The 72,089-nt window shown below is 42.3% G+C and overlaps 1 protein-coding gene across 2 annotated transcripts; it reads right to left on the bottom strand.

Moving 5' to 3' along the window:
- Window positions 1-24,902: 24,902 nt before the first annotated feature.
- Window positions 24,903-31,553, bottom strand: LOC149871687 (uncharacterized). 2 transcript variants are annotated; one of them, XM_090032962.1, is made up of 4 exons: window positions 31,412-31,553; window positions 30,884-31,187; window positions 30,565-30,680; window positions 24,903-26,102 (listed from the first exon to the last, which is right to left on the bottom strand). In XM_090032962.1, the coding sequence occupies exons 1-4, from the start codon at window positions 31,491-31,493 to the stop codon at window positions 26,011-26,013; spliced, it is 594 nt and encodes a 197-aa protein (XP_089889088.1). In that variant the 5' UTR covers window positions 31,494-31,553; the 3' UTR covers window positions 24,903-26,010. The 2 variants fall into 2 exon arrangements, with proteins under 2 accessions (XP_089889088.1, XP_089889089.1); XM_090032963.1 differs by lacking the exon at window positions 30,565-30,680.
- Window positions 31,554-72,089: the final 40,536 nt, after the last annotated feature.

Below are 72,089 nucleotides of genomic sequence, written 5' to 3'. Positions count from 1 at the left end.
TTAACAAAAGCAATAATAAAAACACTTCACTCTCATTACAGAACTGTCTTTGGGGGACAAGATTTGTAAAGGTAGAAAACATAGATAGATTCACTATAGGTAGAAACCAAGGTAGAACAACAGTATGTCAAATACTGACTTAATAAAAGAGACTTGTTGGGAAGACTGGGTGCAGGTTTAAAAAAAATAAAAATTAATATGTTTCAGCTTACATCCATTACATCACCTATTACTCCAGATTGCCTTCATTATAATTATGTGTTCATGTCATGTTGGCCTTTTTTCAGTGCTACAGACAAAATATCATCTATGCATTTTTTAAAATACAGCATGGCTCATTATTAATTCTTTCCACAAAGAACCATGAACTTTAGGTCATAAGGTGACTGAAATATATATAGAGAGAACTAACTGTAATCAGCCAGCTAGAGCTGATTGGGAGATAACAATTTCATTTTGTGGCAATTGCTGAATTCCAGTTGTGTTCTTCTCTGGAACTAAAATAAAATAGTTTTGAAAGTCTTTTTCACAAAAACAGAATTGTGCTGAAATACCTATTCTGAACTGAACTCTGAGCTTTACGATTGGGACAGCAGAGGTTGGTATGTGCAGCCTGGTGTTTAAGTGCTGGTTCTAGTAAAGAAAATTGAGATTCAAGTGCCTGTTTGACATTTTAGTTTTCATCTGACACCAGTGTTGTGAGTCAGCCAGAGCAGGGACTTGAACCTGAGCTTCCCACATCTCAAGCTACAAAGTAAGGGAGCTGGGGTGGTATGGATGCTAAAGTGCATAGTTGCCTACTCACAAGTTTGTGACTATAGCAGAAGCCAAATCAGCCAAATCAGATTCCAATAAATCTGCAAATTGCTAAGTACCTTGTGACAAAGACACGAAAAGGGAAGAAAAAGCTGCAAAGTATATGAAAAGACCTTATTTTGACACACACTGTTCCAGCCAGTTCTAAAACTAACATTACAAATGGAGAAGAAAGGGAAGATTGTACTTTGTTAACCACATGACAACTGGAAATTACCTTTTCATTAAACTTGGAATGAGAAACATAATCGCCGCTGCTGCTCTTAGCACTTACAGGATCACCAAATGATGATAATGACTTTACCTTAGCAAGAAATTCTCCATAGTGAGATCTTTTTGTTAAGGAATGACAAATAGGTATGGATAAAAATCAAGGATTCCTTTCCCAACACTCTGATCTTTCATCCAAAATCAGAACATGTTACTGAGAATCAGACCAACCAGGATTGCCAATTCTCCCAGGTTTATCATAAGTGTCAGAATATTAGTCTTTTTATTAAAGTCCCAGATTTTGTGGTCAGTTGTTGTCATGAATCTCAGCTTTCATTTAAAAATAAAATCAGTGTGCTAGTTCATTTAGCTAAGGGAGGAAGTCTGAAAGTGTGACTTTGGGCCCACAAACCGGAAGGCAAAGAGGAAGGAAGAAAGGGAGGGACAGAGATTAGTTAGTTTTAACATGTCCTGATTTGTCTTATGATTTGTGGAGCTTGGCTTGAAATTTCTGGAACTGTGTAGTTGGTAATATTGTGTTTGCATCCATTGTCTGGTTTTGGGCTCAGTTGTCTTAAAGAAAGATAATGCCCACAGTTGAAAAAGTAGAGATTCCTTTATAATGCAATAAAAAATGCCACAAGAAAAATAAAAAGACAGTAAACATGAACATAATCTGATCAAACGTATCAAAATGTTCATTCCTAAAGTGATCTATTTTATGTCTCTGGCAATAAGGAAAACCACAGGGTAAGAATTAACACTTAGTTATGGATTCCATTGCAAGTCTGTTCTATGCTGCTTGAATCCCTAAAAACCAGTTCATGTAAATGCAGCGTGCAAACCTTCCCTCACTGCTTTTTTGTAACTCAGTAATAAGGATAAAATGATGGCATAATGGATGAGGTGTATTAATGGATTTTCAGAGAATAAGGAGGAATGAATCATACTTAGGTGCCTAAATCTACTTACATGTCAAATAAGTAGAATACAATCCTGCTATAGGAATCCATTTTAGACCAATCCCTATTACTGGGTGGGTAGAACCTAATTCTAAAAAACTACTCTTAAAAGATCAGCGACAGGAAGAAGTTTGAATATATTTATATTTAAACAAAACATGTGCTGGTTATTTCACCATATATGAACTAACTCCCCCCTCCATTGGATCAGCCATGTCTTTGTCCCTGTTTTTTTTGATTGATCAATCATTTTTCAAATTTATGCAGGGATTTTTTTTTTTTATCTTTAAAAGGCACAGTTTTAACTTTGATGCCTTGTTGGCTACAACAAATGACCAATCTGAATAGATCCATGCTGTAAATATAAGTGGATCTCTCTCACCTTCTTATAAGTACAGGAACGCTAATGGACTCTTAGTATCACTGGATGTAGCCTTGCACTGGGGAGAGGCATTAAAATTAACAACTGATAGGTGATTACCCTTGTCTGTTGGGTTTTGTATACAGTTGCTTTTCCCAGAATCAGTGTACTGCAGCAGGTGGTATCATATGAAAGACAGAGAGCAAAGCAATGGGGTCAGGAACAAGAATTATACCATTTGGGTCAATAATAATTAGGTAGAATTCAATTTCTCTCTACATTGTCTTTTATGGCCAAAGGATCCTAAGGTACTATACAAAGTGCTGAGTTTGACACAAGAAGCAGTTTCTAATTTAGGCAAAGCTGGACTTCTTTATGCCCTGGACAATTACTCACATGGAGCTAGTGATATGATTATTTCCCTCTTCCACATTCAAAGCTTGTCTTTACAATAAAATTAACTTAAGTTATATTTTGACATTTGTTCCTAAGTCATTTCCCATCCCCATGCACACAAGTTCTTAACTTGAATGTAGTAATGCTTCTAAAAGGAGTTGGCTCACCCCTCAGGCAGTATTGGCATGAGTCTGAGTGAATGCAACTTGTCAATTGCTAACATAATATCTCTGCTGCTTGAGTGTTATAGCAGTGGTAGTGCTCGCTGGAGCTAGGATGTCTCAATTATGCTAACACTGCAAAGAACACAAGTCCTCAGTGCCAGATAGAAGGCAGGACCTCTATAGCAGCAGTTCCCAAACTGTGGGTCACAACCTTAAATGGGGTCACAACATGAGTGGATGGGGTCATGGAGGTGGGGGCTGTGGGTTGGGAGTGAAAGGCCATGCTGAGAAAATGGGTTCATGCTGAAGAAATGGGGCCATTAATGGGGTCATGCTAACAAAAAGTTTGGGAAGCAATGTTCTATAGTCTTTGGGTCAGACTAGTTGTTGCAAACCATATTCAGCCCACCTCATGTACTTGGTCTTATACCTTGACGCCATGGAATTGCTAGTCTGAAAGCTTTCCATGATTCTAACATCCCTTGAGTGAATTGTATCCTGTAAGACAGTAGCCTACTCATGATTGCCCAGAGGCCCCAGATTGCTGCTGCCAGAACTGGTGAGTGTGGGGCTTCTTTTTTTTTAAGTGCTGGAGATTGGGCTGGGCAGGGGATGGGGCCAGGCAGGGCAGCCATGGGGGCTTCTCCTGTGGTTTCTCCAGCTATGCCTTCCTCTGCCCCGGCAGGGGGAGCTGAAGGGACTATGCCCTGCTGCCACTTACTCATCCGGCAGGGGGTGTGAGGGAAAGAGTGTGATGCAAGTGTGGCTCACTCCAGGCAGCAGCAGGGCATAGGCCCCACTCTCAGCACAGCTGTGCCTGGAGCGAGGGCTCTACCCTACCACCACTTGCCAGTCAGCGCAGGGGATGCAGGATGGAGGCACAGCAGTGCTGGGAGCAGGGCCTATGCCCTGCCACCACTTGTTCCCTTCCTTCTGGAGTGATTCATGCCCACATCCCACCCCCACACCTGCCCCAGCTGGGCAAGCAGCAGCAGGGCAGAACCCCTTCTCCCAGCACTGCTGCACCTGCATCCCATGCCCTGCAACCCCCCTCCCCGAGTAACGTGCCCCCCCACCCCAGCTGGGCAGCTTGTCCTAGCCCCAGCCCCAGCCCCAGCCCCAGCCCCAACCCCAACAGATTTACCATCTGGAGGCAGCTGTCATCTGCCTGTTTAGTCTATGGCAGAATTACCAAAGTGGCTGAATCTTTTCCGAAGCTTGTCTGAATCAGTTTGGAGCTTTTGCTTGGTCTCCCAATTCAATTTGGATTTGGAAATTCAGTTCCAGAATCGGGCTGAATCTTCTCTGAATCCAATCAGCTACCAAAGCTTTACACCGGCCTAGTTTTGACCCCTATACGTATGTTTATTTGATGATAATATTATTTAAACATTTAACTTTTTTTTATTAAAGTTTTAATGGTTTGTAATAGTTATTTTTGTAGAAGAATTTGTGCTATCAGTAGTATTATGCAAAGATGAGTTATTAACTACATAAGGTCAAAAATGGGTCTCAGGCACAATGAGAGAACCCACAATTTAGCTAGGAGTCTCAGATCTTGGACACTAAGCTCTATTTCATTTAGAAACTTTTTAATGAAATATTTTTACTATTTTGAAATGAATGTTTTTAGAGTCCTTTTGTGAATTTGAAAAGTTCTTGCCTTCCATTCTGGAATAAAATTCTGGTTTTTTAGACTGTCAATTTCCCCCACAAAACAGAAATTCCAACTTCCAACTGGCTTTAATCAGGATAGATGGTTTCTGGTCCCAGATACATCTGTGAACTGCTATGAAAACATAACAAAGTTACTTCCTCTATGTTTCAGCATAAAAATAGTGTGCTGCTCTTCAGGATCTATGCATTAAAAGTTCTTTAGAAGAGCTAAGTATCACATGTACAAAATTATGGGGATGTCCATTGAAATGCACAGAAAGGACCATTCTGGGGATCAATCTATGATAGTAGTTTGACCTGATAATATCCATCAGTATGAAGTGTGCCAACAGCAGGAAGTGTTCATATAAATGATTAAGCTAACATTCTTTTTTGTAAAGACATGTACAAGAAATATGTTTTTCTCCAAAATATCATTTGTCTGTATTTTATCACAAAGGTGCAAACAGAGAGTGCACAGGATTCTGAGACTACCCTAATTTTATAAGAGGTGACAAAATATGCATATCTGCAGGTGTGGGTTGATGATGATCACTGCAAATGAAAGCTTTTTTCCTGATTTAGAATCCTTGAAAACTTTTTGGATCTCTTGGAAAGGACAAGTAACAAGTGAGTCTTCATAGGAACAAATGCTATTTTCTGGAATCTTTTGTCTTTCATCCAAGAAAGTATAATATCTTTTTCTATATCAGTTCCATCCATCTTGCACTGAAGCAAGATTGGGGCCTGGGTGAGGTGGGCACAGAAGGGTGATCACTTCTGTATCAGATAAATGCTTCAAAGCTGTTAAACTTGACCAAATCTATAAATCTGTTCCTTTAGCAAAGCAATTTTCACTTCCCTGCAACAGGTAGAATCAATCACTGTGTACTTCCATATGCTAATGCCTGTAAAGTTTCTTCTCCTCCACTGGAGACTTGGAAACTGGAAGTTTGTACTCAGCAGAAAAGGAAGAGAACTGATTAGGAGGAATTACTATATCTGAAAACAGTATCATTTAATGAATCATTATACTGTTACCCTGTGGCTGCCAATAAGCGTTCCAGCTTGCGCTATGATTTACCAGACCTCTGAGACCTTGCTGTCTAATTAATATAGCATCTAGAAAAACTGGATCAAATTGTTTTCTAGCAGGCCTGTTTCCCTTGCAATCAGTCAGTGCTAGTTTTATTAGTCAAATGGACTGTATTATGCTGTTTAGGGTTTAGTTAACCACATGATGCACTATGTAGTACAGAGGAGACATGCTAAGCTGAAATGCCTCTTGCCTTTGTGCTGAGAAAGCTGGCGGTGTATAAATGCATGATAGTTCAACAGGCAGCTGAAGGGAAGCAAGTGTCATGAACACCAGAACATACTCATTGGGCATGTCTACAGGAGACACTACAGCACAGTAGCAATGAGCTACTGCACTGTAGCTCATTGCTACTGCACAGTAGCATAGGGAAAAAAATCAAACTTGTGATGACAGTACTGCACAGTAATGCTGGTTACTGTGCAGTCATTTAGTACTTGCATAAGCACTATCCAAGTACTAAATAACTGCACAGTTGTTACTGCACAGTCCTCCACATGTGCAGACATGGCCAGTTTCACCCACATCATTCAAGAAAATCCCACTGGAGTCAGTCTATTTAAAAATTATGTAAAAGGAATTGCCCCCCAAATTTATTAAAGCAATAAATAAATAAATTTGTCTAAGGACCTGGGGTTTTTTATTCTTCATTTGACCCTTCTGGGAAGAACTGTCACTAACTTGAGCTGTTAAATTATTTGCATAGTACTGAATCTGAGTTCTGGGTTCCTTTGACTTGCTAAACAAAATGCTTAACCTGTCCTAAAGGCTACCTTGAGAGTCCATAGAATGAAAAAGAGAAAGATCAGCTTAACTGGAACTGTTTTCCACACAACTTCTTTTCCAGGCTAAGTAAGTGCAGGGGGAAGGTAGAACTTTCAATTGTAGCATTATATCATCTTGTCATTTCTCAACCTATGTAGCCAAGCGGAAAGCATCAAATCATAGGAACACCTACTTAGGGTATATTTATATAAAAATAAGTTGGTTAATGATTTAGTTACTGGGTTAAAATACTATAAAACATTTACATTGGTAAACATATACTGTGCATAAAGGAATTCTGGTTACTCTGCAGAAAGATGGGTGATGAATTTACCAATGCATTTATGCATTTCAAGTTGCCAACTGCAAACCATGATTACACAATTTATAGGGTGATATTTTGTTGCATTTAAAATGATGCATATGGTTTGGAGATAAAGGTAAAGTCCGCTTTTTAAATGATGATTTGAAGAGAAATGGGCCCCCGAAACCTTTGAGTTGTAATGGACTGTGTAAGCTAAATGTAGTATGCTGCAATGTAGATTTTCAGTAACAGAGGGAGCAGCCCTGCTAACTCAATGTAAGCTTCCAAACTGTGCTAAAAGCATGTGACTACAATTCCCAGAGAACCTGCAGGCTGGGAGACAAAAAGACAGAGGAAGCAGGAGCAGAATGCAGAATCAGTAGCAGCAAAGAGGAAACTCATGGCTGGAGACTCCAGAGGAGTAACAAAGCTAGGGCTGCTGGACTGTAGAAGCAGGATATAGATGTGTAGACAGCAATTGTGCACTGTTAGGACTAGAAGATAGTCTGGAACACCTCTGGAGATGTGCAAGGTACAATGTTCTTTGAGTACCTGTACCTTGGTACTAGTGCATGATATTAGTTACCTATTCTTGAGTGAATACACCACGGTGTTACTGCTTGTTATCTGTTATTCAGCTTCTAAGTGTATGTACTTTAATTTGAATGTTTATCTACTTGTATTTGTTTATTTGTCCCTGACCTGTAGGCTTGTGACCATAATCCCCATCTTTTTCTCTTTAAAATAGGGGAATTTGCTTATGGCTTCCTGTGCCAGTTCCTGGGATTGCAGGGTTTATTACAGAGGTTTGCCCATGCTTTGTGGTGATTAGCAGAAGGGCCAGCTTGGCAACATCAAAAAGTTGGATGTGGCTTTCTGGGAGTAGCCCTTCCAGCAAGCAGAAAAACAACTTGAAAAGAAGTAGATTTGGGGATTGCCCTAACCCAAAGTCATTTCCTTTAAGTAGTAATAGCCTTCCTCTTCTGACTGGGTGACAGAGGGAATGTCTACATGAGATGATTTACTGCAGAGCAGAGCATATTATTGCATAGTAAATGTCTGTCTATATGTGCAGACTCTTACTGCACAGTAATTTGCCAAGTAATCCTGCACAGTAAGGCATGTAAGGCAAATCTGCTCCCAGTCAGCTGGGCAGCAGGAGGAAGAAGATTGCCTGGGTGAGCACAATGTTGCCCTGTCCTGGCAGCAGGGAGCTCCCAGCCCCTGCTTCACAACTGCAATCACGGAGCCTGGAGCTCCCTGCACTGGAAGAGTTCCCTGCCCAGCCTGGACCTGACCAGAACCTGCCCCTCACTGGGGCAGTTCCCGGCCAGCCCCGGGTCTTCCTGGGAAAGTCTGCATGTGCAGCCCAGAGCTGGCTGGATACTGAGTGAAATGTGACAGTCCCCACCCACCTTCAGGCTGCATGTGCAGGCTTCACCACATAGCCCAGGACTGACCAGGAACTGTCTGAGTCAGGGGCAGGTTCCAGCCCTACAGATTCTTCCCAGCCCCATGTCCCAGTTGGGTGATTGAGACATAGGGCTTGGAAAAAGCTGTGGGTGAGTGGCAAGTCTAAGCCCCCTGACCCAATCCACCAGTGAGGCAGTTAGCAACAAGCCTCAAGCTGGGCAGGGAATCCGCACATAGCAAGGGGCTCTCTGCTAGCTGTCTTACCAATAGATCAGGGCAGGGGGCTGCAACCTACCTCTCCCGCCTCAGCTCTTTCTAAGCTTCCTGCCTTCAGTTGGGCAGCTGGGGCCAGGAGCTCCCTGCTGCCAGGGCAGGGGGACATTGTCCCTGTCTGGGCTTTGCGTGGCTTGGCAGCCTGGCCTGGCAGTAGGCTGCTCCTGGGGGCAGGAAGCAATCTCCCAGCCCCCACCAGGAAACAGCAGTCTCCTGGCCCCATGCTCCCTGGCAGTCCCTGAGCTAGCACCTAGAGGGATCCTAGAGCTCCCCCTGGCTGCTGCAGGGGCCAATGCAGGGCCAGAGGGGCCAAAGCAGACTGCTACCTGGAGCAGCAAATCTGCTCCCAAATGGGTGCATGTGTAGCTGCCTGCCCAGGTTGGGTTTACTCCAGACTAAATTACTCTGGAGTAAACTCATCCAGTAGCACTTGCACATGTAGATGTGCCCAGAAGGAGGCATCCACAGAGATAACATTATGAAGATTTTCTAATCAAAATATTTTTATTTTTATTTGATTTACTCCATGGAAGGAATGATCTAGATTTCTAGACTTCAATTCTCTATCTATGAAATGGGATAATAATGCTTCTGTGTTTTACATAGAAGATGAAAAGATATGACTGCAAAAGTAATGAGAGAATTCAATTACTGTAGGGATAAATGCCAAAGAAAAGCCTACTTCATAGATTTCCTAGATTTCCTAGATTCATAGACATTAGGCCTGGAAGGGACCCCAGAAGTTCACTGAGTATGGCCCCCTGCCCCAGGGGCAGGAAGTCAGCTGAGGTCAAAGGATCCCAGCAAGATAAACATCTAAATGTCTCTTAAAAGGAGTTCAGAGTAGGTGCTTGCACCACCTCTGGAGGCAGTCTGTTCCAGGCCTTTGGGGCTCGGACAGTAAAGAAGTTCTTCCTTATGTCCAGCCTGAAATGGTCTTGGAGGAGTTTGTGATCATTTGACCTTTTCATCCCTTGGGGCACTCTGGTGAACAGGCATTCCCTCAGGTCCTGATGTATACCCCTTGTATACTTATAGATAGTCACCAGGTCCCCCCGAGCCTGCACTTTTCCAGGCGGAAGAGTCCCATGGCTCTCAGCCTCTCATCATAGGGCCTATTCTTCTGCCTTCTGATCATATGCATGGCCCTCCTCTGGACTCTCTCAAGCTTCCCCACATCCTTTTTGAATTGTGGAACCCAGAATTGGATGCAGTACTCCAGCTGTGGCCTCACCAGCGCTGAGTACAGCAGGAGGATGACATCCTTGGATTTGCTTGAGAAGCATATATGGATGTAAGCCAGATTTTTTCTCACTTCACCAGCAGCAGCATCGCATTGGTGGCTTATATTCATCTTGTGGTCAATCATGACCGCCAAGTCCCTTTTGGCCGTGGTGCTAGCAAGTGCAGCACTGCCAAGCCTCTAAGTGTGTTGTGGGGGGGTTTCCCCGAAATGGAGTACCTAGCATTTTTAAGTGTTGAAAACCATCAGGTTTTCATCCACCCATTTTCTGAGCCTGTCTAGGTTGGCCTGGATCACCATCCTATCCTTAGGAGTGGATGCTCTACCACAAGGTTGAGTGTCATCGGCAAACTTGGCCAGTCTGGTTCTGATACCAATGTCTACATCATGAGCAAAGATGTTAAAGAACATAGTCCCAAGGACAGAGCCCTGGGGGACCCCAACTTGTCACAGCACACCACGATGATTTACTTCCATCTATTACCCGTCTCTGGGTCTGACCTCAGAGCCAATTCCCCAGCCATTGGACTGTGATGTAGCCATGGCTGCAGTTGGCCAATTTTTCCATGAAGAGATCATGGGACACCAGATTGAAGGCTTTTTTAAAATCAAGATATATGACATCAATCTCTTCTCCCTTGTCCAGGTAATATGTCATCTGGTCATAGAAGGAGATGAGATGGGTCAGGCAAGACCTACCCACAACAGACGCATGCTGGCTATCCCTTAGGATGTTGCCGTCAGCCAGCATGTCAAGAATGGTCTCTTTGATAATTTTTTCCAAGATCTTCCCCAGGATAGAGGTCAGGCTGATAGGCCTGTAATTCCCCGGATCTACCTTCTTCCCTTTCTTGAAGATAGGTACCACATTGGCCTTCTTCCGGTCTCTGGGCACTTCACCTGAGTGCCATGAGATCTTGAAGATCTGTGCCAGTGGCTGAGCTATGATGCCTGCCAGCTTCTTAAGTACCCTGGGGTATAAACTGTCAGGGCCAGTTGACTTGAAGGTGTCCAGCCTCTCAAGGTGTTCCTTCATACGGTCAACATTGATGTAGGGTAACAATTCTCCTTCATGCTGGCCATCCCACAACCATATTAAGCAGGGCTATCCCTTGGGGCTGGTGAAAACCTGACACAAAATAGTTGGCTTTTTCTGGGTGTTGGTAATCAGTTGTCCCATTTGGTTTAGCAGGGGTCCAATATTACCCTTGATTTTCCTCCAGCTCCCCACCTATCTAAAAAAGGACTTTTTATTGTCTTTGATACGTGTATCCAGATGGAGTTCAGTCATAGCCTTGGCCTTCCTGGTTCACTCCCTACAGGTCTGGAACAGTGCAGAATACTCCTCCTTTGAGGTAATTTCAGTCTTCCATCCTTTCTTTCTTTTTAGACGCAGGAGGTCCACAAGTTCATTGCAGATCCAAGGGAGCTTCTGTGCCCTTTTGCTGCCTTCCCTTCAAAATGGGATAGACATTGCTTGTGCTTTCAGGATTGCTCCCTTGAGGAGCAACCAGTCATCCTGAACTCCCCTCCTCTTCAGATTGTGGTCCCTTAGGGCCTTGCCAACAAGCCTCCTGAACTTCTCAAAGTCAGCTTTCGTGAAGTTGAGGACTTCTGCATTGCTGACAGACTTTCCAGCTTTATGGTGGATAGTGAATGTGATCAGCCCATGGTCACTGTCTCTCAGCTTCCCTTCAGGCATTAGGTCACTGACTAGATCATCCCCTGTTGTCAGTACCAGGTTGAGCAGTGATTTGCCTCTTGCCAGTCCATAGACTTCTTGAGTCAGATAGAGCTCATCCACACACATGAGGAAGCTTTGCAACCATTTGGATTTGGCCAAGTGCTTTTCCCATGAGATGCCTGGGTAGTTGAAGTCTCCCATGACAACCATGCACCAGGAACATGCAGACTCAGCCAGTTCCTTGGTGAATTCCTGGTTGAGCTCTTGAGCCTGGTTAGGAAATCTGTAGTAGATTCCTACCATTGTGTCCTCTGTGCCACGTTCACCATGGATTTTAACCTAGAGAGTCCCTAGTCCACCCTGGATGCCAATGTTGGCTTGCAGGGACATGTAGCTTTTCTTGACATAGAGAGCTATACCCCCACCCCTTTTCTCTACACAATGTCTCCTGTACAAGGTGTAGCCAGCTATACCTGTGGCCCAGTCATAGGTGGCGTCCTACCAGGTCTCCATTATCTGTATGCAATTGTATTTATTCTTGTTTAGCAGGAAGACCAGTTCCTCCTGTTTATTCCCCAAGCCCCTGGCATTGGTATACAGGCACATAAGTGTCACCTTGGAGGCCCTAGTCCTCCCTACACATCGTTCCGGGATTGGGGTAGGGGTGGGTTCCCTTGAGTGCCTTAGCCTGCTGGATTTGCAAAAGTTGCCCAGTGGGCTTGGTGTGGCGGTAGTCCCCCCATCCCCTGGTGGGCTTAGTTTAAAGTCCTTCCACCCCACCCCACTGTTAGTTATGAGATAGAGATACAAAATATTTTTTTATAAACAATAAAGTAGTATTAGTATTGCCATCTGAAGTGAGTTCACCAGTGATATTTACCTAGGTATAATTAAACACAGTGCTGTCTATTGAGAAGTAATGGAAGTATACAGAGATCTTACAGGGAAAACAAGATTCTAGTTCACTGATGACAGGGCCTACAGAACCTGAGACTCATGAAAATTTCCCCACAAGCTCCTCCAAGCTACAGTCCTTCAGTGGATGACACTGTAGATACCAGTGTAATGAGAATGCATTTTTTTTTTATGGTCCTGTCCAGTGAAACCTTCAAAGTAGCTGAGAAAATCTACCATGCAGTTAAAAGACTTCATGAAAAATAATAAAATCACTTAAAGTAATATGTGACTAAAAAGAGTGAGGAGAATAAAAAAATAAGAACTTCTGGCATTTTTAAAAAAGGAAGTGATTCTGTGGCACAACTACATGGAATTTTAATGACTATGATTATGACTTACATTACATTTATATGGTTCCTTTTATCTCAAGGGATGTTAAAGTGCTTTCCAAACTTTACATGGACAAGAGTCATTTTAGTCACTGAAAAGCAGCTGTTTCTATGATGAAATACAGCCGCTGTTTAAATGAGCATAAAATTAATATATTATAGTTTAGAACAGGAAGTGAAGACAGATCCTGTAGATGACTGAAATTGTGGGAGGAAATTTAGAAGGTGAAATGGGGTGATCCAACTTGGAATTTGGTCAGGTATTGCTTTTAAAATATTGGTTATTGCCAATACCATAGTTCATCTATACTTCCTTCCTTCTTTAGAGCACCTCCAGTATTAGAATGCCCCAAACATCACACCAAAATTAGATTTACGCAGCTTCACTGTCCATAGAAATAACAGAAAACTGCTTTGATCTTTATTCATGCAATAAATTCAAATCTTGCCTAAGTTTCATCTAAGTGCATGCCATTTCCATTTAATGGCATCCAATGTTTTAATTAGAGGCTCTTTCCTTGAGTGAGGTAGTAAGACATAGATATGTCTCAATGATTTGAAATGGATTTCAAATGAACTTGATGTGATGTATGTCTCTTTGTACAGGAAAAAAAAAGCAAATGAACAAAACAATAACCAAGACCAAAACATGGTTTATAGATGGCATTTTAAATTCTGTTCACTCTGGTATTTAATACTCTCATAATCTCCCCTCAAAAAGCAAAACCCACTGAGCAATGATATTTTTCTTTGGAAACATTTGCTCCACCCTATTATTTCTAGTAAGAACTCCTGGGAACACCTTCAAAATTATGTTTTCTTCTTCTTGTAACCTCTCAAATAATTGTCAAGTGTTATCCCAGTCACCATCCTACCTGCCCCCTGATGAGCACTTAGCATAAAAGCCAACTATGTCACTTTACATCATCTTTGCCAAAGGTTTTCTCAAGTTTCTAGTGGCAGCCAGGTTATGTCTCTTTTGTGATGCACAGATGCCAAAAGAGGACAGAATTAGGGCTGGAAATTTTATCCGGTATATTTTGTGCTTTGAATAATCTTTCTTTAGAAAAAATGATCCCTCCTGACTCCTCAATTCTTATAAGAATTCTTTCCAACTGGCCACATATTTTCGATCTTGAGAAAACCATAACTGAATGTAGTATTGCAGCTTTCACATTAGTGCCAAATATGACAGGTAGAGTAGGGTAAAAATTAAGTATAAATTTAGTTGGGTTAAAAGGGGAAAAAAAACATTTCAGCTAATGAAATAATTTACAAGATGAGAATTCTAGTTCAGGAATAAGAAGTATAGGTGTTCAAGGGAAACTATGGACTACAAACAGATCTGAGCCACTAATGCACATTTTCATTTATGATATGCAATGAATTCATATTATTCATGGTTTATTTTGACATCACTTTCCCACAAATAGTTATGAGATACACTTGTAGGGCCATAAAGTGATTTTAAAAAAATAGGCATGAAAATTTGAGGAGCCATAACAGTGAATTTACACTATGAGTAAATGGTATTGGTACACTTGCAAGGAATATAAACAATATCAGGGTGAAATTACATGTTACACTTCGACCATAATAAGGGCACTTAAAACATGAGTGTCTGCACATTAAAGCTTGTTAACTCATGCTAAGTGTCCTCTGAACATCTCGAAGTTATTCCACTTCAGGCAAGAGTTAACCCTGGGCTGTGGTGCCCAGGGTTCATGTTAGGGTATCTTCAGTCAGCTCCACAGAGGTAAAACAAGCATTTGCAATTCTCTGGGCTCCCAGCTACATTGCTTCCAGCACCCTTCCCCACACAGGTATCTTGACTCCTAGTCATGCCCTTGCTCATCAACCCTCTTGTGGCAAGTCAAAGCTGGTGAGAAATATTATTAACCCTTAACGTGTGACTGCTCACAGCATGTTCTGACTTTAACACCACTCAACATGCCACAGATTTAGCATAGTCCAAGTGTAATGTGTAATGTCACCTACATGTCAGGAATAAAGAATCACAAAGATCCTTGTTTTACACCAGAACAAATGCTTACAAAGACCACAGCTGTTTCTTATCTACCTGTCTGCTTGTCTGTGCTCCTTTTGAATATCCATGTCCATGAAAAAAATGCATTATCTTATTTGCATGAGGAAGAACCATTTTTATATTTGGATCAATGCAGAATAGTAAACAATAAGGAGGGAAGAGTAAAATGAGTCAATATTTGCAAAGAGGTTTATGAATAATCCCTGCCTCAGATGTCCCACCTGTATTCAGAAGTGACCAAAGAACCACCCTTGTAGAAGCCAAGTTTTTCCCCTACATAGGAATTTATACCTGTATAATTAAAATTGTGTAAATTAAACTCCTAGAGTTATAGTAGTATAATCATTCAAATAGTTATATTCCAAAATAAACATGGATTTTTTCAGTTCAACTTAAACCAAAGCAATAAAAGAGAAAATGAAAACAGCACTCACTCTGGAATAAATGTGTTTAAGCAGAGGCTGTAAATACTTGCCTCATTTGAGATAGCACTGATTGTCCCAGAGTCTGACACAGATCAAAACAGGTGTGGCCCAGTCATTTAAACCAGTTGTCTTTCCTATTTGCATTGCTGATTCTTGCTGTGGGAGGGCCTGACTAGCTTGTCCCTGAAATGACCCACAATCAGTTTGCATGGCCAAAACACAGGAAGAATCATTAGCACATTTTATCCTGCATACTTCAGAAGACTTGAAGTGGGACAATGGAGTTGTACACCTGTAGGATCTTGGAACAAAAGGCTTTCTTCTGGGACAGATAAAATACCTTTTTGCAGCCAGAATATTAATAGATAAGGATAACTATAGGATTTTAAATATCAAACTACCTTTTATTGATGTACCTTTCCAAGTAAGACCTGATACCTGAAGATGACGAGGAGACATCCTTCACAAGGTTTAATTTGCATGCAGAACACAATTGATTTGCTTGTTATTAGGATCCCAGTAAACACATAGCAAGCTTCCTGCAGGGCTTTATATTTATATGAACAATTAATTTAATGATGTCACACAGCAATGTTAACTCATTTCATTTTTAATTAGTTTCTGGAATTAAAGTGTGTTATATTTAGAACTTATTTAATTAAAATGGATAAACTATACATTATGTGTATAATATAGATATTATCAGAACTTTCCACTCTTCACTATACCACAGATATAATTAAGAAGATGTTTTCCAGTGTATTTCTGAGAAGAAAGGGTGAGAATTTCCCTTTTTCTTTCTAATGATAACAAACAGCCTGACTCCCTGGCTCCCTTGTAAGTGGATATGTAGGGAATGTTTATGATTCAATACAATATGCCACACTGACATTTCTTATCATTTCAGCACAGTAGGGCTTAGGGGGTCTGTAAGAAGTATTTGCCACCTGGCAATTTTATACAATGATAATATCTTTTGATGTTGGGGCTATGCCCAGCTGACAGGGGTCCCCAGGCTATGTCTATACTTCCAAAAGTTGGTAAATCATTTTTTACAGCTTAAAAAAATTAAAACCAAAAAGCAACAGCAAAGGCAAGAATTGCAATGAATAATTACTGAATTAATTATGCTACAACAAAGCAGAGATGACTAGTTTGAAGGTTATAGGACTAATCCTAAATAGGCAAGACCATCCCTCAGAAATCTGAGCCCACCATCCTGCAACACACATGGAGAATCCTCTAAATTGAGAAATCACCATTGATACAGTATAAGGCCTTCCTTTACAAATTACGGCATGCTGCATCTCCCTCGGGATTCATATGGAGTTACAAGTACTCAGCACCTCTGGTAATCAGGAATGTTTAGTCTAGAGTTCCTGTTCTGGGTAGCAGGAATCTTTTAATGTTCTTAATGCAGAATGATACTTTCAGCAATTAGTATGTCTTAGGTGTCCTAAGTGGCTGGTAATAATGTTTGGTGTTTTTCAAACCATTTCAGCCAAGAAGTGGGTGTATTTCTGTGATGAGAGATACAATCCTGGATATATTTTGTATACCTGTATAAAAAGAGAGCGAGATGATTATTCATTGTTATACAAATGCAATTTGTGATTGCAATGAAATGTGCTGTAGAAATGCAACCCACAAAGGAAAAGGAAAATTTACCTCAAATGGTTTATTTGGGACTTATAGTATTAACCTGAATCCAAGACAACCCTGAATTTAAGACAATCCTCCTAATAAATACATTTGTAATGTATGGGATCTAATTGTTGAAGGGACATCTTAAATTCAGCACCTCCGACCCCCTGCTGCAGTAGGAAAAGCTGTGGCAGGCAAGAAGGTGGTGAAGGGGAAAGAGGGGGCAGGAAGGGGACAGACAGTAGGGAAGGCAGTGTGGGGGGGGCCTAGATGGGGGGGGGGCAAGACTCCTATCACTTGCCACACCACATCTTTCCCCTGTCTCTTGCCTCCATCGCTTGACCCCCACCATTCCAGTACCCCCATGCTTGCTCCTACCACCAGCTCTGCCACTCCTGTGCCTGTGCCCCACAGCTTCAGGCATGACTGACTTGTGTCTCCTGACTCTAGGGGGGGGCAGAAGCCACTGACGGTGGTGGCCCTGTCAGGGAGGGGCACCAGCCCTACTGACAGCATCAGTGTCAGCCATTGGGGGTGGGGTGCGTGCATCCTCGTGTATCCCCTACCAGTTGCCTATGGCTTTAGGTCTCCCTTCCCCCTTTCCCACACCCATCAGCCTCTGCTCCTCTCTCCCTCCCTGCCTTGTCATTGCTTACCCTTGCTGCAGCTTTGTAGGCTCCATCTGTGCTCCAGCCTAGGGCATGGAGTATGTGTTTGCTCTGGCACCAGCCTTGCCCTGTAGCAGCAATGGCAGCATGGAAGCAATAGCCCTGCCTCTGAGGCCTGGCCTGGGATGCTGTTGCTGCTGCTGTGGGGTCAGGCTGGGGATAAGGCAAACGCATTCTGCATGCCCCAAACTGGAGTAGGGACAGAAACCTACTGGAGCTGAAGCTGGAGCCAGAGCAAGAGTAAATGGTGAGGGTATTGGGGGAGAGGCTGAGGGGTGGGAGAGATGGGGGAAAGAGCCTGAGGCTGAAGGTGGAGCAGGGAGGGACAAGCAGAGAAGCAGAGACCAGGATGGGGCCATGGCTAGGACCAGGGCATCCGTCTCCCCTCAAGCCTCAAGCCTGAATCCAAGATGAGGGGTTCTTCCCTCCATGTTAAATGGGGGAAAAAAAACTTATCTTGAATTCAAGCAAATACAGTAGGTATTTCATAGGCCTTGTAAGGGTAAATTCTCTTACAAGGAATATGATGTTGTTGTGTCACATTGTAAGAGTTCATAACAGTAAAATAATATGCAAATGTATTATCATCCCTAATGTGTGGTATTGGTATTACTGAGACAAATACTGTCATTGAAATATTGCAGTTACTGTGTTACATTTTGGAAACATTTTCAGTATTTCAGAAATCATTTACATGCACTAAAACTGGCATTGGCTCAGGCTTTTTGCATCACTTGTCCATAAGCAGATCTGGCACTACTTTCTTCCTATGCTGGCATGTGATTGTTCTTCATGAAAATATATGCATTCAAAATAAGCTAATGTGCATTAAAGTGCACATATAGACATGCAGACTCCTTAAAAGGCCCAGAAAGATTTCCAGGAAGTGAAAAGAAACCCAAACACTGAGATGCACAATCAGAATAGCCCTGCCTCTGGGGCCTGGCCTGGGCTGCTGTTGCTGCTGCTGTGGGGCCAGGCTGGGGCTGAGGCAAACACATTCTTCATGGTTCAAACTGGAGTAGAGACAGACACCTACTGGAGCTGAAGCTGGAGCCAGAGCAAAGGTAAATGGTGAGGTTATTGGTGGGGAGAGGTTGAGGGGTGGGGAGAAATCTGCGATTTCTGATGGCATAGAATTCTTTCCCATTTCGTAAGTGGATTACTGGCATTATTTTTTCTGTTCTTTGTCCTCAATGAATATTAAACAGCTTCATCTCATAAAAAAGAGGAACAAATCAATAAGCTACCTTCAACTATTACATTTATGACTATAGGAAACCTTAGTGTGTCTTGGGCCAGCGTCAAAGCTTAGAGAAAAATTGTGTAAGACCAAACAAATAAAGCCTTTGGGATTTCATTATCCTTCTACATTGCTTCTCACTAGAAATAAACTTACTGCAACTATACATTCCATATCCAAGAGTTTTGTAATAGCCATTCTTTTTATCATCAATCATAAATATATCTTTTAAAATGAAGTAGTCCTCCTTCCTGTCTGTTCACATTCCTACTTTATCCTTTTTGTTTCTTGTTACAGTAGTAGAAAAATGGGGGTGAGGTGGGGTGCTTTTGTTTCAGAACTTACCATATTTGTGTTTCCCAAGTTGTTGAAATCACCCAAGGGAGAAGGACACTATGGTAAGACCTGCTCTGAGTGAACACTCAGAGACCAGAGCAATGTGTGCAGTACCCATTCCCAGTTAAATAAGTACAAAGTACTGCTTTTCCTAATGGCTGGCATCTGCTCAGATGGCCTTGTTGAAAAAATGTTTCCACTTCACACTATTATATAGGATAGTGTGGGTTCTCCTGGCTTCTAGAGAAAGATGTATTTCAGCACAGGTGTGAGTGTGTGTGCAACAGGTAAACTATAGACCGAGAGCCCAAATTTTCGAAAGTGACAAATTATCTCAAGCATCTCAGTGTTTGGGTTTCTTGCACTGGGATAAATAAGATGCAGGGGTAGCAGTGGACATAGTCTTCCTGGACTTCCAGAAGGCCTTCGACACTGTCTCTCACCCTGTTCTCATTAAAAAACTGGGGGACTGTGGTGTCGACACCCACACAGTCAAATGGGTCACCAGCTGGCTGGAGGGCTGCATCCAAAAAGTGGTAGTGGATGGGTCATTTTTGACCTGGAAAGATGTGAGCAGTGGGGTTCCCCAGGGCTCAGTCCTTGGGCCCGCACTGTTCCACATCTTCATCAGTGACTTGGATGAGGGGGTAAAAAGCACCCTGTTCAAATTTGCTGATGATACTAAGATGTGGGGGGATGTGGGTACACTAGAAGGAAGGAATAGGCTACAATCAGACCTAGACAAGTTACAGGGGTGGACGGATGAGAATAGGATGGGATTCAACACCGACAAGTGCAAGGTGATGCACCTGGGGCAGAAGAACCAGCACCATACCTACAGGCTGGGGAACTCCCTTCTCGTCAATGCAGAGGCAGAAAAGGATCTTGGAGTCATCATTGATGCCAAGATGAACATGGGCCAACAGTGTGGGGACGTGGTCAGGAAGGCCAACCACACCTTGTCATGCATCCACAGATGCATCTCAAGCAGATCGAAGGAGGTGATACTCCCCCTCCATGTGATACTGGTCAGGCCACAGCTGGAGTACTGCATCCAGTTCCGGGCACCGCACTTCAAGAGGGATGTGGACAACATGGAGAGGGTCCAGAGGAGGGCCACTCGCATGATCGGGGGGCAGCAGGGCAGGCCCTACGTGGAGATGCTGAGGGACCTGAACCTGTTCAGCTTCCACAAAAGAAGGCTGAGGGGGGATCTAGTGGCCTGCTACAAACTAATCAGGGGGGACCAGCAGGCATTAGGGAAGCCCCTGTTCCCCCGAGCACTGCCAGGAGTGACCAGGAGTAACGGTCACAAGCTGGCAGAGGGTAGATTTAGGCTAGATGTCAGGAGGCGCTACTGCATGGTCAGGGTGGCTAGGATCTGGGAACTACTTCCAAGAGAAGTGGTGGTGGCTCCTACCCCGGGGGTCTTTAAGAGGAGGCTAGATGAACACCTTGCTGGGGTCATTTGACCCCAGTACTCTTTCCTGCCATGGCAGGGGGGTCAGACTTGATGATCTGCTCAGGTCCCTTCTGACCCTACTAACTATGAAACTATGAAACACATTTGATGAGCTTTAGTTCAAAGTGCCCCACTGCCATTTTTTAGCATGGAGATGCTGGTACACATGATGTGTGGGTGCTTTAATTAGCATGGCTTGCTAATTAAAAGTGCCTGGCACTGTGTGGCAGAATGCCATTTCTGTCTCTCCCCAACTCTGCTATCTGGCAAATGACCAATCTGACAATTTTGTTACCATGGTCACTGCAGAGGATGGATTCCTCTGCCCCATATCTTCAGGTAACCCTGAGTTATGACCTGAGCTGGATACATTCCTGAGGGAGGGGGAAACCTGCTCCCTCTGCCTACGTGACTTACCTCACACACCTGGGTGGGAGCTTAAACTCCCTACCGTTCTTAGCAATGTCATTATGACTGGGAGGGGGCTAGAGACCTTGCCAGTCAACCTGGCACCAATGATGCATTTCAAATTGGTTGGCTGGCAGCCAACAGCTGCTGGCTTTCATTGGATCAGGTAAATAAAGTCATAAGGTCTATATAAGTGAAGGACTGTGCAGGAGGCAGTGCAGCAGTCATGATGAAAACTTTCAGACCATCCAAAATTCACTCTCTCTCTTGCAAGTCATCTTCAATGAAATGCTTGCCTCCAGAGGTAATCTCCACCTGTCTCTGAATGATACTTGAGAGTAAGGTATTTGAGATCTACCTAGATATATAGCTTGCATTAACTCAGATATGTGATCAAAGGCTACCATGCCACTTTGTTCTAAGGTATTTTTCTGATATTGCTTTATTCTGTACCCTATTCCAAACTTCTTGTAACCAATAAAGTTCTCCTCTGTACCTAGCATGGGAGACTTACTGGGAGAGGGTCTAGATTATGCCTTGGGGTCCCCTTGGTTTAGCTAAAGGAACCCATTACTCGTGCTTCATACTGAGGGAAGCACCCCAAAATCTTGTAGTGGGTCGAGTACCCCTCAAGGACTACTAGGCCTGTGTTTCCCAGTGAGCACAGGATTGGGATCAGTCCAGACCCTGGGTAGCGGTGACATTACCCCCAGGCTTGTGGGTGTGCTCCAGGAAGGGGGGCGGCCTGATGTGGGAGGCACTCGGAGCCTGGAAGGTGGTCAGCCACAGTGAGATGGGTGGCTCAGTGCAGACGCATCCCCTACTGTCCTGCTGCGTTCCAGCACATGTAAAAATACACCATGCTCTTTTGTTAATGTGCATTAACACAGGCTAAAGTGCATTTTCCTAGTACCTAACAATGGAAGTATTAGATGTAATGTGCATTAACTATTGCGCATTAATGTACATGTAGATGCACTGGTTTTTCTCCTGCTGAGCCTGGTTTGAATGTTGGAACAGCTTCTGTTCCCGTCTTTTCAGCCTACTGTTTCTTTTACTCGGCTAGGGAAAATTTTCCTCTCCTTCTTCTTTCTTTGCTAATTGATTTCCTCCTGCCACTCACAAAAAAAGAAAGAAAGAAAGAAAAAATACAAAACTAGAATTTTTTTTTTTTTTTTTAATATTTGGCATGGCATCATGCTTTATGCTTAAAACAAGCAAGCAAAAATCTCCTTTTCTTTTTTCTATGTACTTTCCAGAACTTTCTCTGGAAAAGACTTTTTGGGGGAACAGTTTAAAATGAGTTATAACCCAAATCTACCAAGGACACCTACAAGTGAATTGTATTTTGAGATTCTCTTCCCATCTGATACCTTTTAAGTTTATACTAAACTGAATCTTTTAGACTACTTACAATTCTCATTGAATGAAACTTCTTCCACTCACATAAAGCCCAGGTCCTCAGGTTGTATCAAAGTGTAATGTACAGTGGTTGAGTGAAATCTTGCCTTAACTCATTGACAGGGTATGAAGTTCCTTTTAGCCCTCCAGTGGTTGTTATTTTAGTCAGTATCTGCATGCTGTCTGTGCCAGTTTTGGCCACTGGACCTGCAGCACCTCTGTGCTCTTTTTTTGTGACCTTCAAAGCCACATTATACAGGGGAAGCAGGAGGATATACATGGTGGACATACATCCTACAAAGCCACTCTTGGATCATCAGTGCAGCTCCTATGCAAGACCTGAGGCAAGCAGAGGGCACCATGCACTGATCTTCCATGCTATGGATGATTCTCATGCTATAGCTATCAGACACATATCATACACCACCATTGTGATATACCTATTACAAGGATATAACTAGTGTAGCAAAAACCCCAGTTTTTCTTTACACACACACACACACACACACACACACGATAGATATGCATTCCCTTCCCCAATTATTTCTGGCTTTTCTTTCTCTCCCTCTCTATTCCCTATAGACAAGCATAAGCGAGCTGAGACTTAGGATAAGCTTTAACGTTTTTATTTTCATAGCAAGTTTTTGGTTTTGGATATCCACTGTTTCATACTGTATTATTATTACCTTTGTATTGATTCTTACTGTTGTATATTGTATTATTATCATTGTCGTATTGATTTTTATTGTTTCATATGGATATAGTATGGTTTAGGCCTGTGTTTGTAAGTGAACCAAAGTCATGTCAAGTTTCCATTTTGTATGTTAAGTCTCCATCTTGTGTCCTCTGCCCGGACATCCCCTGTGTCGCAACTGTGTGAGTCACTTACCCCTCCCATGTAAATTGGTTCACAGATGAATGAGAGTGATTGGGAATGATTGAAATACAATGGTAGCAGGCCTCTACTGAATGGCCTGTAATGACCAGGCCATCACCTTGCATTGATTCAGCCAGGAACCATGGACCTCACCCAGGAACAGAGACAAGAACCCAGCATTTGAAAGACAAAAGACCCTGTAGAACCAGCAACTCTACCATTGTGCCCCACCATTACAGACACCCAAAACTGCACATCCCTGCATGGAACACACATGTTCAGTATGCAGGGGCTGACCCTTGCCTGGGCATGCCGCATGTCACTAGGGTAACGCAAGGTCTGCCCCTATAAAAAGGGGCAGTGAAGACAGACCCAGCGGGACGCCCTCTCCATCTGGACCAGCACCATGCCACACCAGCTATCCACTCAGAGGCCCTGCCGGCAACCCCCCTCTGGACAGCATCTACTGGACAAGGACCCCTTTCCAGCCTGGATAGGTAGCTATCACCCCCCACCCACTCTTCAACCAAGGACGTGGACTCTGCTTCTCTTCCCTACCTGGACTCCAGCTCTTACACTGAGTCTCTTTCTCCTGCTGCTATTGTGAGTGCTTGTGTGCGTGTGTGTGTATGTGTGTGAATTAATAACTTCATGGGGCAGTGTACTGTGCTGTCTGTGTAATAAAACTGTTTCTTTGCCACTGTCTTATCCCCACTGCCTTTTCCTTTTCCCCTGAGCAACCAGGTTTCTGCCTCAGTTTCTTTCCTGACTGTCTCCTCCTTGCCACCACTTATTTGTCCCCCGCTTCCCAATATCTCAGCTGTCTGCCTCAGTTTCCAGCCCCAGTCTACCGCAAGTAAACCCAAGCCTCAGTTCCTCAGCCAGCTTCTTTGTAGTCCACTGGTCCTAATCCCAGTTCTGGCAACTTTTGTTCCCTACACTTTAACTCTCTCTCTGTCTCACCTGAACCTTCCTCCAAGTATCCCAGGTACTCCAAGCACACACATACACACTGTACCATCCAAGTTAGGAACTTACCTGTGTGTATGTGTAGGTGGGTTGTATGTGTGTGTATGTGTGTGTGTATATATATATATATGGCATTGTGTGCATGATATACGAATTAGTGATCTGTGTCTAACTTTTGGGGTGTATAGTATATGTGCTTGAACTGGTGATAGGTATGCATGTGCCCTAGGCTGGTTCAGATGTGCATGTGCCTGAGCTGGTATTCTGTGTGTATGCACCTAATTGATTTGTGTGTTTGTATATGTGCAATTGTCACACCCTCCTGTCTAACAGTGCAATATTGAGATTCTGAGAGTTGGCCTGACCCCACAGGGCTACACTAGTTTAGTACATTTCTTCTCTACAACAGAAATCTAACTACTTCTGAGGCATAAATAAAAGGCTTGTTTTCTCCCATTGGTTTGGAGATGGAAAGTATACAACTTTATAGATCTATCTGGTCTCTTTCAAATATTTCCTCTGGTGCTTTAGACCAGTGCAGATAACTGCCTAAAAGCTATGAATTCAGGGATGTATTTAACAGCCATGTTGGTCTGAGACCAAAATAAATCCAAAACATTTATAAAAGGTATCATCTCTGAACCAAGAGTTCTAGAGTTTTGCATTTCTTAAAAGCTGTGAAAACATAGTCATAGACAATTGAGGGTATGGACAGAAGTTACAATTGTTTCTATAGCAAATTGTTGCCGGCACAAGGTGCCCGAGGGAGGCAACAATTGGGTCCGTTGCCCGGTGTGCGTCGCACCAAATAAACACACTGGGGGAGAAGCAGACAGAGTTTATTTGAGCTCAAGTAAAAGGCACAGGGAGACTGTATTGTCTCAAATCCTGCACACCTAACCCTGCAACAGCGAGATCTTTATACCCCGGTCAGTTTCACTGTCAGTGTTTTTCCCCCGCTAGCCCCCCCCTCCCTCCTCCCTCCTCCCTTCTCCCTCCGAGCGGTGTCCTTGCATTCCACAGATAACAGTTTTAGCTCGCGTGCTTTCCAGAAGGACAGGAGATTTGCAGGCGCCAGAGAGAAAGGGTTGCAAAGGTTGGGCAAGGGGGGGCTTTGGCTCATCTGAGCCTGGAGCAGAAGGACTTCATTGACACTCGTGGTCTTCCATCCCTCTGCGTTACCCAGGGTTATGCCCAGTGTCACCAACAGCTCCCCCCTTTGAGAATACTCAACAAAGTTTTGGCTGAGTTTTCTCATATTCTGAAGACAAAAAGTAATTAAGTGTTTGAGGCAATGCAAGGGTATAATGAGGCGCTCGGGAGGAGGATGCACAGACTTTGTGCAGGAGGGCATTACAGCACACAAATAAGAGGAGACTAATTAAACACAATACAACACTGGTGATCAGGAGGTTAAGGATGCCTGCTCCTAGGCCTCCGAGGTTGGGCAACCAGCTCCAGAGAGAATCAAAGACAGTGGGTTCACGTTCCTGACTTTTCCACAGCTCAAAAGCCTGTTCAGCTGACAAAATGTGTTTGTTTATATCTTGGGAATTTTCTGGGACATAAGTACAACATTTGTTCCCAATTAAAGCACATACCCCGCTCTGAGAAGCTGAAACATAATCTAGGGCCTGATGGTTTTGAAGAGATAATAAACGAAGTTGATAAATCTTGGAGTTAAGGCTCTTTTCAATAGCTAAAGTGTCATTAGCAAATTTTGTAAGGAACATAGAAAGTTGACGATATAGCTTGGCTAGCCGGCCCACTCCGTACGCCAGGAGAAAGATCATGCCAAGTCTGTCTCGTGATGAATCCAGTTCTTGTGTCCATTGACCTTTGCCGCTGTGTGGGAAACTAGTAGGACAGGGTGAGGTCCTTTCCACTTCTCTTGGAGGGGCTCATCCTTCCAGGTCCGAATGAGCATGGAATCTCCGGCTGTAACAAGTGGACTGGAGCATCCAGCGGAAGAGGCTGCAAGTCTTTAGTGTACCTATGGAGAGAAGAAAGAACAGCAGACAGAGAGCACATATACCATGACAAAATATTACATCCTATTTCCCACTCCCCTGCTAGAACCGGCGTCCCGTTCTTAGGCCATGCCCTTCCAAACATCATTTCAAAGGGGCTAAGCCCTAATCTTCCCTTGGGGAGGGGGCACGGATATGAAGCAAAGCAAGGGGAAAGCATCGGGCCATCGCAGAGAGGCCTCCTGGCAGATCTTTGATAGATGACGCTTGAGGGCCTGATTTGTACATTCTGCTACACCATTAGCTTGTGGTCGCCATGCAGTATGGAGTTTCCAGGGGTTCTGTAAGGCATCTGAGATGTTTTGGATGATCTTTGAAGTGAAATGTGTTCCGTTGTCAGATTCCATCCACTGGGGAAGTCTGAAGCGGGGAATAACTTCCCGGACGAATTTTAGAACTACAGTCTTGGCTGTACAATTGCGACATGGAAAGGCTTCAGGCCATCCGCTGAATTGATCTATTATAACAAGGAGATACTTAAATCCTTGAGTTCGGGGGAACTCAGTAAAGTCTATGTGCCAAACCAGTCTGGGGCCTGGAGTAGGTTCCAAAGTGGCTGGAGGTGCTGAGAGACTGGGTTGAGGGTTATTCTTTTGACAAATCGAACAGCTGGCCTGTATTTGGGAGGCCAGAGGTTGAAGTCCAGAGGTTAGAAAATATTTGTTCACCAACTGAGTGAGAGCTTCTTTTCCAGCGTGTGTAGTTTGATGTAGCCGTTGCAACACTGGCTGGGTCAGGCTCTTTGGTAGGAGGATCCTCCTGTCCATGGAGCACAGCCATCCCTTCTTTTCTTGGAGACCAAGCTTGTCGGCTAGTTCTTTTTCTTCATATGAGTACTGCGGATCTGGGAGCTCCCCCACTGATGGAATGAGAGCATGCATAGGGATGTCAGCAGGTCTCGGTGTCCTCAGGGTGGCAGCAATTTTAGCTTCTCTGTCTGCCCGGGCATTACCCCTGGCTACGTCTTGATCCTCTTTCTGATGTGCCTTACAGTGCATTACTGCCACTTCCGAGGGAAGTCGAACAGCTTCCAGGAGTCGGAGAATTTGGGGTCCATACTTCACTGGGGAGCCTTGGGCTGTCAGCAGTCCCCTTTGTTTCCATAGGCCAGCATGGGCATGCAGTACTCCAAAAGCATACCTAGAGTCGGTATAGATGTTGACTCGTTTCCCTTTTGACAGTTCTAGTGCCCGGGTCAGGGCCACCAGTTCAGCAAGTTGAGCAGATGCTCCGGCGGGCAAACCCTTGGCCTCAACAACGTCATAGAGGGTCACAACAGCATAACCTGCCCTCCTTTGCCCTTCTACAACAATGCTACTGCCATCAGTGTACCACTCACAATCAGCATTCAGAAGTGGCTGATCCTGTAGGTCTGCACGGCTGGAGTACTGTGCATCTATGATGTCTAAACAATCATGCTCTTGTTCTTCCGTTTCAGGTAAGAGAGTAGCCGGGTTGAGGGAGGGGCAGGTTTGCAGAGTCACTTCAGGGTTCTCCAACAGCTTAGCTTGGTACGGAGCCACTCGAGCCTGGGTGAGCCAGAGACCCCCCTTCGCGTCTAGCAGAGCCTGGACCATATGTGGGGTATACACCTGCATGACTCCTCCCAGCATTAACTTTTCAGCTTCCTCAAGTACTAGGGCAGTTGCCACAACTGCTCGTAAACACACTGGCCATCCCTTGGCAACTGGATCAAGCTGTTTGGAGAAATAAGCAACGGGACGTTTCCACGCCCCCAACAATTGAGTAAGCATTCCCAGAGCCATCCCTTTTCGTTCATGCACATACAATTGGAAAGGTTTAGAAAGGTCCGGTAACCCCAGGGCAGGGGCTTCCATTAGTTTCCTTTTTAGTATCTTAAATGCCTTGTTGGCTTCTGGAGTCCAATAAAAGGGGTCATGGTCTGCCCCTTTCACACAGTCATATAGTGGTTTTGCCCATAGTCCAAATTCAGGGATCCATATTCTGCAAAAACCTGCCATGCCAAGAAACACCCTGAGCTGCTTACGGTTGCTTGGGGTGGGAACCTGCCATATAGCCTCCTTTCGCTCGCTCGAAAGCTGGTGTTCCCCCTGTCTTATATGAAATCCCAGGTATCGTACTTCGGGGAGAGCAACTTGAGCTTTATTTCGAGCCACCCGATATCCTTGAAGTCCAATAAAGTTTAGGAGGCTTACTGTGGCATTAAGGCAGGAGTTTAAATCTATGGCAGCAATTAATAAATCATCCACATATTGTAACAAGAGAACTTCATGCTCATTATTCCACTCCTCCAAGTCTTTAGCTAAGGACTGGCCGAAAAGGGTAGGAGAGTTCTTAAATCCCTGGGCTAATACTGTCCAACAAAGTTGTTTCTTAACCCTTTTTCTGTCCTCCCATTCAAAAGAGAATATCTCCTGGGGGGGGGGGGGGTCAACTGGAATCGTAAAGAAAGCGACTTTCAAATCAAGAACTGAGAAATGAGTATACTGCCCCCCCTACGGAGGCCAGCAAGGTATACGGGTTTCGGACGAGAGGATGAATAGTTTTAACCCGTTCGTTAACCGCCCTTAGGTCCTGCACCAGTCGATATGTCCCATCAGGCTTCAGTACCGGCAAGATAGGAGTGTTCCAGGCTGACTGACACTCTCGCAGTATGCTGTACTTTAGGAAACGGTCTGTAGTCTCCTGCAGTCCCTCTCTGGCTTCCCTTTTGATTGGGTACTGCTTGATTCATACTGGACCTTTCCCTGACAGTAGTTGAATATTAATGGGGGTTTGATGTGTAGCCTTTCCAGGGACCCCCTCTGCCCACACCAAAGGGTATACCTGGTCTTCCCACTGGTTCCACTCCTGGGGAGCGGTCATGGCCGAGGGTTCAACCGTGAGGGTCATTATCCATGCATTTTCAGGGGGCAATGTGAGGGTTATTTTATCCTGGGTAAAATGCAGTGATGCACCTAATCGACAAAGCAGGTCTCGTCCTAGAAGGGGTGTTGGGCAATCTGGAAGGTAGACCAATTTGTGAGAAAGAGCCCGGTCTCCCAGAGCACATTCTGCAGGAGCATACACTGGGCATTGAGTCTTTTTTTCCCATGGCACTCACCACAGTGAGAGAGTCCGCTACAGGAAGTTGAAGAGGTTGATTTACAGCGGTCCGGGCTGCCCCGGAGTCTATCAAAAAAATCAATTTCTGAATTCCCCACCCGCATTTTTACTCGGGGTTCCGGGGGTGGGGTGGTCCGTTTCCCCCGACACCCCTACTCCTGTCCTTCAGCTGTCATTACAGGAGTACAGTCTCTCCCTTTCTCTGGGCAGTCATTCTTCCAGTGTTTCTCTTGCCGGCATAAGGCACACTGGTTCCGTCCCAGGCGTCTTTCTTGTGGGCCAAGGCACCCGCGCCCATAACCCCTTATACCTCTGCCTCTCCCACCTTCTTGTGGCCTTTCTCTGACTCCGGCCTGTACTGCTGCTACTAGCATTCGAACTTGTCTCTTGTCCTTTTCTCCTTCTCTGAGAGTATACGCCCTGTTTGCAGTTTCCAGGATTTGTGCTACAGACATACCCATTAAGTCTTCCTTCTTTTGTAACTTCCTCTTTATATCAGGGGCTGCATGGCTAGTAAAAATACCCTTTATAATCGCCTCCGTCACCTGATCATCAGGGTCTGCATTGGTATTTTGCCGAATGGTGTCTCGGATGCGCTGTAGGAATGCAACGGGACTTTCCTTCAGCTCCTATACTACTTCATACGGCTTTGCCCAATTATTATGTCAGACAGCCGAGTGCCTGAGCCCATGCATAAGTAGTTTTTTGTAAGAGGTAAGATGGGTATGATCCACAGGATTGTTAGGGTCCCATCTAGGGTCTGCTAGGGGAACCACATCTGCCGGAACAGGAACATTGACAGGATCCCTTTCATGCCTCCGCTGTGCTTCTTCCCTGGCTTTGGAAATAACTTGATTCCGCTCTACTTCAGATAATAAGGTTCGCATAAGGATATTACAATCATCCCAGTCAGGCTTGTGACTAGCTAAACATCCCTCAAAGACAGAGATAAACTTACTCGGGCTAGTTGAAAATTCTCCAGCCTGTGCTTTAAAAGCTGCCAGGTCCACTGGGTTAAAAGGTACATGGGTGTATACTTGCATGGTCTGAGCTGCACGCCCATCGGCCCCAGACCGGGCTATTACAGTTTCAGTAAGTAAAGGATAAAATCCCACTGAGGGAGGAATCTCTGGGACTGGGGGCATCTGACCTTTATATGGTGGAGGTGTTAAAGCCGAAGGGGATGCTGACTCTGGCATTACAGTAATGGGGGGGAATGCTGAGACTCAACACTAACAACTACTGATCCTATCGGAGTCAAATTACACTTCTGCAAAATATCTGTCTTGTTCCATAAAGCCATAAACAATTGTGCATACAAATGTTCATTCCACTTACCCGTCCGCTGACAAAACAAGAGTAATTGGAGAATTGTATTGTAGTTAATTGACCCTTCTGGAGGCCACCTTTCCTGATCCTCCAGTTGATATTGAGGCCATTTCACTGTACAGAACCTTTTAAGATCATTTTTAGTCATTAGATCTAACTTAAACAGTTTCCAATTAGTCAGAATGCATTCTAAGGGTGTACACCGTGCCCTGCCAACCATACTTTGTCCCTGCCCATACTCTAGGGAGACACTGGGTGTCCCCAGGTCCTACAGGGAGACACTGGGCGTCCCCAGGTCTTAACAGACAATGCTCTGAGCTTATCCTACCTTATCCGAGGGACCGGTTCCACACCGTCGCCCACGATCGCTTCTCCACTATTAGAGCGCGTTGCACCGTTGTGCCCTCCGGGGTCGATCAAACCACGTCTCTGCCGAGGCCCCCGATGAAACCACCAGTGCGCGCTGGGCGTCGGTTGTTGCCGCAAGTTGTCGACCCCAGGAGGGATCCGGGCAAGGCGAAATGTTAGCCTCGAGCCCCAAGTTGGGCGCCACAACTGTTGCCGGCACAAGGTGCCCGAGGGAGGCAACAATTGGGTTCGTTGCCCGGTGTGCGTCGCACCAAATAAACACACTGGGGGAGAAGCAGACAGAGTTTATTTGAGCTCAAGTAAAAGGCACAGGGAGACTGTATTGTCTCAAATCCTGCACACCTAACCCTGCAACAGCGAGATCTTTATACCCCGGTCAGTTTCACTGTCAGTGTTTTTCCCCCGCTAGCCCCCCCCTCCCTCCTCCTTCCTCCCTTCTCCCTCCGAGCGGTGCCCTTGCATTCCACAGATAACAGTTTTAGCTCACGTGCTTTCCAGAAGGACAGGAGATTTGCAGGCGCCAGAGAGAAAGGGTTGCAAAGGTTGGGCAAGGGGGGGCTTTGGCTCATCTGAGCCTGGAGCAGAAGGACTTCATCGACACTCGTGGTCTTCCATCCCTCTGAGTTACCCAGGGCTATGCCTAGTGTCACCAACAAAATGATACCAATATAATATTTTGCAATGCAACATGGGTATGCTTCTGGAGTGATACACGTGTAGTATAATTGTTGCATTTTTAACTGTTTCATAGAGGGGTAAGATACAGCAGTTTAGCTAACTTGTATCATTACAGTAGTATGTAGTTATAAAAGTTACAGTATAACAGCTGAAAAATGTTCCCCATGTAACAGGTCCACCATCCCTTCTAATTTGGTTATAAGATAACTCCTCCTTTTTGGTGGAAATAGGAAACTACTAGTGCAGTTTTTCCAAACCACTCATTTCTTCCTCTAACACAGCCTTTCTCACCAGAACTTGGAACCAACCACAGTACAAACTGCTATTAATTAGTGTCTGGAATTTTTAATTTCTTGCATTTGGAACTTTTTGCCCTCTGTATTTATGATTTTACATATGTGGAAATTAAGAAGTAGGACCTAAATGTTGAATCTTTACATGACAATGTTTGTAATCTTTTCTAAAAGTTTGTCCCAAATGAAATGCCAGATATCCATATTTTACACATGTGAATTAAGAGTGTAACTGAACATTTGATCCAGCCTGACCTTTGCACTTTTGCTAAGCGTTAAGAGTCCTGTCACAATGTTATTGAAAAATGTATCATATCCCAGTCATTTTCTTGCTTGTCAGTTTGATGTCTGATTCCTGGCCTCTCTCCAAAAATAGTTAAATAATACTAGTCTGCAAAGTAAATTCAATATACGATTATTATAGGAAACCTAAATGACCCCTAAGAGAGGAATTTTGCCCTAAAATGTATTAGTATTTTACACTATATAGAACACAGTAACATCATTTATTGAAATATTTTCCAGGAATCTGAGAGCTCACAAAAGTTACATTGTCATTATCTCTGTTTCACAAATGAAGTCATAGAGATGGTAAAAATCTTGCATCATGTAACTCAGAAAAACTAGGGGAGATTAGGAATAAGAACACAGGCCTACCAAATCCCACTTTGGAATCCTAGTCATTGGTCCACATATTTTTCCTGAAGCATCTAGCTTTAGTATATAACATTTACAAAGAAATGTATCTTGTGGTCTTGTGGAAAAGTGTCTTGTGAACTGAGGTTGGCACAAGGGTGAAATTGTCAGATTGTTTTACACTTGTATGACCCACTGCAAAATCCACACTAACGTCTTTTCTCAGGGAAAAAAAATCCATTTATACTTAGCATTTGTCTGTTGGTTTAAAAATAAAAAAAATCTTTTTCATCCATATCAAGTTTCAAGGTTCACAACACAATCCTCTACTACTTAGTGATGATTTTTTCCTTGACTTTTTAAACAATGCATAAAAGTAATTGCTCTATTTACAGCTCTGGTGCATATATGCTAATATGTATGGAATATATGTATATATTTATTTATTTATTTATTTATTTCCCCCCGACTTGCCTCAGGAGGACAAAGTCTGATATTATACCGTAAATATCAATGTGTTAAATTGGCAGTCTAAATTCTTCCAAGAGGAACCAAGAAAGGAGCAGATGACAAAAAAGAGGCACAAAATCTTAGTGTTTGTCTTAGACATGAAGAGGGAAGAATGATAGGAACCTGAATGATTGAACTGTAAATGAAGTAGAAAGGAAAAGCAACCCATAAAGAACTGTGTTGCTTGCTCATTCCCCCCTCCAAACTGCCCTTCCTTACATTCTCTCTAGAGAAGCACTGTAGACAGATTACATTGAATTATTGTCATGCCAGAGGAAGTAGTATTTGGTGATAGAAAAAAGTCTTACCTGTTTACTAAGGAGAAACTGGGCCTGATTCAAATTTCATTTAAACCAACAAGAGTCTTTCCATTGATTTTTCATGAGTTGGCTCCCCTAGGCATTGCAAAGGAAGAAAAGCATGACGCTAGGGTGGATCAATTCATGAGGAAAAAGAGAGAAAGAGAAATGCCTTGGTTTAGGAAGAAAAAACGGGGGGAAGGGTCTATCTGCAGGTCCTACAAACACCAAGGTAGTAGAAATGCTGTTTTAGTGAGAAAAAGGGGTTTAATGAAGCTTAGCAAAGAATGATATAGAGAAACTGAGGGTAGAAATTGGGCTGAATATCAAGAAAATGTCAAGGCTCTTCTTAGCCTTTGAAAAAATCTTCATTATCTTCATTATCTTTGGGGTAATATAAAACTAGATAGCATTTAAAATTATTGTATTTTGTCAACAGACTACAGGATATAAAACATGCCTTGTTTTTGAAAGGCAGAATGAAAACAGATTTTTTCCAGAGTTATGGCTGCACAGAGTAGGTACAGATCCTAACCTTCAGTTGAATAACCCTCCCTGCCCTGCTTAACTGAAGTTGAAAGATGACTGCTGCTAAAGACTGATCTCCATGGGTGGATCTATGATTCTGAAAAGTGCAAAAGAGTCTCAAAATAGAAGAAAGACCAGGAGCAGCTAGCACACAGAAAAATAATCCTAGGAAAAGTTAGCTTGATTAGTGGAACATCAAGAATATTAAAAAGGAGATGCAATCACTTAAGTAAAGAACAATAACACATTCAGTCAACTGACTTGCTCAGCTTTCTGCATAGCAGTGCAACAGCTGCTGCATTGAGGAGCAAGAATCAAAACAGTGTGCTTCTATCCCAAGGAGAATGTCAGCCTCCTTGTTTAATGGACACACCCCAATTTGGGGGGAAAAGCTGTATGTTGTATGTAAGAAAATATAGTATACCTCTGGGACCAATTCTTTACTGACCAGGTAATGGACAATATGTGCTCTAATAAGACTTTTCCATGCATGGACTATGGTATTAGGATATTAGTTCTTATCACCTAAAATCTGTTTTCAGCAAGGTTACCAGCAAGCTGTATCTTCCTAATTGCAAGGGGATAACCTGAATATAGGGCTAGTTCCACCAGCTCCATTATGATTCTTGTGTTGACATGTTCCTTCATTTCAAAGTAGAACAGGATAGTGCTATGAGTATATTGTTAAACACCTTGATTGCTTTGCATTGCTGTGGGAAAAACAAGGGTTTTGTGCTAAGCAAAGAGAAGTAAAGGTGGTATAGGGATGGGAGGGGAGACCTGTCTGCTAAAATGTTCATTACATTTAAAGGAGCTGTTTTGACATAAGAGCATGTTGGACAGGACTGGGAATGGTTTCCTTTTCTTTTATGTAACTACCTTTGGGCTGTGGCCCTTGCATGTACTATTGCCCTCTTGTGGAGAGGGACTTGGCATGCTCTCCCAACCAACTGGAACCGTATGATATCCCCTACCACATCTTGATCTTCAGATTATTATAGGCTATCACAGAGTTGTGGAGATGAGCGCTGCCCACATGGCAGACCCAGGGGCTTATCCCACCCACATCATAGGCCAGACCTGCCAGCATGACAAACCCAAGAGCTGGGCCCTCCAACACAGAAATCCCTGGGGCGTGGCTTGCCCTCATATCAGACCCAGGGGCCTGGCTCTCCCACACAGCAGACCTGGGGACCAGACTCACCTGCTGAGCTTACTTGCTTGTGGCTCCCCTTTTACTGTTTCCACTTGCAGAGCTCCTACCTCTAAGCTGCTTTCTCCCTCCCTCACTGCCTTATATACTCTCTGGAACAGGCATGGCCCTCTCCCTAGGCTGACATCCTTAAAGTCACAAACCCCTCTTTATAAGTATCAGGGGTAGGGGTCTCCTATTACATTTACTGTAATTGGGTCTTTTGCTCTTACTAAAGCTAGCTATACTGCATGCATATTGTCATTACCAACAGAAGCTCTCTGAGATGCACTGACAATAGACTCTGTAAAATTGCATTTGACTTGTAATAACATGATAGAAATGTGATATGCTTCTCTCATTTCCTGCACAAGTAGATATTCATGAGTCAGACGATTACAGTCAAGCAGAACTTGATGTATAGGTTTAGTCCTCTTTTGAAAGGCTTGTCCTTCACAAAGTGAAATGGCCATTCTTTTAATTGCTAGCAGTAATTATGTACTTTGAGTCTGATTTTTATAAATAGCATTCTGCTAGTGCACTCAGGCTAGAAAAAGACATCATCACACTGAAATGGATCAGCTTTGGCGGGTGCAAGGTGCAATGTATTTTGCCCAATAATGCAGATCAGCTTCCAACACAGCAAAATATTGGGCAAAATACCTTGTCCCACATCAAGCAGACACCCAATGTGGGACAAGTGGCAATGTGTTCCCCCTGACAGTGGATTCCCCATCTCCCTTGCTGTCCCATTCCTTCTTGCTAGGACACATATTGACCTGTCCCTTTGCATGAAGTATGGGTCAGCATGGGTCCCAGCAAGGAATCTTCAATTCCCTACTGCCCTTATGAAGCACAGGTTAGCACAGCATGAGTCAAAACATGGAAGCACAGAGTGTCAAGAATTTCCCAGGTCCTTTACAACCTTTGGGTGAATTTCTTTAAGCAGCGGAAGCCCAGGCTTTTCCCACTTGCACCAGGGACATACCCTGAGCTCCTGTGCCCATCCCATGACTCCTTGCCGGAACCTGTGCTGACCCATGCCTCTGCATATGTCAGTATATCAGGAATTCCCCAATTAAGGAGATGTATCCTGGAGATCCCAGGGGTGCCTCTGTAAGTGGTGAAGCCCTGCCTTTCCCTGCTTACTAAGATACATCTTGAGATTTCCTCAGGACACATCTCTGCAAATGGGTAAAGCCAGGCGCACACTCCATGATCTTGAGAGCCTTGATTCTGCCTAGGAATTCCTCAGGGTTCACAGGACTGGGCCCCTGAAGCCTCCAGAGCACCAGCCCAGGGTGGCTAGAGAGCACGAGCAGCTCCATCTGCCTGCTCACTCCCACCACCAGCAAAAGACATCTGCCACAATAAAGTGGCACAATCTATTACTATCTTTGTTGCTGCCACATATATTGGGTACTTGTAACATGACAAAGGGTATGAATGTCTCTTTGCTTCATCTTTGTGCTGCCATAAACATTTTTACGGTGGCACAAAGGCAACAAAAGGAAATGTCGGTTTCCACCCTCAGAGAGAAGGTGACTTCTGCATTGCTGATTGACTTGCCAGCTTCATGGCGGATGGTGAATGTGATCAGCTCGTGGTCACTGTCACCCAGCTTCTCTTTGATCATTAGGTCACTAATTAGGTCATCCCCAGTTGCCAGTACTACATTGAGCAGTACTTTACCTCTCATCGGCCATTAGACTTCCTGTGTCAGATAGAAGTCATCTACACATGAGATAAAGCTTTGCAACTGCTTTGATTTGGCTGAGTGCTCCTCCCATGAGATGTCTGGGTAGTTAAAGTCTTCCATGCCAACCATACATCGGGAGCGCGCAGCCTCAGCCAATTCCCTGACAAACTTCTGGTCAGGGTCTTGACCCTGGGTAGGTGGTCTGTAGTAGAGTCCCACTGTACTATCCCTTGTACAGTGTTCCCCATGGATTTTTACCCAGAGTGTCTCACATTGTCCACGGTGGGTGCCAAGGTCTTCTTGCAGGGATACGTAGCTTTTCTTGACATGGAGAGCTACACCCTCACCTCTTTTGTCAACTTGATCCCCCCTGTACAGGGTATAGCCTTCTATACCTGTGGTCCAGTCATGGGTGGAGTCCCATCAGGTCTCCGTTATCCTTATGACATCATAGTTATTTGTGTTTAGCAGGAGGACAAGTCCTCCTGTTTATTCCCCAAGCTCATTCAACAGAACTACTCATGAATCATTCAACAGAACTACTTGTTTAGGGATACTATGAATCCTCTGTCACTTAAATCTTTAAATCAAAACTGGAAATCTTGCTGAAAGATCTGCCTTAGTTCACCTAGAAATTCTAAATTTGAAGCAGAAATTATTTGATGAAACCCTATGGCCTATGCTATGTACTGCAGGAGGCCAGGCTAAACTAATGGTCTCTTAAACTTAAACCTTATCTATAAATGAAACATATTCCATAATTCCATAGTTTCTAGGGTTGGAAGGGACCGGAGCAGATCATCAAGTCTGACCTCCTGCCATGGCAGGAAAGAGCACTGGGGTCAAATGACCCCAGCAAGGTGTACATCTAGCCTCCTCTTAAAGACCCCCAGGGTAGGAGCCAGCACCACTTCTCTTGGAAGCTGGTTCCAGAATTTGCTCCCTGCTTTTCTATATATTGTATTTAGTTACTGACTAAAAGGATCTACTTTTAGCTCCAGAACTCCAGGAGAGTCAGCTGGACTCTTTCCTGTCACCGAATCTACAGCAAAATTGTCAAGCAGTTTTGCTGCTATTGCTATATTCCAGGTGATTATGCAACAAAAGCAAAGAAGTCTCCCAAGAAACTGGATAGGGTTTCTAGTCCTGATGATTAAAAAAAGAAAATCAAGATCTAAATTGAACCAAGTTAATAACGGAAGCACTGAGGTGGAATAAACACAGAACATCAGGCTGTTATTTTTACTGACTCACTTTTCAGGCTAGAATTGCACTTTGAAGTATGTGAAATATACTATGCACAGATACTTGAAAGCATTAACTTTTTCAATAACTGTCTTCCTCAAGTTAAATCTAATTTAAACAATTCTGGTTTTAGCATCACATCATTTTAAACTCACATAATTAAGCAATTTTCAAAGGAAAAGAGATGCTCGTGCTTCCTGATATTATTAAATATTTAAATTACACATCATTGCTGTAAATTTTCTGAAAATATTTTTACCAAAGCAGATCAAATGAGAACAACATGTCCCCTTGTAGTAAGTGTATCCAGACCCTTGAATTATTTACCAATATATATCTACATATATAAGACAGATATGCAGTATCTGTAGAAAGTTGATCCTGGCTGAATCTAGAAAAGCAAGTGTAGAGTATGTTTTGCAGTACCACAACTCTCAGTTCAAGCATAAAGCATATTTATCTCTGCATGCTCCACAATAAGGATTTTCCTGAAAGTGAGTGAGTGTTTCAAGTTTACGTGGGAAGAAATTATGATTGTATTATCTGTGGTTGTTTCCCCAGGCAGTGGTTATCCAACTGAGTTAATATCAAAGGAACTTAGGAAGATTGCACACTGCTAACCTTAGCCTTACTGTGAGGCCAAAGTTTGGCCACGTAAGACAGATTCTGAATTACTGGAACCATCAGGTACCCACCAGTCTTTGTTGCATTTATAGCAGGTAGCATTATTCATAGATATGCAAAACTGGATGAGCTAAGGAACTTGCACTTTCACAGAAAATATTTCATTTTCATTTGTCTTCTAGGTTGGCCTCTTCTGCAAGAGCCCACACTGCTTTTATATTGCTCCTTCTTTCCTTAAATACCCTTTTCCATCCTGTCTGTATCACTACATCTTTTTTCCTACAACCATTACCAGCTCTTCAGATTCAAGTATGTGTTGAAAGCTGTTGCCAGCTTTATGCATGATGAGAAGTCATGAGTTCTTCTGCCTCTCCTTTTCACAAAGAGTTTGGTGAAACCATTTCCATCAGCATTTTCCTAGTGACTGAAAGAAAAGGAGGAAGAGAACTGAGAGAGGACCAGTTATCAAATAAAACAGTGTATGCACAGGAATCAGATAGGACAGTGCTCTTAAATGGGAAAACATTTAGCTATTCCAGATAGGTGGTTCACTTCTAGAGAAGACAATACAGGTGTTTTAAATCTTTTTTTATAGGATGGTTTTATGGCAGATCATTTCCTTTTTCTTCCACAAGCTCTCTGTTTAACCATGTGTAGGTCATCTCATATTCTCAGCTCAGTTCTTCATCTATGCAATAGGAATTATATTTCCCTACCTCGTTGGCTGTAAAAAAAATGCCATACAGGAAACCCTCACTATTTGTGAGTTCGACATTTACAGTTTCAAATATTTGCAAATGCTGAACCTGCATTTTAAATATACTTTATGCACTTACAGGAACTTCTCGGGAGCTCCACGCTTGCTGCCACGGGGCTTCCACCATCACCACTGGAGCCGTGCCCCCATACCCCCCAGCTGCTGGTGGCACTGCATTCATGAATTCAGACAACATTTATGAACGCAGTGCCCCATTCCCAAATTTCACCATTCGCGAGGGATACGAGAATGTATCCTCCACGAATGGTGAGGGTTGCCTGTATATAAAGTACTTACAGACTTTATTAATATGGGAATTAGATAAATAGGTCTGAAAGCAATATAATTCCTCCCTTGCCCCTGCTTCTCACTTTGTCCTAACTCTTTCGATATGATTAAATTATTATGACTTGTTTAAAATATTTAAAATGTTTTCAAATAGTATCTGCGTGAAGTCAATGGTACAGTCATACAAAATAGACGTATAGCACATAGACTACAACACACTAAAAAAAGACCATCAGCAGGATCAGAAGCAGTCAAACAATGAGGACAGTCTTGTGACCTGAAACAGGAAATATTAGAAATTGTAATAGAGGGCCCATCTCTGTGAGTTTCAGCCTAATTTTGAGAACCAAGGGGTTTTGCTGAGTTATATGAAAAAATCTGGATATCAGGCTACTTATTTGATCTGAAGCTGCAAATCCTAGTTTTTCAGTAAGTAGTTTTTGGTTCTGAAGAGACAGGTGGAGTTCTGCACTGGAACTGAGAACACTTATGTTCTTTTCCCAGTTATGCCACTGAGCTTGCTAGTTAAACCTGGACAATACACTAACTTTATGAACCAGAGTTTCCCCATGGGTAAAATAGGTACACTGATACTGATCTCCTTTGTAAAGCACTTTGGAATCTACTGATGGAAAGTCCAATAGAAAAATATTATTATTGTCTATTTGCAGCTTATGTAAATACAAAGCTGAAGTTCTTTTATGTAGAACCATATTGCTAAGAGCTCTGCTTTGTTCATAGATAAGAAACCTTTAGCTGTTTTGCCATCAAAGGCAAAATGCAGAGGGAATATAGAGAGAGATTAAAACACACCACACTCCCATGAAATATCTTTTGTGCTCTGGTTTTCATAACTCTAGAGTGAAAGTTATTCAGACTACAGGATGGCTCTGTGAATGGAATATTATCAGCTTTGCCTTTGCAGCCTTAACAAATCTGATGTCTAAAATGAGAGCAGATGAACTCTCCTGGTTTATATAAAATCTTGTAAACAGGTCTGAGTTAAGCAGATGTCAAATGTTCAGGCTCATAACCCATGCATGTGTGGAACTCCATGTAGATAGTCCATGACAGCATGCTCCAGCAACAATCCTAATGGAATTAGTGATACGATAGTTAAACAGCAAATAAAACCAGTATGAGAACATTGTTGGGGGAAAAGAGCATGAGAGAGGCAGCTCATTAAAAATACAATACCACTTTACGTGATGTGGTAACGATACACTATATTAGCCCATTCTTCATGCCTTGCTTTTTTAAGATCCTATTTTTGAAAGGGAAAGATGATAGATACTGCAATGAACTAGTTTTATGGAAGGAGGGATGGAAAGAGGGAGGATAAAAGGAGGGAAGGAGGGAAGAATGTTTCTTAAGCAGAGAGGAAAGAGTTTTCTGCATGGAGTTATAGACTGATCTGGAAGGGACCTCATAAGGTCATCTAGACCAGCCACCTTCTCAAGGCAGGATCATCCCTGTCTAAAGCATCCCAGCCAAATGTCTACCCAACCTGCTCTTTAAAACTTCCATTGTCTAGGCAGCCCGTTCCAATACTTGACCACCCTCAAGGTCAGAAAGTTCCTCCTAATCTCTAACCTAAATTTTCCCTGCTGATGGTTGAGGCCCTGCTGATTATTGTAATCCTGTACCCTATGGTTATGGAGAAAAGTCCATCTGTATAAGCCCATCAGAATCATGGTCAAGTCTTTAAAGGCAGACTACTACAGACCCAGATACTTGAGAAGCTGATAGTCTCAAAGATCATCACCATGATGATCCGGGTACCCTGCAGCATATTATCCATGAACAGGCATATTGGTAGGAATTGGGCAATTATCAGTGGATGGTTTTTATAACTTTCAAAATGGAGTAGTGGTTACCTGCAGATTCAGTTATGAGTATGGGAGGATGGGACCATTACTGTGCAAATACCAAAGGAAAATTAGAACAAGTTCAAAACTGGTAAGTGACTACAGTCCATTACAGTATTATAGATGACTATGAGATTCAATTAAGTAAGTTTAGGGATTAACAGTATTCTGGCACTCACAGTGGTATGTGAAGGCCTTCCTAATGCCTGTATTGTGGATACTTCAGGTCAATTTATGAGGTAGAATGAGGAAGCAATACCATGGCTTGGCAGTGTTGACTGGGCCAGAAGCTAGACTTTCTTAGGATGATAGGAAAAAGTTAATTCCTTAAGATCCCCAAAACTAAGGCTTGCTTGATGGTCACACCCTCCCTGGAAAATAAGAAAAAAAAATAGTGGACAACCAAGGTGACCTGGGAGTTTCCTAACAGAAACTGCCTGAAGTGGTTGAGAATTGAATAATGTATATGCACTCTCTTCAGTATCTAATCAATCAGGGTGGAAGCCAAAAAGATAATCAAAGACTGTAGAAAATAGTTCAAAAATAGCTCAAAAGGTTAACATACTAAAATGTAAGAGAAAGTAATAGTAAGGTGGTATCCAGCTGTGTGTATGTATATGGTAGCCTAAGATTGGGTAGTTTAAAGGATAATATATGTTTACAGGGGTTTTTTTTCCCAGGGAGCCTTTGATTGGTTTTGTCCCTAACAATAATGTACCATGTCCAGCCAACAGACAGTGAACTTGTCTGCTGAACCTGCAGCAATCTCCCTTGGAGTTACAGCAGGCAGGTATTAGCATTGTCTCAGAAAACAGGTAAACCAAACTGGAGAGGGTCCATTGACTCAAAAATCTCTTCCATGACTGTTTAATCTGAAAAAGTACTCTACCATTCAGACATTTTTAAAATGTTACCTCCTCTGCATTTTAAGTGAGGACTAAGCTGAAGGGCTGAACTGCTCAAACTTTCCTTGAACTGTCCTGTCCAAAGTCTCCTATGAAAATGCATCTGAGTAGAGAGAGCATGGAAATTAGTTACAACATGCCCACTGTAAAACTCACTCTCTTTTCATTCTGTTTCTGCACTAAGGACCCAAGATGATGTGAATATCAGACAAATGCTGAAGACATCTCACACCAACCATACCCATGATGGGCAGGTACTGTATGTCACCTTCACTTTTCCTAATACAAGGAGACAATATCATGAGGAATGTCAGCAAAGATTTACAGCCCATTGAGATTCCCTTTTCCCCGTTTCCTAAGAACTAATGTGAGCAATAAAGTACACAAGCTCATGAAACCACATAACTCTTTCTGTCAGCTGTGTCACTTGGATTCAATATATTGTAGTACAAGATGACAGCAATGTCTGCTATTGTGTAGTGAATGTCCTAAAAACTCCTGCATAGTTCTCTCCTACACCCTTACCAATGCCGCAATAAACAGAATCAAAATCCTTGCACATAAGCAAGTCTGTCTTGCAGGTACATTAATCTGTCTCGCTTATCCCCTCATTTCAAAGTGTTGCTCTTTTTTGCTGCTTCTGTCACTTTTTCTTCTTTGCTTGTTTGCTTTCACTTTCCTTTTCCACTTTCCTACAGAAGAGGCAGGGTGCTGTCAACTCATCTATAATTCTTGACAACTTACTCCTTCTAGGTCAAAAGTGAAGCCATCTAAGCATTGCTGAGGCGATAGGTATTTTTCCCTCTTCTCCCGATGGCAGAGATAAAGGTCCAAAGGAGATTTGTCACCTTCATGAAATGAAAACTTGCAGTGAGTGATTATGTAACTTTGGGTTGAACTTATCTCAGCATTTTTTAATTTTTATTTTTCTCAGAGCTCTCACTAGTAAAACTAACCTGCAAGTGGATGGCAAGGCCATACGTGTGAGATCACTGGGGGCATCTCAAAGTAGGCCAGGTAAAGCACTGCAAAATATATTGGAATAAATGGGCATGGGTCTATGTGCATAAATACTTCCTTTTTGCTGGAATCAGATTTGTTCTGCACTGTATGAGGGGCCTTTTATTAGTGAAAGCTAAGAGAAAATCTCCCTTATCAGACAGGTGTGGAAAAGGAGGTTTATGGGGGAAATGTGGTGACTTGACAGTATCATAATAAACATGAATGTCAAAACAAGATCCAGATCTACACCTCACTGAACCTCTGAGAGAGACTGTTAGTGTCCCATTAGCAAACCCTCCCGAGGAAGCAGAGTACAAAAATTAGATGGTTCTGACCAAAAACCTTGGATTGACAAGAGCAAGATAAGAAATGTTATCACACCAGAGTTTCCATGAAACCCTAAACCCAACTAAAGCTGCTTTCTGCTGCAGGGACCTTGAAGGAAAGCAGTCCTTGGCAACACCTGTAGTTTGCCTTTGGTGGTCCTCCATCTTCAAGCGAATGGATATCGGCTGCCACAGGGTACTATTTACCTATTCGTGAACCAAGTTAGACATTAAGTCCAGGAGCTTAAGAGGAGGGAAGCTGAGGTGATTAATGCCTGCCATCTTTTGAATCCCCAGACCCAGGAAACTAGAGGGACTATTCAATATAAAGTTCCTTTTTGTGTATACAAATGTGCCTTACCACGCCTAACTAGCCATGCCTAACTAGCAGAAGCTTTTCTAAAGTACTTGCAGAATGCAACAGTTATTCCAAGCACCTCTTTTGATTTTACACATTTCTAGGTTTTTAGTTGCATCTCATTGCCTTGCTTGCCTTGAAGCAAGACTGCCATTTTTAGCAAGGACAGAAATGTGAGATTTTGAGATAATGAAATCATCTGTGTCCAAAAAAATCCCTAAACAACTTGAAAAGGTTTAAATTGGAAAAATTAATGTACTGTATGCTTAGCTAATTATGTCTGGGTTGGGGGTTTGCGGTTTTGTTTTGTTTTTAATTCAGAATGCTGGATGGAAAGATGCAAGCTGCTGCCTTATTTTTCCTTCTCCATTTAGCAGTTAAAGGGAAGGAAATTACAGTTATAATTTTGCCTTAATTTTATTGTTTTTGTTCTTTGTACTCATAATTAATACCGTGTTCTGCGCTGTGGAAGGGTGAAATTATATGTTCATTATAGAATTAATTAAAGACAGATTAAGTCAATTGATTCCCCTCCACTCTCTCCCCCTCTTTTCTCAGAGACTTTTGGCACTTATTAAGATAATATGCTCATTCTATGATTGCATTGCAGCTATAGAGGGATTTTTTTTTTCCCTACTAGGAAAATAATCAGAAGGAATTGTATTTCTGTTGTATCCCCTCAAAAATACTGTCTGTTCTCAGAGCGATGCGCATAATTTGCCTGGACATACACAGGATGGGCACACTATTTGTTATCCCAGGTTACGATATCCTTTCATCTCTTCAATGGGGGCGAAGGCTCTACTGGAATCAGAATGAACATGTACTCTCAGTAAGATGTATTCATAACTTCTACAATATTATTCCACATTTGCTGGATGGATCTTTTGGTCCCCCCCACAGAGTCACCATGCATATCATTTTCACTGGAATAGTTCTGTTTTAAATATCTGTTCCAGGTGTCCCTCAGTTTCTTCAAATGACCACTTTTGCCCCATTTTCTGCGCACACACCCCAGTTACCACTACGCACCACTTTGTTGTCCTCCTCCCCCCTACTTGGCTTGCTCAACCTGCCTGCTCTAGTATGACCAGAAACAGCTAAGTGTGCCAAAAAGTGGTGTTTGTGTGTGTGTATGCGTATGCATGTGTTTCCCTCTCCCATTTTGAAATGTAATGAACATAGAAACATGGTCATTCTCTCTCTCTGCTGTGGGAATTACAGGATAAAACTGCATGGCCTGAGTTTTAAAGTAATTGAATGAGATGATCACAATAGTCCCACCAGGCCTTGAAATTTATTTCTGCCCACTCCCAAAATGACAGTATTTGAAGCAGCCCCCGTACATTTAGATTTAAATGTACTACTTTGGAGCTATATAATTTCACAAAACACTGTTCTAATGATTTGGGGGGAGTAGTGTTCTTCCCTTGAAATGGACCTACAACAGTTTATGAAACCTAATGCAAACAACAAATAGCCCTGCGCTATTTACCAGGGCACCCCTAGTAGTAACTAGGACTAATGGGTATAAACTAGTGGAGAGTAGATTTAGGTTAGACATTGGGAAGAAATTTTTCACAGTAAGGGTAGTCAGAATCTGGAAGGGGTTGCCAGGAGAGGTGGTACTATCTTCTAACTTCGAGGTGTTCAAGAGGAGGCTAGATAGGCACCTGGCTGGGGTCATCTGAACTCGGCCCTCTTTCCTGCCAGGGGAAGGGGGTTGAAAACAATGATCCTTTGAGGTCCCTTCCAACTCTACAGTCTATGAATCTATGAACAACAAAAACAAATGGTCATTTTAAAGTGTTCAAAGAAATCTGTTTTATTTGGGGGAGATTTAAAAGTTGCTGTGGAAATCTATACCCCAGAGTTCTTTCTAGATTTGAGAATAAGACAGAGTGGGCTAGAAAAGATAAGAACAAAATGACTCATCCTCACTTTTTAAGCTGAGTGAAGTGCAAAAATCAAACAAACAGATTAATTAGATTTCAGAAGCTCTAATGAGGTGATGTGGTGTTACCTCTCCCACGGTGAGAAATTTCTGTAAGATATATATGGTTTTATACTGATTGGAGGCAGAACTGAGCATTTGGCATCACTCTCAGGTGTGCCATTTTTGTAAGTGATATAAAAATTTGCCTCTGCAGAGAGGTACTAGCACATGCTTAGTACATTAACATTCAAGATCCCACACCTGCAACAGACTGCATGGGTAGATCCATGAACCTACAGGGAGTCTAAATAGTCAGAATTATCTGCATGATCAGGGGCTTAAGTTTACCATATGTCTGAATGCATTTCAGGTTCATTGCTATGGTTCTTTTAACTCCCAAAGTGAGCATTAAGGTATATCTTTGAAATAAAGTTGCTTGCTAATGTGACCGTAGTCTGTGGTTGATAAGCCAAACAACATCCCTGTGTTGACAAATCTAATCAAGAGCCTCATACTGTATAAAGCATCATTTCATGATAACTTTTGAACTCTCTTTCCTTGCAAACAGCTTTTTAACTGCAGTTAAAGTAATACAAAGAGAAATTTGTTGCTCATTAGAGTAGTTCTTATCAACATACTAAATTTTGAGATTTCTCATGTTAATAAGGAGGATTACGCATGTAAATAAATAAGTGTTGGAAGAGCAAGCCAAATGTATTAACTCTGAAAATAATAATACAGTCCTTTAAATCCAAGGCTCTTCATTGCTTTATGCAAGTAAATGAGCATTTACAACTGATTGGAATCAAGGTGAGACATTCTCAAGAGTAAATTGGATGCTTATCTTGGTGGGATCCTATGACCCCAGCTGACTTCCTGCCCTTTGGGCAGGAGGCTGGACTCAATGATCTCCCGAGGTCCCTTCCAGCCCTAATGTCTATGAAATCTATGAAATTCAAGAATTCCACTGATTGGGTGGATACAAACCTGATGATGTTTAATACCAATAAATGTAAGGTATTACACCTCAGGAAAAAAAAAAAACACACAGCATACTTATAGGCTTGGCAGTACTATGCATAATAGCACCACTGCTGAAAGAGACTTGGGGGTCATTACTGACCACAAAATAAACATAAGCCACCAATGTGATGTCGCAGCTGGTAAAGCAAACCAAACTCTGGATTGCATCTATAGATGCTTCTCAAGTAAATCTCAGGATTTCATCATCCTGCTGTACTTGACCTTGGTGAGGCTGCAGCTGGAGTACTGCATCCAGTTCTGGGCTCTGTAATTCAAGAAGGATGTCGAGAAGCTTGAGAGAGTCCAGAGCAGAGCCAAACGCATGACCAGAGGGCAAGAGAATAGGCCCTATGAAGACAGTCTGAGAGCCATGGGACTCTTCAGTCTGGAAAAGCGCAGGCTCCGGGGGGACCTGGTGACTACCTATAAGTACACAAGGGTTATTCATCAGGATCTGGGGGAACATCTGTTCACCAGAGCGCCCCAAGGAAACAAAAGGAACAATGGTCATAAACTCCTACAAGACCATGGTAGGCTGGACATAAGAAAAAAATTCTTTACTGTCCAAGCCCCCTGGAATAGACTCCCTCCAGAGGTGCTGCCAGCACCTGCTCTGGACTTATTCAAGAAACACTTGGATGCTTATCTTGCTGGGGTCCTTTGACCCTAGCTGACTTCCTACCCCTGGGGCAAGGGGTTGGACTTGATGATCTTCGAGGTCGCTTCCAGCACTAGCATCTTTGAATCTATGATTGTTCTTAATACATACAGGTTCTTTTGCAAAAACTACACTACTAGCTCAATTTTCAGAGGTGCTGAACATTCATAGATCCTACCGATAACATTTTTATTTGAGAACACTCAGCTCAATAAAAATAAAGCTAATTTCCTTGCCCAAGCCCATATAGCAAATCAATGTCAATGGCACCTGTGGAAAAGACTTACCTCCGTCAGACAAGGAGAGGAGCTGGCAGGACGCTGCACCGGAAATGGAGCACAGCAAAAGTGAAACCACAGTGCTCTCATCTGCCGTGGTGAAGAATGAGAAGGAAAAAAATGCTGAGTCAGAGGAGCTGGGATCGGCTCCTACGTCAGTGTAGGCACACTTTAAAACAGCAGGCTGGGGCCAATTCATGGCCCGGAACACTGCGGCTGGGATAAAAAGCAGGGAAGCAGCCAGGAGGACCAGAAGTAAAGTCCCTGACTGGTCCGGAGGGGCCAGATATTGAAAGTGGTCCCAGTGCAGGGACACAATGGCTGCCGCAGGAGAGGGTTTTGTTGAAGGAGCAGAACCAGAGATGGCTCCATAATCTACCTGAGGAGACTTCATGGGAAACAGAGATCCACAGCACAGACTGGATCGCCCCAGAATCAGAGGGAGTAGATACTAGGAAACCACCGATTCATGACAAGTATAAAATGAAAGTAAAGAGCAGGACATCAGGGAACATGATGATCGTCGACCCACAAGGTGTATAAATAAAGCAAGGTGCAGCTGTGATTAAGCGGGTCAAATAATGTCTCAGTTTGGCTGCAGTAAAATTTAAAGGTCTGAGACACAAAAAAGTGTACCATAGTCATCCAGGTGGCCTAAGCAACAACATTTTGGTTGGCGTTAGGTGGGCTGTAGGAAAGGCAGAGCCCCAAGCAGGAAGGACAAATGGACCAACCAAAGGAAGGTACCAGGAGGGACTGGATAATCCATCTTCCTCCCCATCAAAATGTAATTTTCTAGCAAAGACATGGCAGATGAGACCCTCCCTAGGATACCAATCAAGGCCAAGTCCATTAACAAGCTTGTTCTTCCTTTAAAACAATGGTGAAGCCAGACAAATCCAGATGGATTTGACACATCAGTGAAAGGCACAGAAAGTTACAGTACTGTACTCTGGTGGTGTGGACACTGGAGGTCCAAAGGTCAAGAGTACAAGGCCATAGCAGAAGTGCTTACAGCACAGCCATGTCAGAATCCAATGAATCTGTGAATTCTGCTAAATATCTTGTCCCAAGGACTTGAGAAAAGAAAGGAAACATGTCAGTGGAAGGAATGAGAGTGTCCTGGGAGACAATGGGGGGAAGGACCCTGAACTAAAAGGGAAAGTCTCAGGGAACAGAATAAACAGGAAAGAGAGGAAACAAACTTAAAAGTTAAAGCAAGAAAAAACTACTTATCCACAGCAGAAGCCGTGGTGCAGCCAAAATGGGGAAAGAAGCCTGCATAGCTTGTTACCCATGTTTTTATCCAGCTGTGGCCGGCTGATGACATCATCAGCAATCGCCAGTTGGCAGGAATAAAAATGACCGCCAGTAGAGAAATGGGAGGAGGGAGAGTGGACCTGAGGAGGGCACGGCCACAGGACATATCCCAGGAGTCCTTCAGGGAGGAAGGAGCACCACACGAAGAGACAGAGGAGGCTCCAGACACTGACCCTGGCAGCGGCAGCAGGGAACAGCTCGACAGTGCAAGAGATGAGCCAGAAGCAGCCCCTGCAGTCAGCAAAGGCAGTGATAACAGAGGAAGCAGAGAGGGGGGTGTGAAGACCCACACCAAAGCAGGTGGGAGTAGTTGGGCCAGTTGGGAGGAGGAATCTTTTCCTATGGGAAAGTCCTGGCAGGAGCAGCATGAAGAGCTGCAAAGAAGCAGGGCACCTACCCTGATTACAGGAAGTAGCCAGCCATACCCAGAGGGACTACGAGGCACCCGGATCGGGACGCCCCAGAAAGGAGAGAAGTGGAGCAGCACTGGGCCCCAGGAAAAATCAGAAAAAGGGGGAAAGATGACCCGAGCAGGAGGCCATGGGTGCACGGCCCCGGGTAGGGGTCATCCCCTAGCTAGGTCTTAGCCAGTACCTTGATGTAAGGGACCAAAAAAGGGGCTACCCAGATTCCCAGTGATACAGTAAAAGTGTTGTTTTGTGTTTTTCTTTTGTCTTTCTCTGTGTGAAGGGGTTGAGAGACAGGAGTGGCCAAGATGAATAAATGAATTGGTACAGGGCCCACAAGGTATCACGTTTGGATTCAGACCATAGTGAGGTAGTTTACTCTAGAGAGAGAACAAATAATCCCGCAACTGGGATCTCCAACCACAAACAACCTGGGATGGAGAAAGCGAACTGGCCTCAAGAGCTGGTACCCAGGATGGGAAGGAACTCAAAAGGCCCCACAGTGATACGAGGGGGGAAGCGTGGCCAAGAAGCCTGGGTGATCCATCAAGGTGGCTTAAGGTTGGAGTGTACAGGTGGTGGAGCCCCACAAGTGACCATTGGGCAGACCTCATGCCGCAGGAGGACCCCAGGTAGTCACCTCACCACTGGGAAACATTCAAAGTCATGGCAGGCAAGATGGGGGAAGACTACTCGAGGAGTAAACATCTACTCAGCAAATTATGGGAGTCTGTAAGACATATACCACCAATTACTGGAACCAAGGCTGCACGTGACCGGGTGTTCGAGACCTGGCAGTCACGGAGAGAACAAGTGTTTTAAAAATTACCAGTCTTCTGCCCTGGCCACTTGACCATATTTCCTGCTTGAATAAATACAAGGAAAATCAAGTACTGAAGCAGAAAGTCAGCATATTCCAGTGAAAATCAGTACAGGTTTCCCTCACTTCATGTCGGTTCTGTATGTGCGAATTCACTTTTATGCAATGACCTTTTTTATACCAAAAATTTGTTATATGAGAGGTAAATTCACTCTTATGAGATCAGTGTGGTGGAAATCCACAGTCAGCTGCTTTGTGTGGTGGATTGTGGGAGTGACGCGCACCAAAATATAGTCTCCTGTGTGGATCTGTGCTCCTCACTTGTCTGCAACACATGTTTCTGTAATTACCATCCCCATTATGATAGTGCTCTGTGCTTGTGTGTACTGTCTGCTGCTGGTGAGTACCAAAACTGTCTTGTAAAAGTGTTAGAAATGGGTGTGGGGTTCAGTACAGTTGAGGTCTTGGCCCTATTTGTTACATTGTAAAGCGGGTTCCCTTTATGCAAATTTGAGTTATGCACCATTTTCCAGGAACACATGTACAACATAAAGTGAGGGAAACCTGTACAACATAGTGATTGTAGAATTTTACATGTAAAAGGAAAAGAAGTAAATTCCATATTAGAGGAGGGTTGGGAGTTGCACAAAGTTTCAAGCTGAAATAAACATAAAGCACTGCTGATAAATTCAGGCATATGTGCACATTTGCTGTAATTAGTAAGTAGCTATTTGCTGTTCTAACACAAAAGAAACCTCCACAAAATAGGACTAACCACCTGATTTCCTTGGCAAATGAAAAGGAGAATTATAGTCTTATTAAAAAAATAGAGAAAATCAGCACAAAGAATAGGAAGGAACAACCAAGAACATTAGAAATGCATCCTCAACAAAGTCTGGAGAGAGGCTATAAGGTGGGTATTGCAAATAAAATCATTCGGGAATAAAAGAACCTCTTGTGGGTCATTGACTCAAACAATTTACAAACATGCAGCCTTAGGTAATTTTAATAGGGTTGACGCTCCTTTTTATTAAGTAATATTTGTGCCTTTTTTAGCTAGATAGATATTGAAGGTGTTGTTTTTCTTTCTTTTTTCATTAATAAAAAGAGATAACCCTTTGTAATGATTGGAAAGTACAATGTTTTGCATATTAAGAACTCCAGGTAATTACATTAGGGAGTTATTAGACTGAATCAAATGACTAGGACTTGTGGTTCATTATCCCTTTGTAACTTTCTATATGACTTAGACTATGCATTACCTAACATGGTACCTAAATAGTAGTACAAATTTATCCATATTTATGTACTTAATTAAGTGGTCTGATTTGCAAAGGCACAGAGCACCCACATGTCTCATTGATTTAACCTAAATATGAGTTTAAGTTCTTTAGGTGTTCAATTTTTTAAAATGTTGGCTTTGATATCTCTGTGACATCTTGCAGTAACCAAGTACAATAGAAAGATTTTAGATCCTTGAACATAAGCAGCACTATAAGTCCAGAGAATTAATTTATTGCATGCATCCAAAAAAGTTGCCAATGTGCTTAGCCCCTGACATGACCTATCAGGTATAGTGGCTGCTTTAGGGAAGCATTTGGGTTGCTTTGGCAGGAGACAGCTGAAACACCAAGTGTATAGTCAGTCCTGTGTTCTTTTTTTATCTGAAGTCTATTTACAAGGACTAGAGAGGTGATTCAGTACTTAGAGAAACTGATGCTGTTCTTCAAGCCACAATTCAAATAAAAAGCACCACTAAGCTCCTAATAGCAAACGGAGGTGATCCGTGCTCTGATTGTCTTCTTACATGCCCTTGGAACTTTTGAAGAAGGCAAACCCACAGATACTTAACAGTTCCACCATCTTGTTCTTTTGTCTTTTTTTTTTTACTCCTTTCCTTTTCCTCTAGAATTCTCCACTATCAAATGTGTATACTCTTCTGCTCTATTTATTTAGTGTTAGATGTACCACCAGGCAGCCAGTGTTACCGAGTTATGTTGCCAGTGCTATTAATATTGCCTGCACATGGCACATGCATATGGCTAGATTTTGCCTAATGAGTGCAGGTCTGAACTATCAATATTATGTATTCTATATGATGACAATATCATGGAGCAGCTCATGCTAAGAGACTTCCAGGAAGGGTTCCACTACCTCTAACTCTCACATTCAGAGATGCATGCCTAGACCCATGCGGTTTAAGATGCATGCCTAGTACCACTTTGACTTCTGTATGCTGGGAAATCTGCCAGCCGTGCTGAACAAAGGCATGGTCACAGCCCTGTGTTCTCCATATTCTTTCTTGCAAGGATCCCACAGATTTCTAACATGGACTGCAGTTGTTTCTGGTTAATGTGCAGAAAGTGTAAAACGTCAAACCAGAGATGGGGGTGGGAAGTGGTAGGGAGAGGCAGAATGGATACAGCTGTGATGCCACTACAGAAGTTACAGGCTAGCACCATATGGAGTGGGGCAAGAAGATAGGTGATACAGGGAGGGTCTAGGGTGTTCGGGGAAAGGAGCAAAGGAAAAGACAGTAGGGTGTCCTCCTATTGCTCAGTTAGAGGCTTTATAGTGTTGCTTAGCAGAGCATTTGGTAGCACCTGCAGGGAGGTGGCAAGAGGAGAAACTCCTTGGCTGAAAGACAATTTCAACTGCAGCCACCAGAATACAAGAGCCCCTTTGCCTCTACCTGGACATCAGCTGAAGCTGATAGCTTCTCTGGGATCCCCTGCACACAGCCCAAACCTGGAGCTGCTAGAGTGGCATTGTAGCTGGTGACCCCCCCCCAACCAGGTTTGTAGTTTGGTGCTCTCCTTTAATCATCATCTGGGGCTCATGACCCCACTCCTGCTCCCACCCCTAGTTATGCTACTGACCTCAGCTTTCCTACATTTCAGTTTCCTCTCCTCCTTTCTCCCCCCCTCACCATTATGCCCAGGGTATTTAAGAAGTTTGCTATGCCTCTGACCAAGAAATTTGCTCATGGTCCTTTAGGAACTCTGTGAAGAAAATGGACTTCAACCCTGATCTCCCTAAGTTCTGTGGCTAAGGCACTAACTTTCCTAATTAAGTGCCCCCCATCAGTATGTACAGATTGCTCTCAGATCTATCATTGGCAATAGCTGTGTTTCCGTATGTAAATCTATCAGTTATTGTAGGCACCGAACTGACTTTATTTAGTTTTTAGTTATCTGCAAGGGTCAAAGCCAGAACTGCATATGAAATCATTTTATCCGCCTCACCCTGGCACACAAGACACACAATTTATATTCAGGGTAATGAATCTGCATTTTGTGACCAGATCCTGACTGCTAATATTTCCTTTGCGCTAGGGGTCAGTGTACATCCTTGCCCCTGTTAGAATTATCAATTTTCTCATGAATACCACTGCAGGCTTCTATGCTATTACTAGGCTGAGAAACACCTGCCTACACAAAGATAGTGCTGATAAGACTGTGCAAATGAATGAAATAACCCATGTTAGGAACACATTGCACTGTAGAAAGAAAACAAAATGCAACACTGACATCACACAAAAGTCTATTAGCTGGTCTTCTAAAGTTACATATTAAGATAGATTTATATTCTCCTGTGATGTGGGTACAAATGCCTCTTATATTCTGCTCCCTATTTGTTCAGGTGATCTTGATGAATGTAACTAATTGTTTTATTGCTGTTATCTGTTGCAGGCTGCCTAATAAGTCTTCATAAAATGCCTTGGGGATGCCATTACCCTTCTAGTCTTTGAAAGGACACTGTAAAATGGAACTATTAGACTATTCCTTTGAGGTTCCTCACTGAAGACTGATAAAAGAGAAGGCAAGAGTATAGGTCAAATACCATACTTTATTACATGAAAAAAGTATTAAAGCTTCTAGCAAGAGTGGCACCTAGTGTTGGGGCATAGGGGGAAGACAGACTGTTCAAGAACATTTTTTTCTCATTGTAGAAACCTGCAATCTCTCTGGAAACAGGGGAAGAAAAACACCAGACTATATTACCAATCAGATATTCTAAATCTAGAATATAGAGATAGTCAGGCAGGTTCTCCAGGGTAGGTATTATCCCACCTCTGTGTGCACTGTGCTGAATGAGTGCTGATATACATAAGAGAGATTCCCACCAAATCTATCTCTGTGGGAATAGGAAAGATCACTTCAATGTCAGATGTTCATGGTAGAAAAGAAAGAAAAATGAGACTTTCTAAAGAAGCCCTCGAGAAAATTTGCCACACTAACCTCTTAAGAGATTTATAACACTACTTGGTACATATACAGAGATCATTCAGGGATCTCAAGACATGGACCAATGAAGCCGTTCGTCACCTATGTGGGGTAAAGAAACTGAGCACAAAGTAGTTATAAGACTTTCTGCATGGTTTTGGGGGAATCAGTGTCCAAAGTCAGATGATTGAGTCCCTGACCAAGTGTCAAGTTATACTTCTCTGAGAAGATAACTAAGGATTTCATGCAGAAATTATCAAACACATTTCAATAAGGATGGCTTATCAAATTTATGGTTTGTAATGTCAAGTAGCTCATCTGATACCCTGTTTTTTAAAAATAAAAAATAAAGTCAGGAATGAGAAACTGTATTTTATCTGCAGATTTTTTTGTGTGCTGTTGCACCTTGGATGTGCACTTTGGAGATTTAGTATCAGGGGAAAGGAATAATTATATGGTCTTTCCAAAACTGCATTTGTTTGAAACTTTAAAGTGTTATACCAAGTTCTGAGACCTCTGTGTGCTCTTTGATAAATATGAATTTGAGATACATTTGGACCAGCAGCAAAGGACATATTTTGCCTGCACTGAATCTAAATTTGGCTCTTTGAATTTCATCATTTTTATAAGGTTTGAATAAAAAGGAAATAAAGTGGAATGACACTCCATGAACTAAATGTCTCTGTGCTGTTAGGCGAGGATTGGTTTTTTATTGCCACCTTTTATTGAATCAGCTGTATAGTTGGGAGAAATCTTAGACAAGTTTTTGGGTACACTGTCTTAACAGATAGTGAACAGACTGTGTAAGTTAGTGATATAGGAATATTAGATCAGCTGATAGAATGTGCACACACAAGCCTCATCTCTGGGAGCAAATGGTGCAAATGGGTGTCATGCATGAAAATTCTGATTTCAGGGCTCATAATAGAACAAAAAAATTCACATGCAAGCGACTTGAACGTGTAAAGATGTTTGCATACAAATGGAGGTAAATTGGAAGATGCTCCATAGTAATTTCTACCTTCACACACGTTGCTTGCATGTGTGAATGCTCATAGTGCTCACACACATGAATATTCAGAAGAATAGGAGAGCTTCTGTTGGATGAACTAAACAAATCCAGAAAGAAAAAGAGAAGGTCAGGTATCTTGGAACACCAGTAAACTGGGCTGTGTGCACAAAGTGGGGTTCTGATTCACCTTTGCACTACTCTGATCTTGCTCTGTGGAGGTTGGATAAAGTTAAGTCAGGCCTCTCTCAGTCTGCTATCTGGTACTATGTAAAACAGCCTGTTCCATGCTTGGGTTGTTGGTGACTAAACCAGCACCCCCCACCTGGACACCCAGCAGGACTAAAAACAAGAACGATCAGAGGCAGATGATCTCCCTGTGAGCCAATGGCCATCCATACCTGGAGAGGAGATGGGCACCACCAGATCACTTTGACTTTTTCCATTTCTCAGTCACCCTAAGAAGTTTCAGGTGGCTCTACATTGTCAAACGAAATCAGTCCCGAGGCCACTGCAATCATGGGGGCACTTTGGGTGTTGTGCATCATTGGTGATTTTTCAGACAAAGTATGTTGTACAGATAGAAACATCCTTTTCATGTCCCCTTTCCTACTGCATAGACTACAATGTTTGAAGTATTTTATAAGCTGCTATGGCAACAGTAAATGCCAGAAGTACACCTTTACACAGGAAAGATCCCCATGTACTACCGCCAGCTCATTCCAGCAAGGTGATATTAAAAGCCTAATCATCATAAAGGATCAGGCTTTTTGTTAAGGTGGCAATAGCAAATTCCTTTATAACTCAAACCCAAAGGATCTTTCTTTCATTAAACGAAGTAGGTTGCAGAAATTACTTCCTGTTTTATCAGGATTAATCATTTGGCTTACTGTCATTACGGTGACTTTACTATGCTGATGAGACCTCCTGGTAGCTTCAAGGGATCATGTCCATTCTTACAGCCTTACTAAGCAGTTAAAGAATATCAGTGCCAGAACTAACAATCTGGCCTCCCATCAGGACAGCACTGATCAGGACTGGCAACTTCCTAGGAGCTTCAACGCTACATATAGAGTGCAAATATATTTACAGAAAAATTGCAAGTGGATACAGACAGCTTGTTCTGTCTACCTACACTTTTGTTTTCTTTGGACCAAGAATAAGCTATGTCCTGAGACTTGTCTCTCAGCACTGCATCGTAAATATGTAGGACTTCTCTCCATTAAAACTGTTATATTCAAACGTATCCATTCATAAATTAAAACATTTGCAAAAATGAGGTATGTCGAGGGCAAATCAATGTTAGACCTCATGGGTAATGTACGTTGAAAGCACCCACATGGGCGCTATGTTTTCAATTGTTTATGAAGACCCCAAAACTTACCCGTGACATTTTGATTTTCTACATTTATGTTATACTTTCTATTACAAGACAAACATATAATAACCCTCAAGACGAAGGAAAAGATCTTGCTGCGTAAGGAACTGTGAGTGTTTGTACACATCACAAAACCATATGGACAAACAAAAAGTAGAGAGAGGAACTATAACTCATCAATGCAATTTAGTCTAAATTGAGCTAGATCAGAAAAGGAAAAGGCCTACATGTTCAAAACAGATAACAGCACTAAGCAGAAGCAGAAAGGCTCCCAGTGCCACCTGCTGGTGGAACACCTCAACATCTATCACTGGAGCTCCCAGGAAGAGGCATTGTTTACCCCTGGAAAAATAGATACTACTCTATTCCAGGCTGCAGCAAACTCTCTTGCCAAAGAGAAAAATGGAGCCATCAATGGACAAAATTATACCTCTTTTTACCCCCCAGGGTTTTAAACAATTTGGCTAACTTCTATGTAAAAACAACAATAAAAAATATGTACAAATGCTGCTGTATTGAATGAGATAAAACAATTGGGTAGTTGTTACCTTTGTGGTTTTTTGCTCTTATTTGGCAGGGGTCAGGGTGGAAGGTGGCTATAGTAGGCATTTATGTGTATCTTTCTATTCTAACTTATCTTCTACTTCATCACTCAGAGGCCTCTAAGTGTATGCAACCATTTTTTGTGGCATAATGCAGAGTAGCCATTTTATAACTTCTTACATATCCCAGTGGGCTCTCTGAAGGATAGAGCTGAGGTAGTGAGAAAAAGCAGGTCCATCTTCAGCAGGTTTCAGCCAGTGGGGTGTTTGTTAAGACAATAAAGACAAGATTTCTGCTGTCGTTTCTCAGAATCACACACTTTGCAGGACCCAGCACGGACAAGAATATACGTGGAATCAGATGTCTTTTCTCATAATTCTGCATTCAATAATCTTTTATATATAAAACCAAAACATGTACTGCTCTACTGATTATTCATAGTTTCATAGTTTCTAGGGTCGGAAGGGACCTGAGCAGATCATCTAGTCCGACCCCCTGCCATGGCAGGAAAGAGTACTGGGGTCAAACAACCCCAGCAAGATGTTCATCTAACCTCCTCTTAAACACCCCCAGGGTAGGAGCCTGCACCACTTCTCTTGGAAGCTGGTTCCAGACCCTAGCCGCCCTGACTGTGAAGTAGCGCCTCCTGATATCTAACCTAAACCTACCCTCTGCCAGCTTGTGACCGTTATTCCTGGTCACTCCTGGCGGTGCTCGGGGGAACAGTGACTCCCCCGATGCCTGCTGATCCCCCCTGACTAGTTTATAACAGGCCACAAGATCCCCCCTCAGCCTTCTCTTGTGGAGACTGAACAGGTTCAGGTCCCGTAGCCTGTCCTCATAGGGCCTGCCCTGTTGTCCCCTGATCATATGAGTGGCCCTCCTCTGGACCCTCTCCATGCTGTCGACATCCCTCTTGAAGTGTGGTGCCCAGAACTGAACACAGTCCTCTAGCTGCGGCCTGACCAGTGATGACCAAACTGAACTACAGGAGGAAGATTATCTATTTGGAGGTATCAAGACATAATAAGCCATAGCACCATGGTTTATGCATGTCAGTGAAATGGTATTAAGATTAGGATGCCTTCCTGCAGCAAAGCAAGTGAAATCTTATCTCTATTTTTTGCCCTATAAAGTCTGTGTCAGCACCTGTGCTTCAGTCCAAGCTTAGTCACTGAGTTGTTGCACTGTGTTCAGAAAAATAATAAATCCTTGTCATATGACCTCATAGTCAAAGGTGATAATACTGTGGTCCCAGGGTTGTGAGTGAAGCTCAGTGGGTACACGAGTGACTTGGCCACTGGGTGACAATCAGCCCCTTCCATGAATCCTACGTTTCCACATGGCTTGTAAACCACTCAGATACTGTTGTTACTTCCATCTTAGATACTTCTCTTGCTCGACGGCATGTCACTGCTGTTCAAAATGTGCCACACCTATTTTTAGCTTAGCATACCACTTATGCCTGTCAGAAGTCAAAGACTTCCAATGGTCAACTGATATGTTGGTTTGTGACAAGTGCCAGGTAAAGGGTGTACTTAGAATGCTTCACAGGGCAGCCACCCTTTCTTCTGCCAAGCTGTACAGTGGTATAACAGATGCTATGACATGTGCTTATTATGTCTTCATAGGTGCCTGGCCCAGCACAGCTGGGCCCTCACAATTAGCACTCTGCTACTCAGGCAATTGGCAGGCTGTATCCCCTCAACAATTGCCACTTTATTGCAATGATTATTCTTTGGGTTTATATTTTTTAAGGTTTTTTTTTTCCTGGCTATAAATTGAAAAACTGCCTTTTCACTAAGCCACATGTAACTGTTGCCCAGGCCTTGTAGCTTCTCCATGAAACATGGGTCCAGTACAGATGTGCATGCAAAATAGCTATCAAAATAAAAAAAGGGATAGAGAGCATTCTACTGCTTCACTATGTGCATGCTTTTACTCCATGAGAGGCGAAAGCTAAGTTGTGGTAGCTTTTATTTACTGTGGGGTAAGAACATGCATATGGGCAATTGTCATGGAGCAGCTCATATGGGGTAAAGCAACACCTCCTTTAACCCCTCCTTTAACCTGGCAATAAGTGCAAACTCCTCAACACATAATGGCCTAATGAACAGTTGTGCAATGACAGCTACTCAGCCAGGTGATGAAGTTCCATACTTTGCTCAATTAAGAGTTACTTCCTATTGATGCCCTTGTTCAACTTTTGACAACTTCTCTGCTTTCTCATTAATTTCTTAATTCTTCAGCACAGTCTGAAATCCCATTTCTGGGATGAGGAGGCTCTTCCTCGAGTGATGCTTTGTGCTTTGGGGCCCCCATTAGCTCATTTATTGCTGGCTAGAGCAGACAGCTTTACTCCTATTCACTGGTACTTAAATACCTCACTTCTCTTCCCCCACTCAATATAGAAAATTTCTCTCTTGATTACAGTGCTTGAAGCTTTTCAGTAAAACTTCACTTGCTTTTCTCTTACATTCACCAAGACAAATTTACATACAGCTTAATCATTAAACACTTGAAACTACTATTTTGTCACTGCATATCAAAGTGGGAATTGTTCATGTCCAAGTATAGTTTGCCATGATCAACTGTTTTATTGGGCCCAATCTGCAGATCTTCAGCAAACTTCAGTTTTGCTTACGTAAGAAATGTAGGATTTGGCTGTGTCAAAACTTTTCAGAAATAGGAGCTTAGGTTTAGATTCCAAATTCTATAGTTTATGCATCAGTGTGGAGTTTGCAGAAGTACATAAGTGACTTAACAAGTCAGATTTATTCAAGATCCATTAACTTGTATATCTTATTTAGGATGCTTAATAGATGGCTTAATTTTCAAAAGCACTAAGGGCATCTTTACATGTGCTCCAGGGCGGGAGTGGTGGGGGGTGGTATTTTAATGAGATCAGCTCCAAGAGCTGCTCTAATTAAAGCGCCCACAGTGTCTCATGTATTCAACATCCCACCCCTCAAAATGGCAGCAGGCCAAAGTGCCCCATCGCCATTTTGAAGCGCAGGGATTCTGAATATGTGAGATATAGAGGCTGCTGGAATGCGTTTATTAGCATGCTCATGTAGACTCGATTAATTGAGTCTGCTCCAACATGGTGTAGTTAGAGGGCATCAGATCAGCTTCCCTGCACATCTATAGGCACTCTAAGCTCCCAGCAGGTTCTACTGAAGTCAGTGAAAGCATGGAGCACTTTTTGAAACAAGGCCAGTTATTTAGGAATGTAAAAGTAGATTTAGAAACTTAACTTGGCTCCAATTCCTGAAGATGTTCAAAAGACTTCCACAAGATCGTGCAGTCTGTAGCAACCATGGCACTGAGAAATGTGCCGATCCTCAGTCTAACTCATGGTGTTTCAGAGAAAGCTGTTGGATTGGGAAGGTGGAGAATTAAGCTCCACTTTGGAGTCAATCCAGCAAGAGAGGCTGCATGTTTTCTGCTTCTTCCCCTAGCCCTGTCCCTCCTCTCCCAGTGCTGTCTCAGGATGGGAGAGAGAGAAGGCAGAGGAGGGAGGTCTGTTCTGAGATTTGCCCAGCCTGTGCTGGAGTGTGTGGGGCTGGGGGGGATGGATTGGAGCCCCCACTCCAATTTCCAAATGGTCATAATCCAATAAAGTCAGTTGGAGCCTTTCTGTTGACATTAATGAGCTTTGGAATAATTTTGTATTCTACACGACCCATTTCATCGCAAAAGATGGCAACCTGCTTTACAAATTCAACAATATAGTGCAAAAAAACCTTGGAAGCGGAATCTGATAGCTATTTAACAGCACTCAGATATCCTACACAACACAGTGTAGTCTAAATGTAGGAAAAATCCATCCAACTGAAATTGCAGAGGTTTAGACTCTTCATATAGCCAGATTGTACTTTCCTAGCTTGGACTTCAGTTTGGAAAGCTGAGGTTAACTCCCTAAAATTTGATCCTGTTATAAAGATCATAACATTTCAAAGACTTCAAGTGATCAGGACTTTATTTTTAGTTTTAAAGAAAGAAAAGAGAATTTCCAGGTCCTAATGTTAGCAATGTGATGGGCCATCTGTTTAACAGGCCCTCAGGAGACTAGTCTGTGCTAACTCATTTTCATACTGCAATAATTAATACAGTGAGCTAGCCTGTATATAAAACACCTCATATAAACAACTATAATGTGTCTTCCACTCTTTGTACAGCCCATAGTACGGTGGATTCTTGTTGTATGACTGCTGGTCCTAGGTTCTAGTCCACTACACATATAATACTAATAGTAATACTACTACCATTGATAATAATAGATTTTTCATTGTTAGGATTGCATTTTTCTGTGATTCCACAGTTGTATTTTGCTCCCTGTGTACCACTCTGGGGCCAGTATGGATAGCCACTGGAAAACATCTGAAAGTGCTGCACCTGGACAAGTGAGTGGTGCTTTCAGATCAGTCTATCACTCATTGCTCCCTCTCCATGTTCAGTCATAGGTTATGTAGACTCATCTTTTGTTCTTTCAGTGTGGCTTTTCTTAATTTAGAATAAATCATTTTTGTATATGAAACCATGCCACTACTAATTATTTTTTTTAAATCTTAGCAATTAAAATGCCATCTCTTTTTTTGATTCCTCAGTATTCGCTTTGCTTATACAAGGTTAAAAAAAACACAAAAACCCTCATTAGTTTTCTGTTGAAATTCAGGCTGTAATTTAGCTGTGATTTTTTTTCAGTAGTCAAAGCAGTCATGTGTGGAATGCTTGAGACAAAAAATTTCACCCAGTGGCATAGCACCTTTTTCAGAATATTTTCATTTTTCTTTGCCTTAATTAGTCCTTGATAGGGACTGATGATTTTATGTGTTGTGTACCAATGCAGCTAGTGATGTGAAGAATCCCTTGAGCTCTCACCATGAAAAGACTGTGACCACATGCTCTCAACATGATCTCTTCCAGTAATGAGCTGTTTCTAACTTCATCCACAACATCACAGGCTTTCAGTACATTATGGAATTGAACATCTCAGCCCATTAGCTGGTATCCCAGAGCAAGTCAGGATGCCAAAAAACTAATATATGTAATCCTTTATTTCCCATGTACTATATCCTAGGATTATTAAACTAGCAAGCAGACACACTTCATTTTGTTTTCCTTCGGCATGACTCCAGATATTCCGACATCTGAGAGAGATTGTAAAGCATTTGTGCCTTTTAAAGGAGGGGGAAAATCTTCCAAGCCACCCCAAAATAGCTGTAGAACAGAAGAAAAGAATCTATACATTATTTACAAAGTAACATATGCTCCCAGCCACCCTTCTTGCACACATGACTTGTCAACCCCCCCTTAGAAGCCTGAGGAAAAAACAGTGATATTGTGTGTGTGCGCGCACACACACACACATGCACCTCTGTGTCTGTGTGTATAGTAGAGCTGTGCAAACCTTCGGTCGGCTGCATCTCCAAATCTGAATCAAATCAGGAGACCCTTTAATCTCTCCAAATCGAATTGGAACCCTCCAAATCGATTCGGAGAGATTCAGAAAGATTTGATGATTTAGACATAGACACAGCTTTAAATGTTTTTTCTACATACCTCAAGGTACCAGGCAGCTCATGAATGCTGAGATGGTGGGGCAGATGGAGCATCCCACAGGAGCATGTGTGTGGGGGGGGTGGTCCCCAGTATGCTTGGCAGCACACCAGGAAATGGATCAGAAGCACTTCCAGTCCACTTCTGGGTCCACTGGGGCGGTGCACAGCCTGCCCCCCAGCTCAGCAACTGGTGCCTTCTGGGTCTGGGGGGGCACCTGGGTCCCCCCATGGCCAATCGCTGAGCCAGGGATGTGGGGGAAGGGGCACACTCCTGTGGGAAGTACTTCCAGTCCACTTCCAGGTCTGCTGCTGAGCACGTTGGGGTGGGGGGGGCACTCCTGTGGGATGCTCCATCTGCCCTAGCATCACAGTATTCACAAGCTGCACTTAGTACCTGGAGGTATGTAGAAAAAACATATAAAGCTGTGTCTATGGCCAAATTGCTGATTCTCCAAACCAGAATCAAATCCTCAGATTCGGATTCCGCTGAATTGAGTTGGGACCGTGATCCAAATCAACAAATCAAATCACTGTCCCCGATTTGGGCCAAATCCGAATCGAAGATGACCTATTTTGTACACCCCTAGTGTATACGTATGCATACATATGCGCCTGTGCATGGAGACATGTGGGAATATCTAGGAGGATCTGACATTATACAGTAAACCTCAGCTAAAGTATTAATCAAGAAGACAAGGTGCCAGCTGCAATATACAACTTTGATGAATCAAATGACATTCAGCAAAGCCCAGTCCTGAAACTGTTGTGTGACTGAACACAGATTGATGTCAGTGGAGCAGTTCCCATACATAAGGGTCTTGCCCATCTTCCCCCAGTACCAGGGGAGACTTGCCGGGGACATGTAAACTGAATAGTTAATGAGCTTTGCACTTATCACATAGTGTAAAATTAGTAGGAGTGCCTAAATAATTCTGAAGCCTGAGTATCACTGATATCAAATGAGATTTATGGGGCTATTTCAAAGGCATGCAGAATACTTACTGACCTTCAGTGGGACACTGGAGACATAACTTCTCTTTATACCATTGAAAATCTCCCTTTCATGTTCCTAAAGCACTTTTGAAAATTAGATTTATGCTTCTAAGACTCGGGCACTTTTGAAAAAACTATTCTTAATCTCTTGTGCCTTGGTTTCTCAAACCACAAAAGACCTAATATAAATAATATTTATAGACAACATGTACTTCAGTAAACTTCCCCTCTATAGGTGGTGAATTGTTATAAAAATGTAAAGTATCATTATAAAACCTAGATTTTTTTTCCCATAGCTGCCTGAGGCATGTTAGCATCTTTCAATAGACTTGCCATCAATATTGCTTTTTTTTCCTTCCTTGCAGGCTGAGTCTGTATGCCAGTAGCTATAGTTATACTCACTAGCAGTGACAGCCATATGAATGACACCCCAGAGTTCTTCAAACTTGAACTCTGCCAATAGCTATCACAGTACAAGTGCAATGTGTTGACTCTTCCTAGTGCAATGTCAGTCAGAATCCCTGCCTGCACTTTCCCATTTCCATTCCCTCCACTCCGTTAGTGGCCTTGGCTGGATTTCACTGGAGGTTACCACAGGAGGTAGCAAAATGAGAATGCAATTTTTCACAATTTTTTTTTTCTTGTAACCTAAGGTAAACCCCACCTGTTTATTGTAATCTGCAACTGGCTTTGAAAAGGGTAGGGTTTGAGTTTTCACTCTGTGTCATTCATTCTGCTACTTTCATCCACTTTCTGAAACTTAGCCCAGTCAGAGCTGTTAGTAAGTGGTTGATATGATAAACGTTTTGACATGTTGCAACATGAGGCAACCTAAAGTGTCAAATTAAGGATGAAATATGTGAGCCAAATGCTTTTGCGGGAGGAAGTAAGTGGTGAAAACTCTGTGACATGTTGATAGTTTCCATCCTATTTAAAATAGGAATTGGAGGCCTAAGAAATTCTCTGATTTGTTGTGCAGGATATATATCCTGCAACCATTCTGCAATCACTTGGAAGGAATTTATTAGACTTTATTGGCAAATAGCACAGGACTGCTAACATTTCATTTAAATGCTTCTGTTGATCATTTCATAATTGCACAGTACAGATCTCAAACTAATTTTCATGCAACCCACAAAGCAGAAGATATAATCATTTTTTTTACTTTGACCTGTAAGAAAATAGTAATTACATAGGTATCTCTAAACAATTAACCAGTCACTGTATGACAATTAATTTGCTATAATTTAAGGGGCAGCAGTTATTATTTAAAAATAAGAAAATGTATTTATTTCTGTCATATAATTTGAAGTATGGACTTGATTTTTAAAAACTATAATTTTCTAAACCAATTCAGAAGGGACTTCTATCCATACCTATGTAGAGATTTAAGATATTTCATGTTGTTAATGTAACTGAGATTAATCTTAATACTTTCATGATTGTGCTTTATTAATTGTTAATCATGACTAAAAACCTGAATAAAAAATAATAATATTTATTTTAATAATCTCTTCTGAGAGCTTGGATGCAAAATAGTAAGGGTTTTTTTTCTATGGATCCTGAGCAAGGACTTTCATCCTTACTTTAGACTTATGTCCCTAGTTGTCCTAGCCATGCATGAGTAACTGGTCATTAGGATGGGAAACCACTGGCATCCAGATGTGATGCTGGCCACTTCATCCCCTTGTGCATTATTGACTAGAGTTACTGGTATGTCCTAAATACTCTAGCTCAATCAGCTGCTTAGACCTTGACTTGGATTTTGCTTACATCATCTATCTGAAGAGCTCATAAAATGCTATTTACAGTCATGAGACTTGACACAGAGCCACCCCTACCCTTCCATCTGCTTTACATGTAGGGAAACTGAGAAGCAGAATTCTCAACAGTGACCATGGTTCTTTGGATAGATGTGAGATATTTTATTAGGCCAACTAAATAGCTGGAAAAAAGTTCTTTGCAAGCTTTTGGTCACAAACACCCTTTATGAGGCCTAGGTAGACTCTGTTGGTGTTATGTGTTGAGCAAGGTAGAAAAGAAGCAAATTTACAACAAGCAGGTCTGTGAAAATGCAGATGAGTGGAAGTTTGGAAGACAATAGGTAGAGATAGGAGGGGTGAGGGAGAAGGGAGGGAAATGTGTGAAGGAATGCAGGTGGTCAGCTGGAGGCAAGTTACCTGGGGTATCGGACATCAGGCAGGTTATAATGTGTCATAAATCCAGTGTCTATATTAAGTCCATGATTTTTTGTGTCCAGTAGTTTGATGAAGAGAAGTTTGTAGGCTTGTCTACAAAAGATGTTTTGTAAATTCCCTTTGAGAATTAGAACTGAAAGATTGGAGAGGGAGTCCTACAAAGTGCCCACTGAGTTCGGGTACCTATATTTTTGGTTTCCACATGAGATACCTTGGGCCTGATTTTCAGAATTTCTGAGCATTGGATGAAGTGGCCAGCATCACATCTGGATGCCAGTGGTTTCCCACCTAATGACCAGTAACTCATGTGTGGCTGGGACAACTAGGGACGTAAGCTGTTGGTACTCAGCACCTCAGAAAATCCAATTCTAAGCAATTTAAACTGACTATCAAGAAACAAAAGCCCCAACATCTGTTTTAATTTATGAAAAAACAATGGCCAAAGTCCTGTGCCCAAAAGCACACAAAAAGCTTCTCTCAAACATGTAGAACCCTTCTGTCTCCTAACTTTTAAACAGAAAATTATCCTTCCTCCACTTTTTTTTCTAAATGTTCACAGGCAATGCTCTATCTTTATGTGTTATAGACATATAAACAAAATAAACAGAAAGACTGCCACCTGAGATTGCTGGGAATGTATCGGATCCAGTGCCTGTTTTCTGAGTGTCCCCATACTGAAAAATGGTGGTGGAGGCTTGTTCCACCAACTTCAGTTAAAGTGCTCCCACCATCGTTTTTCATCACAGGGACGCTGATATGCATAACACTCCGTGCATTTTAATTAAAGCCAGGTGCTCTCAGAGCCATTCTAATTAAAGCACCCCCTCCCCCTACCTCCCAGAGGACACATACATACACCCTAGCTGTGCCCCAGCTAGCCAGCCTGCTAGGGGTAGGTCAGAGCACATTAGACCCAGTGCACGTTAAAGAGGGTTCACCTTTAATATATGACTGCTCATATTAAACTTAGCACTGCTAACTCACGTGTAACCACATCCTTACTTAGTGCTTTCATAGGATAGTAACTTCAGTTCCTTTTCAATTCCTTTTTAATGAACACTATGGAAAAATGTGTTCTTAATTAATTTAGTGATGACTTTACCATAAAAAATAACCATCTATTATCAACCTAAATGATTTATTTTAGACTGAAGAAAACTAAGAAAACAAAAATGGCAAGAATAACGTTTCAGTAAGAAAATACTTTGTATGTGTGCGTGTTGCCTACGTAATCATCTGCAATGTGACTGATTACAAATGGCTGTTGCCTATAGGAGAGTATTTGTTCCTATGAATTTAAATGTACAGTATTCACATAATTTTACTGCTGCTCTAGTTTATATATATCTGCCTTGTCCGCAAGATAGAGAATTACACTAAGAACAGAACTAGGCAATTTTTTGGCTGAAACACCTTTCAGGGAAAAATGTATGTTCTGTAACAGTGAAACATTTCACAAATATATCATCGTTTCGCCAAATTGTTAATGTCAACAAAAATGAACATATGAAAATACATTTCATATCAGCATTTGTGAAATAAAATCCTGGAATTCAATGCATTTCATTTAGAAGTTTCTTAATTTTTATTTTTTTAAAGAAAAAACCCCAAATACTACACTATGTGATGAAACCAGCTTTACTTATTTGCGCAATTTGTTCAGAATTTCCAGCAGTAAATAAGTTATTTATACAAGCATATGAAAAGCTTGGTAAATACATACTTTAATGTCAAGAACAAGCAGTTTTGATACAGCTTACAGGAGAGTTGCAAACCTGACCATATCTGCAACATTAAGCAAAAAAACTGAGAAGAATTCAACCCCGGGCAATAGAAATTAGTTTAAGTTCTTTCAGCATTAGAAGGATACTTTGGATAGTTGTAGTGTAGCTTGCTACATCCATTTGCATTTCCTCTAGGCAGAATATCAGATTTCAGGTAATTAAGTCTGCAAATGTTGTGGAAGACAGCTTAACGTCAGTCAGCAAACCCAGCCTGGATTGCATGTGTCTGTCTAAACAAGGGGCTTAAAATCAAAGTGCTAATCAAGCATCTTTTGTGTAAGCAGCTCTCTCCACAGTTTACCTTCTCAGTAGAGTGATAGTTGCAGTGAGTATAAATAAGGAGCTCTCTTTTCTCTCTATGGTCTACTTGAAAATACTTGTATGCTTGTTTCTTTTTCTGGACAAAATGCTCCCAAGTAACAGAGATGGACAGAGCAAAAGAAAGATGTCCTTTCTGAAGATCAGTGGTCAGAGCTGGACACAGACATGGGGGAACCAAGCAGCCGCTTGGGGCCCAGACAGAAAGGGGACCCCAAAATGATATTTTAAAACTACTATTATCATTATCTCTGGTGAAAGGGGGCCCAATATTAAAACCTCACCAAGGGCCTCCAAGAGTCTAGGTAACGTGCTGTCAGTGGTGTGTTGATCCAGTGGCTATAAACCAGTAAAGTGAAATAAATTATTGAAAGTTAGGGCAGATGTGAGATACCAAATATTGGATCGTGAAAGGTGGAATTGATGTGATTAACTAAAAATAACTGTGTGCCTGCATGGTTTTTTGTGTTTGGGTTGGAATTCAACTACAGAGATACACTTTCTGAGTAGGGAGGTGGGACTCTTAAATGGGACAGAATAGACAGAGTCCAAGATAATGCATCTATCTGTGGGTAAACAGCAAATTAGACTGGTCTATACCATAGGCACTATTAGTGTTATTCATATTTCCCATAATGAAGACGTCACAAATTTCTTCACAAAAATTCTGCATCTACTCCCCACCAGCTCTATTGACATATACCAAAAAACAGTGCTATGAAATGGCTGGACTTATGAAATGACTAAGAGAAGCCAAGCATCAGTTGTTATTATGAGTAACAGAGAAGACAGTGCTAGAGAATGCCTGTATTTTATGCAATTAATATCAAAGCTAATGCTTTAAAACCCACTCATATGTCTTTGGGAAGAGAATAAAGTTACATTGAGGAGGCTGATATGACACATATGAGGGGGTATCATGATAATGAGTGACAGATTGCTATGAAGGAACCTAACTGAGCCTGATAGCCTAGAGAATGGGAACCAAATGTTACAAACCATAGAGAAGGCACTGAAATATTTAGATTATTCCAGTTCTTCTGAGATTTCAATAACTGTTTCAAAATATCTATTTTACATGGATTACTGCATTACACTTCAGGATTATCATTGAAGTAATTCATAAACTAAGAGGGGTACATTAGATATTTTTAAGTTACATAAGCAACAATTTGAGGTAGAGGCATTGTATAAAGGGAAAAAATTAAGCAAGTATGTTTCTTCTTATCATTAGCTGATGGTGCAACCACTTTACGGCATTTGGTTTAGTATACAAACAGTAATAAAAATGTATTTAATGCTACCATTGTTAATAAATTAACCAGTAGGTAATGAGATAGACATTAAACCCAACACTTAGGTTATTTAGGAAACAAAAAACTAGGGCTGTACAATGGATTTCATAAAGTGTTTTAAAATATCAAATAGTTCCTACTTCATTTTAAAAGGAAACATCCCCCCCCTAAAAAAAAATTGAAATGATCTATGAAGAAAAATTCCATTAAAATCTCAGTCATTAAATGACTTCATTTTTTATTTCAACTTTTTTTCATTTTGTATTATAACATAATCATATCCCTAATATAGGACATAGCAGGTACATCTACAATTGTGTCTGCCTGTGCAGTTGTTACTTTGCTAAAGCAAATACTAAATGACTTCATAGTAACTTCCGGTACATGACTTCATAGTAACTTCTGGTACTGTGCAGTCCCAGCACTGCATGGGTCATTTCTGACCCTACTGCACAGTAACAATGTGCTGTTGTACAGTAGCTCATTGCTACTGTGCACTAGCAGCGGCATCATGGTTCGTGCCCGCTGATGCTACATCACTTTAGCTCATCGCTATGGCAATATAGCATCTCATGTAGACACGCCCAGCATTTATTATATAGTACACAATGCAATTTTTAAAAATAAATGCAACAAGATATCATTTAAAAATTAAAAATCAATTGTTTGCCAGTTTTTAAGAACATGTTAGACAAGCACTTGACTGTAATGGTTTAAACTGGGATGATCCTGCTCTGAGCATGGGGTTGAATTAGACAAGTTTCTAACTCTTCTTTTCCAGGATTGTGTGAAGACAATCATTCTAGGTTTCATATTGAGTTCTGCTATTGACGCACTTATCACATATTTTGGCACTGACAAAACTTTTTCATGAAGTTTGCTTCCAAACAAAATTCTGGAAAAATTTACCTGGTTTCACAAACCATTTTGAATTCAATAGACCTGCAGGTTCTGGTGGAATTTAATTCAAACATCATTTCTCCATCTAGTTCTACAAACAGGTTAAAAAAGCTCAGAGACTATAACAATGGGGACCATATGAACACCAATTAAAAACTGCAAAGATCAGAGGAAAATGCTCTTTCTCTTAACTTGGTTGGACATCGCATGTGTGACATCTCTGAAACAGAAAAATAGTGATGGTGCATGTGGTGTGGATACTGCAGGTATTCTAAGGATCAGTAGGATGAGCCTTTGTTCAGTTGTCAGCAAAGATGGCTCAGACTATATAATTTGGATGGTGATTTGGGTTTTGAGCTTCTCTCAAAATTCTGAAATGTATGAATCCAAGAATTTCTTTCCTGGATATCTTAGATGGCCTGTAAGAATTGGACAGATTGCTGCAAAATGAGGAAAGGGAAATTCATCTTTCTGACACATTTTCAAACTGGGATCAGTCAAGCTGTTGAACAGAAATCTGGGCCTTTAATGCATATTCTTTCGAGTTTGAGCAATCTGATATGAAGAATCTAGGGGAAAGTGGTGAGCAGAGAATCTGTGATGTGAAACACTTTATAATTTTGAAAACAGATTTTTGGCAGATCTTGGTTCCCGGAGGTGATCCTGAGATCAGTAGAACTGAATACAGTTTCAAACAAAAAAGAAGCAGCAAGATCATTTGTAGGTGAATTTCTGATCTCACAAGAGCAAAATTTGAGAGGTCAGTGGTATAAAACTAAAAAGGGAGACACATGGGCGAGTGGTGCCTCCTGACTCTGGGGTGGCACCAGTGGCCGATTGCCAACCAGGGGCAAGGGGGAGGTTTCTCGAGCAGCTGATCACAAACCCCAGAAGTGCCGGCAGCAAAACTGGAAGTGCTGTCGGTGGTTCTCAGGGGGATCACCGGCCAGTGCTTCCCACTCCCTGGCTGGCAAGGGCCAATCTCAGGGGGGGCATGTGCTCCCTTGTGCCCCCCGGTACTTCCCTATGCATCACCTATAGGGAGACATATAAGTTTGAAATCTACAGTAGTATATATGTGTTAGTTTTCCTTAGCCAGCCAGGGTCTGAGAAGAAAAAACAATCTCTCACAGCCCATCCATCTAAAATAAATGTTAAATGTACCAGGGTGCTAATAAATTGACATTATCAGAAAATTAATGGATTGTTTCACATTTAGTAAAGACCCAAAAACCTCCTGAAGAGTTTTGCCAAGATTTGAATTCCTTAATTTTCACAGAAGCTGGATAATCTTAGATATTTTTGTA

Source organism: Crocodylus siamensis, chromosome 2 (assembly GCF_052110815.1).
Source record: "Crocodylus siamensis isolate JL-2025a chromosome 2, ASM5211081v1, whole genome shotgun sequence".
Taxonomy (NCBI): domain Eukaryota; kingdom Metazoa; phylum Chordata; order Crocodylia; family Crocodylidae; genus Crocodylus; species Crocodylus siamensis.
Note: the sequence above shows the minus strand (reverse complement) of the source record. Positions and strands in the feature narration are given on the sequence as shown.

Bases quoted from the DNA above. Each gene is read 5' to 3' on its own strand.
- LOC149871687 (XM_090032962.1), bottom strand. From the start codon at position 31,493: ATGAGCCAAAGCCCCCCCTTGCCCAACCTTTGCAACCCTTTCTCTCTG. The intron at 31,188-31,411 runs GTGAGCTAAAAC...CTTCTCCCCCAG, and splicing joins CCTGTCCTTCTGGAAAGCAC to TGTGTTTATTTGGTGCGACG. The intron at 30,681-30,883 runs GTAGGATAAGCT...TGATCTTAAAAG, and splicing joins GAACCGGTCCCTCGGATAAG to GTTCTGTACAGTGAAATGGC.